This window comes from Amaranthus tricolor, chromosome 5 (assembly GCF_026212465.1).
Source record: "Amaranthus tricolor cultivar Red isolate AtriRed21 chromosome 5, ASM2621246v1, whole genome shotgun sequence".
NCBI classification, from domain to species: domain Eukaryota; kingdom Viridiplantae; phylum Streptophyta; class Magnoliopsida; order Caryophyllales; family Amaranthaceae; genus Amaranthus; species Amaranthus tricolor.
In genome coordinates, this window is record NC_080051.1 from 20,319,043 (window position 1) to 20,391,131 (window position 72,089).

General features: G+C 34.8%; 4 protein-coding genes across 7 annotated transcripts; 1 reads left to right on the forward strand and 3 right to left on the reverse strand.

Annotated features, from left to right (window-relative positions):
* Nucleotides 1-6,791: 6,791 nt before the first annotated feature.
* LOC130812592 (uncharacterized) lies at nt 6,792-23,371 on the reverse strand. Of its 3 annotated transcripts, XM_057678110.1 has the most exons (16): nt 23,172-23,371; nt 20,961-21,016; nt 20,372-20,730; nt 19,627-19,870; nt 18,737-19,008; nt 17,255-18,022; nt 17,112-17,170; nt 16,414-16,476; nt 16,198-16,286; nt 16,014-16,079; nt 15,303-15,932; nt 15,151-15,222; nt 12,110-12,180; nt 11,965-12,022; nt 9,379-9,631; nt 6,804-7,925 (listed from the first exon to the last, which is right to left on the reverse strand). In XM_057678110.1, the coding sequence occupies exons 3-16, from the start codon at nt 20,629-20,631 to the stop codon at nt 7,330-7,332; spliced, it is 3,501 nt and encodes a 1,166-aa protein (XP_057534093.1). In that variant the 5' UTR covers nt 20,632-20,730; nt 20,961-21,016; nt 23,172-23,371; the 3' UTR covers nt 6,804-7,329. The 3 variants fall into 3 exon arrangements, with proteins under 3 accessions (XP_057534094.1, XP_057534093.1, XP_057534092.1); XM_057678111.1 differs by lacking the exon at nt 20,961-21,016 and having other exon boundaries at nt 6,792-7,925; nt 17,255-17,977; XM_057678109.1 differs by lacking the exon at nt 20,961-21,016.
* A 2,422-nt stretch (nt 23,372-25,793) lies between these two features.
* Nucleotides 25,794-30,448, reverse strand: LOC130812593 (uncharacterized). The gene is made up of 5 exons (XM_057678112.1): nt 30,257-30,448; nt 29,913-30,125; nt 28,472-28,683; nt 27,797-28,058; nt 25,794-27,004 (listed from the first exon to the last, which is right to left on the reverse strand). Exons 2-5 carry the CDS (start codon nt 30,123-30,125, stop codon nt 26,675-26,677), a joined length of 1,017 nt encoding a protein of 338 aa, XP_057534095.1. The 5' UTR covers nt 30,257-30,448; the 3' UTR covers nt 25,794-26,674.
* Nucleotides 30,449-42,003: 11,555 nt separating this feature from the next.
* LOC130812594 (uncharacterized) lies at nt 42,004-51,799 on the reverse strand. 2 transcript variants are annotated; one of them, XM_057678115.1, is made up of 6 exons: nt 51,600-51,799; nt 44,360-44,481; nt 43,602-43,855; nt 43,248-43,459; nt 42,604-42,862; nt 42,004-42,512 (listed from the first exon to the last, which is right to left on the reverse strand). In XM_057678115.1, the coding sequence occupies exons 3-6, from the start codon at nt 43,851-43,853 to the stop codon at nt 42,213-42,215; spliced, it is 1,023 nt and encodes a 340-aa protein (XP_057534098.1). In that variant the 5' UTR covers nt 43,854-43,855; nt 44,360-44,481; nt 51,600-51,799; the 3' UTR covers nt 42,004-42,212. The 2 variants fall into 2 exon arrangements, with proteins under 2 accessions (XP_057534098.1, XP_057534097.1); XM_057678114.1 differs by having other exon boundaries at nt 44,360-44,521.
* A 17,913-nt stretch (nt 51,800-69,712) lies between these two features.
* LOC130812595 (protein CENTRORADIALIS) lies at nt 69,713-71,918 on the forward strand. The gene is made up of 4 exons (XM_057678116.1): nt 69,713-70,011; nt 71,088-71,149; nt 71,248-71,288; nt 71,423-71,918. The coding sequence occupies exons 1-4, from the start codon at nt 69,817-69,819 to the stop codon at nt 71,638-71,640; spliced, it is 516 nt and encodes a 171-aa protein (XP_057534099.1). The 5' UTR covers nt 69,713-69,816; the 3' UTR covers nt 71,641-71,918.
* The last annotated feature ends 171 nt before the right edge of the window (nt 71,919-72,089 follow it).

A 72,089-nucleotide genomic window follows, 5' to 3' on the forward strand; every position in this document is an offset into this window, starting at 1 on the left:
CTAGTGAGATTAATATATGGTTGTTCGATACAGAGTGACTAGTGAGATTAATATAAGCTTACAAGCATAGTTTAAAAATAAGGCCGCATCACATCGCATCAGCCACGTTGTAAAAGTTTTTAAAAATAATGAATTGATATTTTTCGTGTTGTAAAGGTGTAAAAAAACCGCATTTTGGACCGTATCAAGGGGTATCTTTTGGTTTTTACAGATATTTAGATGTTACGATAAATACATCACTCCTATTACCGCACCACCGTTTCGTTACCGCAATCACGAACGTTACCGTATTTATATTCAATGCTTACAACAATATTTTCCTTAAAGCTACTTAGGGTATATTCCACCCACCATATTTTTGGTTTGTAATTTAAACTATTTTTGCATATATGTATTATTCGATTAACTTTATTTTACGTATTTCATCACCTCAATGACATAAAATGGCTTATGGATAAGTGGGATTTGAGGAATAAATGTAGTTGTTAAGTAATATTCTCCTAATATCATGCAAATTATTATTTATTGAATGGAGTAAATTATGTATATCATATCTCTCGACTTTTTTGTTTACAAACGATACAAATATTACTTTACTTGTATTTTTTTGTTAAATTACAAGAAACAAATAAGTTTATTTGTATCTTTTGTTAGAATAAAAGATACAAATAGTGTTATTTGTATTTTTTATTTCAAAAACTTAAACAATACTAATAATGGTTACAAATGAGACATTCTATTAGTGCTCGCTTTGACTATTGGGGGTTTAATTGATTGTATGCATTCTTCTTTGCTTTGTTGTTGGAGAGGGTATGGATTGATGACTATCATCATCATCTTCAATCCGATATCCCGCTCGAAAACAGAGTCTGGGTGAGGGATGGTAACGAAAAATCCACACTCATACTTCGTTCAAAGAGAGGACTAGAGGATTATGGTTAATTTTACCCCAAAAAGTAAGATCCCTACATAAAGAGGAATATGAGTACATTGTTGCCTCAAGAGTAAAACTACATGAAGAAAAACAACATTAGCAAAAATAGATCTGAAACAATATAAACATACGATTAGTAGATAAACAAATAAAATGAAGCGGATAAGAAGCAACTAGAAACTAGGGTAAGAAAGCAACTAAAGAAACATTTAGTAGTTTGAAATATGGGTCTTGCGTCTTCAACTATTCCTATCCCTAGTCAGGTCCGCGGAAAGGTGCAACTCACTTAAGTCGTTCTTAATTTTCTCAACCCACGTTTTCTTAGGTCTTCCTCAATTTCTCTTACCTTCCAGTATAATGCTTTCTATCCTTTTAACAAGAGTTTCGAGTGTCTTTCTTTGCACACATCCAAATTATTTTAACCTATTTTGACACATTTTAGTAGATGATGGGGACAACACCTAGCCTCTCTCTAAAGTCCTGGTTCTTGATTCGATCCATCATTGTGTTACCGCACATCTACCTTAGCATTCACATCTCTGCTAATCCATCTTTTTTTCATGAATCTTCTTAACGGATCAACACTTTTGACCATGCAATAATGTTGGCCTAATGGCAACTTTATGGAATTTACCTTTTAGTCTTATCGGAAACTTCCTATCACATGACACTCCGATAGCCTCTCGCCACTTAAGCCAACTTGCTTGTACGCGATGTATAACATCTCCATCAATCTCCCCGTTACTTTGGATAACAGACCCTAGATTATTGAACTTAGTCGTACTTGCTACTACATCTTCTCCATTGTCACCTCTGAACCATCATCTTTCTCAAATATTCTAGTTCTATACGACTTATATGCAACCCTTAGCCTTCTAAAACCGCCCTTCATTATTAGCCTCTTCGCTAGTTTTTACGACCAACATTATATCGTCAGCAAAATAGCATGTACCATGATACAGTTACCTAGATAGACTTAGAGAGCTAATCTATGCTCCTCCAGATAATATTGAAAAGGTTACTTAACCATTGAATGCCTTTTGCTACTAAACATTTCCATACCTCAATCGAAATGTTGTCAAGACCGACTGCCATTAGCTCTTTAAACCTTTTGTACTTATCATTTATCTTCTTTCGCACTTCCTCATTCCATCTCCATAACTCTTTATACTTACCTGTCGACACCCCTAAGATCTCTTTAGCAGATTGTCGAATGATGTCAGCCATTGTTTTCCACGTTTGATTTGTATCTTTGAATTCTCTTAGGTAGCCCTACACTTTGATCTTGTATGAGAATATGGAGGTTACTTTCCATTTAAATTTACCCAACATAATCATTTGTCTGCACTGCCTCTTTCTCGACAACCTTCTTCCTCATATTAAAAACCAGCACTAATAACCGATGTTGAGCTGGCATCTTTATACCCAGCTATCATTCCTATCACCAAATCTAAGGCGTAGTCAATTTGGGTCGCGTTCACTCCACTCTTGTACGTAATCAAGTGTTCCTTTCTTTCTTTCTAAAAATAGAGTTTGCTATTACCAAATCTTGGGCTAGAGCAAATTGAAGAATTTGTTCTCCCCTCTTGTTTCTCACACCTCGACCAAAGCCATCATGGACTGACTCATAGCTATTGGTTCCTTGCCAATATGGCCATTAAAATCTACTCCTAGAAAAACTTTTCACCTCCTGGAATAGTGGAATAGGACCAAAGAGTTACTTAAGTAGTCCCAGAATTTAAGTTTCTCCCGCTCATCTAATCCAACTTGAAGCCCATTGACTTCTTTCCACCTGGTATTATTTTAACTAGCATAATCCTTTTATTGCACCTCTTCGCCTTGACCACTTGTTTTAATATCTTGTTAGATACAAGAATCCCAACCCCACTACGTCAGTCATCCAAACCTACATACAACAGCTTATACCTTTTTACTTCAGTTGACTCATAATCTTTCCACTTGATCTCCTAAACACATATCAAATGAATATTAAATCTACTTAGCTCACCAGCTAGCTCCAAAGACTTGGTTTCTAATGTATATACATTTTAAGTTTCCCGTGTCTCCGCCTTGAACCACCCCCCCTGGCAGTTGGATTCCCCCTCTTTGATAACTGACGGTGAATATCACTCACTTAATTAATTAAGTCCAATTTAATCAATGCTAATAAGTTAATCTCAAGACTAATAAGGTGATATAAGTTTATTTGATTAGAAAGTTAATCAAGTTCTATAAAGTACATTTATAATATCACAATCTATTTTGGTTTCCTATGAGATTGTACTTGATAATTAATATAAATAGTGTACTGAACTTAGAAATCAAACTAATTATTAGCACATTATTACAAAACAAACTAAATGACTTCCCATCTTACTAAAAGGTTACATGGCTTCCTGTACTTGTTAAAGGTTACCCCGCCATTTAATTTTTTTTTCAAATATATATTTATGTATTTTCATTATTTAAATTTTTAGTTTTGTTTTTGTTGGCAGAACTGAAGCATGAAATAGAACACCACAAAACATATTTAATCAATTAATTAAGAAAAAATGTACAGCGCAACACTGTTTACTTTTAATTAATACCAGAACAGAAAGTTGGATGCACAAAGGGAAGGCAATAACACATCAACACTAATTGAAAATTGCAAAAGTAAATTTTTAGATTTAATTTTTCCTAATATTTGAACTTTGATCGGAAATATGATTGTTAGCTTACCAACATGAAGAAGTAAAGCCATCCTTATGACAATGATTTTCACGGTCTTACCACCTATTAAAAAAAATAAATTCATCCTTCTTTTAGCTTTTAGAGTGATTCTTCAGCTTCATTTAAGAATATATTGGTCACTCTCATACAAAACTTATTAGTTGTTACAATTGCTAAAAGTATATATATATATATATATATATATATATATATATATATATATATATATATATATATATATATATATATATATATATATATATATATATATATATATATATATATATATATATATATATATATATATATATATATATATATATTATATATTTATATATATGAGAGAGAGAGAGAGGGGAGCTATATTTAAAAATAAATAATTCATTTTAAATTATAGATTTTAAACTTAAAATAATAAACGATGAATTTGAGAATAAAAAGGTTTGGATAGCCCTTGTCAAAAACTCATTTTTAACTATTAAATTAAAAGTGGAAATTAGCTCAAATGCAAATTTAAAATTTAATTTGATTTTAAATTTCCAAATAAAATGATGATTTTTAAATATAACGCATTTCTTTGATGTGTAAGCAACTTAGTTATATTGTGTAAATTGATTTTAAAAAAAAATATTACATTACTACAACGTCACTAAATAGATTCTACCTTGACACATTGGAGAAAGGCTTTATATAATCTTGTAAAAATTTTATATAAACTTTGTTTACACTATTTTAGTGTGCACTAGCCTAATAATAATAAGTATTAGCTAATGATTGCATTTAAATGTACTTATAAATAAAAATATTTACTATTTTAATACATTTTAAGATTGGTGCATACTAAAATAGTAATCAAGTTTATACATGACTTTCTTTATAATCTTAAAGGGATCGGTGGTTATTTTCTATTGACTCTTGGCACCAAATACTATATACAACCTCAAATAAATAGGAAGAGATAATAATTTTGGATACTAAATAGTAATCAAATCTTTTTGAAAAAGAAAAAAGTAATTGAAAAATATACTTAAGGTGATGACCTGACTGATTAGTGATTCAGTTAAAACTTCAAAGTATAAACAGAAGCAATAATTGAACAAGTAATGATGCACAGACAGTTGAAATTTTAGAAGAATAAAAGTATAATTAAACTCAGCTTATAACCAAATCTAATAAATCAATGATCTTCTGATCAAATGGGAAAGATAAAGTAACCAACTTATACACTAATTATCGTCATCATTATTCTTATCCTCACCACTTAAAAACTAAACATAGATTAGCTAATCAAATCTAATTTAACTACAAAATTAATATAAATATGCATGTGTGCACCTTCTCATCTGGCTTTTACACTTTTAGTTGCATTATGAACTTTTGTTAGCTATTTGTATTTTGTGATAAAATAACTTTACCTTTCCATATTCATAGTTTATGCTTCATTCAATTTCTTTTTAGATTAGGTTTTTGCATATCAAAGTGTTAAATCACCACTCTTTGATGAAGGTTGATATATATATATATATATATATATATATATATATATATATATATATATATATATATATATATATATATATATATATATATATATATATATATATATATATATATATATATATATATATATATATATCATTAGATAGAAAAAACTCAATGACTTAAAATTTACCTATTAAGACAAAAGATAAATGTATGATGGAAATAAATAATTAAGATAGAGAAAGAATAAATTCATAAATGAAATTAAAAGAAAGAAATTGAAATCTTTAAAAAAAAAAGGTGCAAATTAAATGGAGCAAGTTCAAGAAAAAAAATTAGTAAATTAGGAAAATAACACCTTTGAAATACCATTATATATTTATATCTCGTTAATAAATCTAAATAGAGTTATCTTTTGGTCAAGGAATAGAAAAGGTGTATGGACCTAAAAATATTATTTTATCCCCATGTTTTTACAAGAATAGTCTCCCTTTTCCATAAATGATCCTTTCCAGACTCCATCTATAGAGGGCTTTTGTTGTTTGTTCAAAGTGGGGGAGAAAAGTCATCACCTAAATTGTAGACAATTAAATAATTATATTATTAGACTCTTTATTTTCTATGTTGGATTGTCAATGCACGTATTTGAGAGTCTCGATTTTTTATTTTGAACCAAAATATCAAAAGAGAATTAGTAGTTTTACAATTTTGACATTTTAACACGTATTTATATCAGATTCAAATTTTCAAGTTCGGGTAATATATAAACTTTTGTTTTACAAAAAGATAGCAACTTTATTAGTCCTACTCTAGAGTGAAATTATAAATTCTCATGATTGGTCGGTCAACCAAAATCCTAACATGAGCCAAGGAAACTAGGCCATGTTTACCATACGGTTATGGATGCAGCAATGGGTATGATGAGAATATGTCTTCTCATATGGGGAAAGGTCAATATCAAAATCTAGTCAACTGAGTTTTCCACTATAAAATTAGGTCAGGCGATCAATTTGTATTTTGTATAATATAATGTAATTATTAACAAATAACAGAGGCATTTTTCAAGTTGTGAAAGGAATGGCTGGTGGGAAAATGATAATGATGTTTAATATTTGGCCTTAGTTGACAAACACAACAGATAAACACTAGAATGTGAATCAAAGAACAACTTTCTTCATAAAAAATACATCAATCTTTTAGGAAAATAAAGCATGTATCAGCATTGCTAGTAACAAGCGTGCACTAAACCGTTATTGTTTCTAGAAGTAATTATTGTAAGATGAGGGAAATTGAGATGCGGATGTTAAAGATGGATGTTAAGATTGATGAGTATAGACCCTCATGAAAATAAATCAAAAAGAAAAATGAAAAGGTCTTTGAGTCATAAATATTGGAGACAAATTGAGAAGAAATTATTTACATCAATTTAATCATATGCAAAAATAGAACGCAAAATGCACTTGATAGAAAAATTGAAGTCTGAAGTATGAGAATATAACCTGGATAACTCAATTGATAAATAGCATTAAAAATATAATTAGTAAAAATATATGACAATAAATAGTAATGAATAAGGAATGAGAATATACGTAAAATAACCATTGAAGTCGATTCTATATTGTGGATTGACAAATACGTTATTGACCCAAAAAAAAAGCTCGATTTAGTCCAAGTTACGAACTTAAAGGAACTTGAAAGAAGTAAAGATACAAGCAAAATACGACTCTTTTAAGGAAATTGGGTGAATGTACCTGCATTTATGGGCAAGTACGGACTGATACAACTTACTAGCAAAAGCTGAAGGAAGATGCCTGCACTGAGAACACATACAACGAATCACAAAAGGGTGTAAAACCAAAGGATAATAACAAATACTTCATATGTTTTATCATTTCAAATATAAAAGAAGAAAATTCCTTTCTATTTCTTTTGCAGCTGTACTGATTCCGTCGTTTCAGAGTAAAAGTACTCATATCTACGCTTTGCTCAAAGTCACAACAGAGCAAGATAGCCAGAATGCAAACGATCAAGACGCAAATTAAACATAATTTAACAACTTTTCACAAATATCCAATTGATATTAATTAATCACAGTAATTTACAGCTTTTAAGTTAGAGCCCACATAAGCAAACAATTGAATGTCATAAGTAATCATCTAGCCAAAATTTACACATACAAAACGCGATCATGATTCACGTTATCACAACAAAATCATATTAAGGTCGTCCATAGGTATCTCCAAACCAATGGAGTCATAATCTTGCAATCCCACAAACCAATTGTTGATATCCTCAGGGGGTTTGAGATCATTGGAAATATCAAGTGGATCAATGGTATCAAAATCGATATTCTCTAATCCCTCACAAGCAACATCTGAAGCATTACCAGATTTGTTGTGTTCAGTACTTTTCCATTGAACAGAACTTGACGTTGGCTGTGTAGAAGTTGAATTTTTGGGTTTTATTTTTGGCTTCTGCTTCTGCTCACTGCTGAAGCTTACAACAGGCTGCGATTCACAGGCAGCACTAGCTAGAGCACCTCTTCTTTGATCTCGATCTCGATCACTTCTCTTTCCTTTGGCTCCCTCAATAAGAGAACAACCATAAGCTGTTCCACCCCTCAAAGAGGAACCACCCACATTATCAAGGAGTACTTCTCTCTTCTTTCCCTTGTGCGACATTGATTCAAATTCAGGGAATCCGTGTTCAGAAGAACGACTGGCAGGTTGTGGAGAGTCAACATATCCTCTCCCAAGATCTTCAATGCAAGGATCCAGCACATTAAACAAGGTCAATTCTGGATAAACAGTAACAGATATTATTTGATTAGAGAAAGTAGAGAACAGCAGACTAAGAAACAGTACATGAACTGGAGAATCAGACTTTTTGACAAAGACCACAGTATCCTTCTAAATGCAGAACACTAAAAAACACATTTGAGGTATAACTATTGGCGCAACAAAGGTACTTTGCTCCCGTAGAAAATGTTGCAGACAAAGAAAGATGTACTAAACAGCAATGACATATAATGAGAAAATCCAGGATAAGAAAAGGCTATATCTTTTAACAGGAAAATATCAGAAGAATATATCATGGAACAGGATGAGAAGGAAATTGCCAAAGCCTAGCAGCAAAATACTCCCTTTGAAGTTGCCCCAGTCCACTTCACATTGTGAAAGCTTCAAAAAAGATGGGCAAACTCAAAGGGAAAGAGGGAGTATAGATGTAGTAGTACAGTAATAAAGCCATATGCATTATATAACAGAGGCTTTAATCATGTACCAGACAAAATGCAATACCCTTAGTGCATTAAAACTATAATAATCCGTCTATTGAAAGATTATTATTTAACAAAACTCAAAATTTAAACCACAAATTAGCCACAACCAAATCGTGCATCTACCAAAATTAATAAAAAATGAAAATTTGGTTTCACACTAACTCACATATCACATCAGTGTTAATTTGTTTAGTAAAAAACAAACAATTGTAAAAATTACCTTAAAAATTATATTTATCAAATAGTAAACCTATCACTAACTGCAAAATAACCTATTTAGCATCCAATTCAACCACTATCTTGTCCGTTGAGAGTAAAAACAACCCGTTTGGTTGTTATTAATGGTCGTAATAAGAATGATATGTAGTGTAAAATTTCATAAAATAATTCATGTCATTCACATGGTAATAAAACTTTGATTATGAAAAGACTTTTCATTTATAATTTTCCATTACCACTTTATACCAACTCTCCAAATGGAGATGAATTTTGTAAAGAAAATGATATGATTGTGCAAAAAGTAAGATATCTTTATTCGGGTCATCGAATCGGTTTCAAATCAAGTATTTCAGATCGGATCAAAATCAAGTCTTGGTTTGTATATTACCGTAAATCCCTTTTTGAAGTCAAGTTCAGTTACACAAGGTAGGGTAAATGTCGAGTTGGGTCTTTTTTAACACCTCTAACGAGAAGCATGACCATCAAACTTGTCAAGAGATTTTCCCATCAAAATATACACTAACTTTTCATTACTATTCAAATGTGACAAGCAAACAGGCGTAAATGATCAATCTACAGAATTAGGAAATCACTCAACAGTGAACATTCAAGGACTCAAGGTCGCTTGCTATCCTATAGATCTATCATAGGAAAATAGCAGGAAAAAAAGACAGGTGTTGCAATCATTTTTAAGTAACAAAAAAGCAAATTGAAGGTAGTTGACAATTTTCCTTAAAATAAAGTAAAATACCTGCTTTTGTAGTTTCCATACGGTTTTTAGAAGCTCCATGGCCAATACGACTATCAGACATGTTGCCAGTGCCTGTATCATTGACTTCAGGTGCTGCAAAGAGAACATTTTGCAAACAAGGTTCACTAAAACAGCTCCGCCCAGTGAGTTCAAAACTTCTACACCTCAATAGAGTTCGTTCTATGAAACCCAACGCAACTTGCTTAGAAACTTTGCGCATTACAGTTTTAGAACCATTATTTCTTCGACAGGCCTATACCAATAAAACAAGGTAAATTCTCATTAGAAACAGCTCACCAATCTAATTATACAGATCAGATGATACATTTCCAAACAACATAACTCAGATTGATCAAAAAGATTTTCAAACATTCTCATGACACAAAAAGGACGTTACTGAACCAACTTCTCTGACCTACACTTCACAGAGCCGAACGAAAAAATTTTAAGGTTTCCGCCACTAAGATATGTTTTTTTTGCAATATCTGCATGTGGCGCAGACATCTAAGCTACCGAACAGCAAGCCATATAGATATTGAGGCACCCAACAAGTAGTTCCTGAATTAGGACATTCGTCGATAAATTCAAAATCCCATTTAAAAAACAGAAGAAAGAAAACCTGACTTGGAGCGAGTCACCCTTTGCTTTGGAGAGAGAGAGAAATAAAAATAAATAAATTTCAGTATACCATTATAGCCTTTCTCAAAGCATTCTTAATAAGTCTTGAACTAAGAGGGAATAAAATAGATAACATTAAAAACATAGCGGGTGTTTGGTATGACAAATGGAAATGTAATTGAAAGGGAATGCATAAAGATTAAAGCGAGAGAACCATAATGTTAAATGCTATTATCAAGTGTTTGGTATAATAAACTATAAAGAGATGTAAGATAATGTGAAGAGAGAGAATCAAAGAAAGAAAATTGGTTTTTGGTCAGAAACGAGCGGTAACAATTTCAATGTATTTTAGTACCCTTATGAAATGGATTGGGTAAACCAAACTCATATTAAACATTAAGTAATTGAATGAGTTAAATGAATCTCATATTTGAACTTAAAATGCTCATTACTAAAACAACCCCATAATGTGTACTGACTAGGTCTATCCCCATTCTCAATGTGCCAAACAATTTGTAATTCTTTGGTTTTGGATTATCATGGACTATTGTAAAATAGCTCATTAAATAATGTGTCTTTTTATGTGACGTGAAGTTGCAGTGGTCAGTCGGAAATACAAGGGTAAAGTTGCGAAGTATCTAACCCAAATTCTGCCTAGCTAGGAGCAACTAAGCGGCATTGACGTAATGGAATGGAATGGAATGGTATATTTGTGTAATCACTGGATCTAAATAGAAGGTTAAAACAGCCTCCACATTTCTTCAGAAAATAAATGTGAAAACAGGCGTAGTTCAAATCTATCAATTTGTCTCCTATTCCATTAGTTTAAAAAGACGCACTAAAGCAGGACTTATGGAGGCAGTGCAGCCAACGGGCAAACCGCCAAAGTTCATGGCGGAGGCACAAACTTGTCTATTGTTCACAAGGATGAAAGCAAAGTGCGCTTTCCAGATCTTATGTGCAGACAACAGTATAAGCATGACCAAGCACACAATACAAAAAAGGGGGTCATGTATAAGCTGAATATTAGGATCCTCACAACTCATACACAAAGGGAAAATAAGGTACAGCAGGTGTAAAGTAATATAACATAAAAGGATGTTATTAAGAGATTTGGTTTGTGACTCTAGTGGGCACGCCTTCGTCACTAACAATACACTAGGAAAAAGAACACAAGTTAGAAAGGAAAAAAAATTTCAAGCATAAAGTGGTACGGACATAACATCCTCCACCACTTGAGCTCTACTAGAAAACATAAAAATGAAAATGTGTGAATTTAAATTTACGATATAACCCTTGAATATTGCATCAAGTTGAGTAAGGATCGTAACGCCTAAATGTCGGTCAAAACCATTAGATATTCACTGATACAGCCCAAAACGGGGTTTTTTTACACCTTTACAACGCAAGAAATACAGTTTTTTTTTTAAACCTTGACAATGCGGCCGACGTGATGCGATGCGACGTTGTTTTTACACCATGCATCAAATACAACACCAAAACATAGTAAATTCATCCACTCTATTGATAACGATGTGAGACATACATGCTTATATGTCGACCCCCATTCCACCCCCAAAAAGAAAATAGGTAAACAAACAACGCCATTACTTTAAATTTTCAAAAAGCGTACAAGATATCATATGAATGAGTTGCATAGTGCAAAAAAAAGGCCGCACCGTATTACATTGGTTGTATCGTAAAGGTTTTCAAATTTACCAAACTGGTATTACTCGAAACGTAAATGTGTAAAAAAATCGTGTTTAGACTGTTCCAAGAGATATTTCATGGTTTAGGCTGATATTTGGCAGTACGCCAAGTCACCAACCACATCATCCTCGTTACCGCATCACTTTGTTCATGCAACTGTGACCATTACCGCATTTTCACTAGGAGTAGAATTGTTCACCTTCAACACTTAGAGAAATTGATAGGATAAAATAAAGAATCAAAGTAAGAAAAGTTTACCATTCTCCTTTTGTAAGCCATCTGAATCAATTGTTCCATAGCAACCTGCTCAATGTGCCTACGAAGCACAAAGAAAATAGTTAAAGGAGCTAGAGTAAGGAAGGGATGAAATTGCATAAACCTTAAGCAATGTGGTACTCCATACCGTTTCTCCCTATCTTTATCATCTTGAATAGCCTTATCAATCTTGACCAAGTTGTCTTTTGTTTTCCCGATCTACAATTGATCACAACAATTAATTATTGGACACACAAATAAGCTGCAAATCCAAATGTCAATACCAATACTTCAAAAATGTAGGCTATGAGGATATTCTCCTAATTTTGGACACTCGGAGGCTGATCAGATTCATCATCATTTGTAGCACCAACATACAAAGTAAATTCAAACATTTTTTTCCTTTTTCCAAGGGTCGTACGGAAAGTAATGATCTAAGTTATCAAGATGTAAATTCTACTAGGAATCAATCATGAGGTAAGATCGAACAATCCTATAAATAAAATTAAATGTTAATCCCTAGTCAAGATTAATCATTTTAAAAGATTAAAATTCTGATATAAATTTCAACTTTAGTTTTGTGAAATGAAATAAAAAATCGTTCAATAATATTTTCAAATTGTCATTGAAGAATATTTTCAAACATAAGTGTATATGTGAAAAAAGTTGGTCAAAGATCATGCATAAGAAAAATTAACTATAATTGAGATTACCGGATCGGATTGTAGGATATGAATCATGTTGTGATTCAATCACTCAAAATTTTATTTCAACTATGATAATGATATGATCCTACGAACATTAAGATCTTATCTATGATCCTGATCGTTGGCACGCTTTTGGATCATAGAATTGTAGATCAGGATCAATATTTTTAGTATAATGGTCATGATTCTTCATGTCAACAAATTTTTCTAAAAACAATATTCTCTTGTAACAATATCTTGATCACTTGCATGAAATTAAGACATCTTTCTTCTTTTTTCAAGTCTTGGAAAAGATTCAAAACATCAAATGAAGTTAGCCATTCATCATTGAACAGGTTTTGGGTTTTGAGATTTAAAGTAGTTTAATTTCATGTTCTTATTTAAGAAAGGAATAATAGTTGAATGAGTACAATATGAATTTAGCATAAGACAAAGGGACAAATGAATAATTTCTAAAAAGTCAAAAAAAAATTATCAATTACTCCTCTCATAAATATGGAGCAATTTATACTCCAACAAAACTATTAGAAAGGTGGAAACCTATTTATGATGATATGTGGGAGTTGGGACATACTATTCTAACTATGCTAGTACTACAATTTGTCCTTCCCCTTTCCTAGGTCTTACTCACCTTCATAACAAGAACCCAAAAATGAAAAACAGAACGAGAAAGAAAAAAAAAAAAAAAAAGAGAATTCTTAGTTGTTTCTTTATCAAATTGTATTAGAAGGTGGGAATTTATGCACAATATATAATTTAAAACCACTTGCATGTTTTTTGAGTATGCTTTGTAACAATAATATTTTTTTTACTTACTAAGTTACTTATAGTTTAGCTAGATCTCTTTAATGCATAACAAAAACCTAAAAAATGTTTCTTTTTTGATTTTCAAGTTTTTGAGTTTTTCTTCTTCTAATCAAATAAGTTTTGAGTATGCTTTGACTATTTTCTTTTCAGTTACTTGTTTGACCAGCTAAAAGTGTTGGTAATTTTTGTTGCCTTTTAAGCTAGCTGAATAAGCCACGGTTTTGGGAGATATTTGATAACATTAAGTATTCGTTGTTGCCAGTTTATTATAGAGGAAGAGTGGGCCAATAAGCCAAAAACCATTTATAAAAGATAGTAGATAGCTTTTTCATTTTGGCTTAAAAGCTAAAAATCCATTTACCAAACACGTCTTTGGCTTATTGATCAACCAACAATAAAGTCAAAAGTCCACCAAAAGTCATTTACCAAACGGCCTTGATATCGTAATGCAACTAATGATATTATAAAAATTTATTCAAAAAAATCAAAGAAAACTCTTTAAAACTAGCATACTAATAAGTTAGCAAATATAAATTATTCATATATATTTTATTCTTTATATTTTGTACATATATTCACATCTTAGCATAATAAATATCAAAGTACGTTGAAATTATACATATTAAATTTTTTTAGCTATGTAGAGATGATTCCTCCCATATATTTAAGTACGTTGAAATATTGATGTACATTCAATCTTTGTAAGTAGATCTTAAAAGTACCATTTTTTATTTTTTATCTGATAATCCTAAAATAATTAAGTTTATTAGGAAATTCGAAAAATTGTTTGATATACATTCCCAATTAGACAATTAGTCAATAGTATATACCCTTAAAATAGACGGTGATTTTTTAATGTGGAGTTGATACGTAGAATAAATGTTTTCAAATTAAATATTATATAATTTAATTAAATCCTTATAGTAGGTAACATGAATGTGAATAGTAATTGCAAATTGTTGATAAATGTCATTATATATAATTATCATTTTGACCTTTCATCATAATTATGAATCTCTCATGTCTTCAACAAGAACAAATATATGCATGATTACTTCACTAGTACTAATAGCATAAGTAGAACTTTATAGTGAATGTGATTCATATTGTAAATGAACAAAAAACAAAAGTTAATCAAAAATTTTCATTTTATTCAATATCATATTGACCTTCCACATTATGAATCTCCCATATTCTCACCTCTGGTATCCAAAAAAATGTTTGCATAATTTTGAATCCTAGATTTGTGAATTGTGATATAATTTTGTATAACTTCCATTATCAGTAGTTTGTTCCGAATGCTTCCAATTCGTATTAATTGTTTTCCAATTACCCATCCTATCATGTCTTATAATCCCCCCATTATTACCTATTAGGCACATGGGGTGTAACTTTTTCTATACCCGTCATTTCGACCAATTTTATGGTCCTCTCTTACGTCTAGGAATTCATGCACCAAGCCTCAAAAACATTTTGAAGCGTCGGGAGAAACAAAGTTATCATATCTATCGAATCATATTTAGACTTATTTGTATTGTGATTCAATCTATCTTTAATCTATCTAGTATAGATTCATGTTTTGTCATATAAATCAGGCCTTAATGAAATTATCTTGCAAATCTAGCAAACATAAATAACATAATGTTTTTAAAAAGACGAATTAACACAACCATACCTGTTCACAAAGCCCCTCCTTAAGCTCCTTTATATCTCGGCAAATCACATCTTCTCCATCAGCCAGATCAGGCTACATTAGAGTAAGCAGCAAGTTAATACCAATTACAGATTTTACTAAAACGTATCACATGAAATGAGACTAATGAATACCATCACATCCAGGTACAATCCAACACTCTGCAGCTCCAACACTAGTCTATCATCAATGCGCATCAGCTGATATTCAGAATCAGGATATGCTCCAATAGCAGTTATATCTGCAGGTTGTGGTCCACCAACATCATTCTGCCAACTTCCACCGACAAACTCTGCATCTGAGTACGAGATACCATCATCTCCCAACCACCTTCCACTACTATACAAAGAATCAGACATACTTGCATTCCTCGTTGTGTTGGATGTGACACTCTTATTACAAGAAAATCTGTCACTAGCACAACGTTTTTGAATCTGAAAATCGACCACTGACTCGGCCTCTGAGTCAAATCTATCTCTGTCTTTAATATCAGTATCAACATAATTACACGAGCCACAATGAGAATCATCACTTGCACACTGAAAAGACACACTCACTCCTTCATTCCCATTGTAAATGCCCTCACTTTCATCCTCCTCAATCAATGCAGACATAACTCTTTGGTACAAGGATGAAAATTTCTCCAATCTCTTTCCCCCATACAATCCCACAGAAAATGCTCCATCCTTATCTATTACTTGATTGGAATGACAACCATTCTTCCCAGTGGAAATATCAGCATTTTCCTTCTGTAAATAAACCCCCTGCCAAAAACAATACCATCATAATTGAAGAGATAAGAGTTAACAAGCCAAAGTAAAAAGTTATACCAAATTGCAAAATACCAGAATGTTATATTGAGCGCTCGGAATCGCAGATAAGCTATACTCTAACTCCTCTGCAAGAGTCAACTACCAAATGCAATGGTTTGATATCAGCAAACACTAATGAGTAATGACCAAACTTAAATATGGTAAAGCTCTATCTATAATTGAAAAAAAAAAATTAAGGTTCATCTAACTTTATTACCTGTTGTTTCATATAGCTTATATCTTGTGAACTAACAGAACCAAAAATTGGTTCCAATTTCTTCCAGAACCGCCCAGAGCAGGAGTTGTCTGCAAAAGGACCAGCAATTAGGCAATGCATCCAATGTTTGAACAAGTAATCTAGCAAGAAGCGAATGGAAACAAGATCCAAAGACATGGCAAAATAAGACTTGAGATAATCAAAAAAGACCAATACAGCTAGCCTTGCGGGCAGCAGCAGCAGCAGCCAACAATTCTTCATGATCGTCATCAGATTCAGCTGATAAAAATAAAGTTGGATGTATGAGCAAAAGAGAGTGATTAGCAGAAAAAGATCTAAACTCATGCTCTAAAAAATTTCAGACTAAAATAAATAATAATGTGTTGATCTTCTAAACACAAAGACAGCCAAACAATAATATATAAATTTTCACATCACCCCATCTCCGTGCATTAGTGACAGAGAGTCAAGTAAATTGAAATAGAAGGAACACCTTTGACAAAGATGAGCAAGTTACACTAATCTATTAAGAATGAAGTTTAACTAGAGTTGGCTATGAAATAGGTATGCCAGAGGAATGAAGCACTACTAAAAGAAAAAAAAATGGCCCAGACTTTAACAATGATTACCATATATTACCCATTTTCAAAGCATCAATTCTTTTCAAGGTCAAAAGTTCACTGTCAAAGTGTCTGCCATGAGAGTATATCAGTAAAAACACGATAATATTGGAGTTGTTCTATTATAACGATGTAATAGTATAATTTAATAACTTCTATCGATATGCTTTTAGATCTAAGTCAAAACTTCAGAAAAAGAAAAAGCATGCCCACATATTATAAATGGAAACATAATGCATTGCAATAGAACATGAACTTAAACCAGCAAATTAAAAAAAAGGCACAGAATTTTACAATTGCGAGTGAAAACTCTCCCATCTGATATCTTTCTTGAAGGTGGCCGTCCTGTTTTACTGCATAAAAAATAAATAAATGTTGAATAAGTGGAAAATGAGAAACAATGAACCAACATCATCCTTAAGATAGAATTTCAGAACCTTTTAATCTTCTCCAAACCAGGCCTTGTACTTTGGATACGCTTTGCTGTTGATCCACTCTCCAATTTCACATCAGAATGTGAGAGTCCTGGCTTTGACAAGGATAAACCCCTCATTGTCCTTCCCTGCCTTCGCACACCATCACCAACATTTTCATTCAAAACATTTTTATTCCTCTTGGTAGGAAACATAAAAGCACGCATTTTACCCTTTCCATTCAGCCCATCACAACAATCTGTTCCTTTCTCTTCTAATCTAAACTCCATCCCTTTTGTTTCTTCACCTTCTGACAAAAGACCTGGAGAAGGTGTATTATCAACCTTAATTTTACTATTTGAAATGTTGCTATGAACATCAACAGTTTCCATACACCCAGAGATATCATTCAGAGAGTTCTTTACTCCACTGACAGGAGGAGAAAATTTCATTGAAGGGGTTTGACATTCATCAGAATTTGAAACTGGTGATATAACATTTGTTCTTCTGCTGCGTGAACTTTTCTGTTGTCTCTGACCACCCCATTGACCAAGCAAATAAGATGAATTGGCAGTGCGATGATGGCTCTGCACTGAATCAAGAGAAATCACCTTATTGGAATTTGTAGGCTCTTCCCACCCTTCACAAGCTTCAGAGGAGGCTTGAACATCAGAAGACGAATTCGCCGCCATGACAGAACCAATTCGTGGGGCCCTAGATATCCTTGCTCTTACAATCGTACCAGAACTGCCAATTGAGGTCTTGGGCTTAGCATTTGATCTGCCACTCAATCTAGTACAAACATGCTAAGAAATCTCAATTATTCAAAAAATGACAAAAAAGTGACAGGAACAAATAAAAGAGTCGGCATAAAATTTCATGAGCTTCCCTATATATCTTATGGAATCAAAGTCAATCCTGATAATCGTAGCTTCTAAAAATAAGCACAAAACCCAATCCGCATGTAGTACCTATTCAGGAGAGCAAACATTGCATCTAACAGACATCATTCACATCTTTTCACTCATGGTTCATCCTTTTAGGGCATGTACGTGTGAAGGATCTAATCTCAGTAGTCCATAAAAATGGACAATGTCAAAATATACTCGCTCCAGGTCCAAACAGCAAGTCATGTCAATTAGCAGACAAAGATGCACATGTATTAGATTACTAAATGTCAACTAAAGAATATCACACTATCCAGAAATTCAACTGTTTCAAATTCAAAGACAGCTCCATGCTTCCTTTAGATAATGCAGCAAAAACAACATTCTCTAAAAACAAAAGCGTAACTAACAAAAAACTAGACACTAGCAACCATAGACACACCCAACAATACGAGATAAGAAAAACACAGATCGTTACAGGAAAAAACACCATAAGTCCATACCTATCTAATCACGTTTGCCATAGAATGCAAGAGGCAGTACAGATTCGAGTTACGACGTTGTCAATTGTCACACCTAATATGAACCAAATGAGATAGTAAAAATAGGAGAAAATGACCTTAAAAAAGATGCGTCACTAGAAGCCGGTTTAGAATCTGTACTGAGTTCAGAATGCATTGTTCTGTTGACATCACCAGCTCCAGATTTATTCACCACTGTCCCAACAGAGCGTTTCCGCTTCATCTTGTTTTTATCCCAACCTTCCCCAACAGCAGAGAGTCTCAACATTCTTTCCTCGGGAATACAAGCCCCATTTACACCCTTAAAGTTGTGTGTTTCCTTCTCGTTACTCAGCTGATCCTTCGACAAAGAACCAGATTTACTTTCAACCTGCGGAAAGTCTCCCATTTATTATTTCAAGGACGTTATGTGATACAAGTAGTAAGCATTATTTGATATAAGTCTGTAAACTATTTAAGAGCATTCACAGAGTTACAAAATGAAGTCAAAAGAAACAAGGAGAAAAGGGTTATTCAACAAGAAAATTGCTTTCCTGCGACATGGGCAATTTGTGGAGAAAAAAATGATAGAAATTACCAAGAATAAATTGTGTAAACATTGCTTTTTGTGTGACGCTGAGTACTTTACGATGCACCCTCATGGAGTTCTTTCCAAATGTAAAAAAACTCAGTGCTACACATGCATATAATATAATACCACCTCCACAACCACACACCGTGTGCCCCCTCTTCCCAAAAGGAAAAGTAAAAGGCAAAGGGTTTCGTATTTTTTCTTTATAGCGATTGAAGTTTTTCTGGAACTAAGACAAAGTGTGGCAAGAAATAGCTCACATAGTTCTTATAAGTCGGTACAGTTATATAAGCGAACAATAAGTCCTATACTCCTATCCCACCCCCCGAAAAAAAGGAGATAAAAAAACAATTTAGCAAAAAATAAAGCAAAAAAAAAGCAAAAATAAAACAGTAAATGTTAATCCCAGACACATACCCTGAGTTCTCCAGCAGATGTGCGAATACGCTTATTCATCCCAGCACTTTTGGCTTTGTCCTCCAATCTTTGAGCTGTAAGGTCAAGGGAGTTACGAGGTGGTTGAGCTGCCATCTTCAGTAGGCTAGATCCACCAGTCTTATCGATTGACAACAGATCAGTGCGTTGCCTCTTCTTTGAGACCATAGAATCCCTGTACTTTTCTAATTTATTGATTGAATCACGGAACAATTTTGACCTTTCCCTGGAAAGAGCACATCACGGTGAATGTGGATACCAATGTTTGGTTTATGCTGACATATACAGCCATTAAACCCATGATAACTGATAGCTATACCAACACAATATTCCACAATTCCATTACCCCAATGCCACCAAGTGGATACAGCATAGTCGGGGTTAGGGGGGACAATGTACCTAACCTAAAACTTGTAATAACAAAGAGGTTTTGTTCAATTGAACTTTGACTGCATCAACAGCAAATTGACACAACTAATAAGTTCACATGATTTAGTAGTCATTTTGTCTTAGTTTATTATCGTTCAAAACCAAATAACTATGAATCTTTGACTTTATAATAGTAATAACAACTACCAAAAAGTAACTACTGCTTGTCAGATCAGGCACATTATGCACAGAAATAAAGCAGAGCAATATTAGGGACATCAGAGACATACAGTAACTAACTTAGTACAAAAGTAACTGCATATATTCTGGAGCAATAAACAGGCTTCACCAGACTAACCTGGCCTTTATGGAGGCATTCAAAACACTATCTCGGATTTGCTTCAACTCTTCAATGGACACAGGAGGTGAAGGCCTAAAGCTGGAAGCTCTAGATGGAAGATCTTCAGTTCCCAAAGAAACACCCAAAGCTCTTCTCAATTCTCCTGAGCGTGTATACTTTGAAGTTCCAAAGGAAATTTGTTCCAGATATAGACATTGGTGTATTAGGGGTACGTCAGATGAGGAAACAGCACCACCACGGCTCACAGGACCAGACATCACACCATCAGCACGCTCGAAATAATAAGAAAAGACAGCAGAAGTAAACGTATAATAAATATTTCCTATAGGAAGTCCAAATTGCTGCTAGTGCAGTTTCTGTCATGAGAGACCAAATAAAAAAGTTAAACCTTATAATTTATAAATTATGCACAACCAAATTCTAAGTTGACTAATACTGACTCAACAACTGCTAAGAGTGCGTTCACTTCACCTAGCAAACTATGTTTTTTAGGAGCAACCAAAACGCACCAAGTTCAACAAGGACTAACCCGGATTAAAAATGACTATCAATTATAAGTTTCAAGGAGTCGGAAGTCAGGACTAACCAATATCAATAAGTTCGCATAGGCTCAGGAGGTTAAAAAGGTGAAGAGACTGCACCCTGAACATCAACATGCATGTGTACATCATTCTAAAACAAAAAAAAAAGTCCCCTGCAAAATATATAATCAAAAATAGAGGTGGCAATGGGCCATGCCATGGCACGCGTCAGTCTAGAGAGCCTCATGCCGAAACAGGCCTCTTGATAGTTTAGGCTGGACTATGCCAAAATTCCAAACTGTGGCACCCATGCACAGCCCTAGACGTATGCCCATTTTGTCCAAATCTTTCATTATTTACAAGGCATTACCATTTGGAGAGTTGATATTATGTGGTAATGGAAATTTGAGAACGGATTAAATATTTATGATTAAAGTTTCATTTTCATGAAAGTTTATACTACAAATAATTTTCATAAACATCAGTCAGTACCAACAACCAAAAAGGTCATAAAGTTAATGAGAGTAGTTTTCATCAACAAAAAGGACAGGGGTGCGAGTGATAGATAGAGAATTGTCAAATGAAAAAGGCGCAAAGAAAATAAAATGGAGGAAGTATAACGGTGCCTTCTGTTGTGTCAGACCCATGTTGTGTCATGCTTAGATATGATTTTTGGGCCACTTCTAGTACATTATGCTAGACTTGTACCTCAAAAAGACAATACCAGGTTAGGTCTGAGGCTCACAAGATTGAATTTCATACTCTTAAAAAAACACCTTAACCTGTATGAAATCAACTACGGCAAAACGAAAACCCAAAGAAAAAAATTCAATTTCAACTAAGAAGAGAAACAACTATTAGTTATCCAACTTGCATTTGGTGAAAATAAAAAGAACAAAGCTTTGTGAACTTCAATAACCAAATATTCATGTATCAGACCTTAATATAGGCATTGCAGCTGAAAAAAATGTGCTCCCGAGACAAGTATACACATAGGAGGTTGATATAGACATATAGTATTAGGGGTAGAGCTAGCTTGGAACCAAGGTCACAGCCCTATTAAATCACTAAAATGCACTCACTTATCCTCTATTTCTTTCAATCTCATCCACAAACTTATACTCTCTCCATCTTAACCACTTATTCCTAACATCCACTTGTATTTTGTCTTATTCTCTAACTCACTTCCCATTTCCACTAAATGTGCAACAAAAGGCAAAGGGTGTAGGCTTGCTTTTTGGGTGAAAATCAATGGAAAGGAAAATTGGGTTGAAGAATAACTGAATAAGACAAAATAAATGGATGAAAAAAATTGAGTGGTTAAGATTGAGAGAGATAAGTTTAAAAGAAAGAGTAGACAATTGCCGTAGAAAAGGGAGGGAGCAAAATCAATAGGACAGACTAAAATAGAAAGTGGATTTAATTTAGAGGGATAGCGGAAGTAGTATATATATGTCTCACTATCAACGTTGACTTTTTTGCTCCCTCTCACGTAAAATCATTTTTGTGAAGTTGGCATAAAATTTTGGCCCTCCATCGCCTGAATTCTAGCTTCACCTCTGCTAACTCTATAACATATGAGCTACAACCATCAACAAGCTTTTGGTTGATTTGGATTAAATCATTTCTCCAACATCATCAATCTACCTAATTACCCACAAAATAGTCTAGATATAACAAAAATTACTAACACTCACTCAAATTTCAAAAAGAATAGAAAATTTGTTGGAAATAATCACATTTCACTCATCCACGGTGAATAATTCTACATTTGGATAATAATCCAACCTTTGTCACGTATTTTCTCCAAACATACTGATTAGAACCACCACAGTTTCACCTCTGAACCACCATAGCCCCACCCTTCCCTTCCCAAAGCGAGTATGTCGCGAGCAAATACATACTAAAAATGAGATTATTAGTAAATAATCAATAGGTTGGATTATTCATAGCAGATGATTGAAAGATTGGATTATTTTCTAATAATTTTTCCAAAGAATAATAGCACAATGCAACTAAAAGCAAGTCACTAATTCAACATCAAAGCAACGAATTTCACCAAAAATGCCCTAAATTATCATCAATATAACCCTAAATTAGAGATAGCATCAGCATAACAAAGTGATGAAGTATGAGTAACACTAATAGTGACGTAAACCCTAACTAATGAAATTCGAGTTCTCACAATAAAGTACATTACTAATCCGACAAAAAATCGGCGAATTATAAGTGGAATTAGAACGAAATGAAGAACTTAGGGTTAGATCATAACGTACACAAGATGAAGTAAGGATGCTGAAGATGATGATCAAAGAGGAGAAAGAAATACGCGGCTGAAAAACCCCCAATACTCGAGAGGTGGGAAATTATCTGGAATCGGGTGTTTTTCGTCACATTCTTGCTCCCTTTTCGCAATTTTCAATATCAATCTCAAAATTTCGTTGGTTTCTCATTGAAAATCGGAAAAATTGTCCAAATAATGTATCTATTGTCTATCTGTCTTCTTAAATGTAGGTACTATTAGTCATTACTCTCACTTTTTCTTCTTCTTATGTTTCTTCGTTAGTCTTACCCTATTTCTCACTAGTGGTAGGTAACTATAATAGCTGGTTAAAATGTGAATAGATATACTGTCAGCAAATAATATATAAATATTGAATTATTTAAAAATAATGAATTATTCACAGCAGATGGACAACAAGTGGGATTATTTTGGATAATTTTTGCTGCAAAATTTGCATTCAATACTTGGAACTTTGACTAGTCATATAAAGTTAGGGGATTACAATATTAAATATATTATAGTGCACTAGTCATATTTGACCTTTTCTAACGGTTACAAATCAATAAGGTATGCTCGTGGAAAAATAAAGTCAAACTTTATATTATTTAGCATTAATTCAAAGTTTGTATTATTGTGTGGAAATCAATGAAAAATCATATTATTTATGGTAGTTTTTCCTTTAATCAAAGCTCACGTTAATGTATTCTCTCCGTTCATTCGATTAATAAATACTCTTACCGTTTCTTTTTGTTTGTCCACTTTACTTTTTCACATATTTCAACGTAAATTTTGAGGCTCGATATCTCATAGTATGTATAATAAAAAATTATAAAAATTATATTTTAAAATTCTTTACATCGAGACAAATCTAACAAGATCCCACATAAAATTGTTTTGTCTTGAATATATACTTTAAAAATCAAATTTAAAATTCTCTCATGAAGCGGACAAATTTAAAGTGGACAAACAAAAGGAACGGGGGAGTAATGAATTTGAGCCCATTTGCGCTATTTAATTTGTATTTAATTTAGACGAAAATAATCACATTAAACAAAAACTTGGACGAGACGGTCTCATCATGAGACCGTCAATTTGGGTCAGCCCAATTCGCGCGTGTAACAATATCATACGCTTTCCTTCGTTTTTTCATTTTTTTGGGCAATTATTAATTTTGACCTTAAAGATATCAATTTTGATCTTAAAGATATCAATTTCAATGTAAAGTAATACTTAAACAGATGATTTAAAATAAAATTTTTCAATTTGGACCTATAAGTGATCAATTTTGACGTTAAACTGATCAATTTCTATTTATATATGATTCTGTTCACAATTTCAAAATCAAGTTTTATAAAATGATATTATTCGGATGAATTTCAAACAACAAATTAATGGTCAATAAAACTATCAATAATGCGTTAAAACTATTAACATATTAAATTTGAACTAAATCTATACAATATATCTATACAATTTAAATACTTATTTTTAAAACGATAATTGAAGATTGAAAGTTCAAAATTGAGTTAGATTATGAAACATCATTGTCAAATTATATGTCATAATTTAACTATTAACATATTCAATTTGAACTAAAACATATACAATATATTTATAGACTTTGAATACTTATTTTGAAAACGATAATTGATACTTATACGTTAATAATTGAGTTAGATCATAAAACATCAATTGTGATAATTTAACTATTAACATATTCAATTTGAACTATTTACAAATATATATATATATAAACGTGTTGAGGAAAGAGTTATATCACTGTTATTAATCGATGATTAAATAGTACAAGTACTCTTATGTTCCATTAGAACCATTATGTTGCATTGAATAAGAGTATTTATATTGTGTAGTACAATATTTTAACATTATTATTGATAGTGTTATTAACCATTCATTTGTTGTTTGAAATTCATCCATAGAATGATAAAATAATTATCATTTTATTAACTTTGTTCTCAAATTATGAAACATAACCATATTTAGGTAGAAATTGATCAATTTAACGTCAAAATTGATCACTTATTTGTCAAAATTAAAATTTTTTATTTTAATTGATCTGTTTGAAGTTACTTTAAGTTGAAATTGATACCTTTAAATTCAAAATTGATACATTTAAGATTAAAATTAAAAATTGCCCAGAAAATGAAAAAAAGAGAGAAAACATGTGAGGTTGTTACACGCACAAATTAAGCCAGCCCAAATTGATGGTTTCATTGTAAGGCCGTCTCGTCCAAGACCAGCTGATCACATCAATAGCTCGGTCATTATAAAGAAAAAAGCTCTATATGTTTTGTTACTTGAGCTTTATGATTTTATTGTATAATTTTCCAGTAATACTATATAATTCATAATTTTCCAGTAATATTTATTGTATAATTTTCATAGTGACCATAAAGACTCCAAAATTTTTTAGATGACACAGCAAATAATCCAAGATAAATTAAACATCACTTATAATCGACCTGAGCCATATTTAACCCGACTAAAATTAACCCAAAATCGATTTTATCCATATCAAAATTAACAATGTAAAAAGAATTTGAAGAAAATAAGCTTACTTAGGAAAGGAATTCCCAAAATAAACTTCGAGAAAACTTATTTTCCAAAATAAGCGCCTCCTAAACTAATTTTCCAAAACAAACTCCTCCTAGTCCAATACTAAGATTTGGTTGTGTTTGTTATTACTAACAGCAAGCCATTAATTATTTTGAGTCAACAAAAGTCAGTCAAAGAATCACTCGCTATTAGTAATAGCGAGTCATATACGAACAAAAGCTTAGATTAGGGTATATGGGAAAGCAACCGTCCGCTGTTAGTAACAAGGAGCCATTAACATCCAAAGTCAACGACAATCAAAAATGTCAACAAAAGTCAACCTAATCGCCCCCTATTAGTAAGAGCGGGCGATTACTTGACTTACTTTTTTTTACTCAATTTACGGAATCGCGTGCTATTAATAACAGCGAACACATGCAAACCTTAGCATTGGACTAGGAGACGCTTATTTTGGAAAATATGTCCGAATCTAATTTTGGGAATTTTTTTCCCCAAATAAGCTTATTTTCTTCAAATTTTCACAATATAAATTCAGTCTAAGGCCAACTTTTGATTTACACACCTGAATTTACCCGACCTAAACCAACCCTAAATTGATATCAACCAAACAATTAAAAGAAGCATAAATAACAAAAAAAAGAAGCTATGGCGTATTAATATTACCTGTGAAACAATATACACAAATCACAGAGGAGTTTAAGACAATTCTTCAGTTAAAGCATTAAGCTTTAGAATAAGAATCAAGAAAGAATTACCAGATTTATCAAACCAAATGAATTACAAAAATCAAGTGCATTCTTTCTACAACACATTGGCTTTTTTCTTCACAAAGCATCACCAGTTCAGATGATAAGAATGGGTGCCACTGACTATAAACCGGTAGTGAAAACGAAAAAAGAATCAAGATGCTGCTAGGCGCTATGGAGTACCAGGTAACGGTGTATATTTCACAGGTTCCTCGTTGAGTAGGAGAGATCTTAATATTGATTCACAGACTTCGGTGTCATATACTATCAAATGGCCACCATGAGGAATTTCATGGTATTTGATCCAAGGCAACTCTTCCGTTACATGTCTTTGAAGTTCGACAGGAACAACTTTGTCTTCTAAGCCTACCCATAGATGAACTACTCCATCATCTTTGGGGAATGGGTTGCTCATTTTTAATGGATCGAACTCCCATTTACTGAATCCCACCATAAAATCACGACGAAGATTTTCAAACACACTTTTGTTCTCCAATTTATTCTGTTAAGGGGTAGGGGTTAAGGACAATGACAATATCACATAATCATTACAACCCTTTCAGATGTAAGAGTATATAATATATCTTGAGGCCTCAACCATAAGTATAAGCTTTTGACTGAGTTGGTTCCATGACATGGTATCAGAGCCAACGTGACAAGAGGTTACGGGTTCAAATTTCAACCACCTCTCATTTAAAGTGTAATATTTAACGCCAGGTATGGGGAAGGACTGTGCTGCATCCACACTTCTAGCCCAAAGGGCTCTCGTGTGAGGGGGCGTGTAAGAGTATAAAGCATATCCTGGGGCCTCAGCCATCAACTTAAGCTTTTAGTTAAGGCCCAGTGTTGTTCAAAACAATACAGCTTGAAAGCTTACACAACCTCAGAATCTTTTCAAAAGGGATCACCGTTTGAGTTGCAATCTGACTAGTATTAATCCCTCTGTCCTTTTGAGTTTGCCGCATTAGAAGCAAAAAGCTCTCACATTCACAAAAGGAGCAAACTCAAAGGCAGTGAGGAGTATCTGGTATAAGAATTTTTGGATCCCAAACATTAAAGATAATTGGACCCATCTCGCAATATCATAAAATGTTCTGATAATTCTTATGAGTACTCCCCTCTATCACTCGAGGTTGTCGCATTTAGTTTCCCCATGAGAGCATGTTAGGGGCAAATACAAAGCAATGTACGTAAATCCGAGGTGGTTTAGGTCATAGTTAACGTCAAAATCAGTGCGTAAAAAAATTAGAGTATCTATTGTATTTGATTCAAAAAGTAGTCCATAAAACCGTACCTCGCTGAGAAGCTCAAATCCCGGAGTTCTCTTGAGAACTTCCATATCCCTTTCATTAAAAAATACAGGGTTCTTCTCCATCACGTTGGTCGAAGGAAAACACTTCTGGGTCATCCACCAGTACAGCAAACCAGGCAAATGTTTCACAACGAAAAGAGCGAACTTTACTAGACCTTTTCTAAAGTCGTCTTTGACTACGCTATTGGGTAGAGAAGGCCAACGATAATTGACAACAGCAGCCACTAATGCTACACCCTGCAACCTGCATCAATATCATACATAGTCTAAGTAGTAAGTCTCGGAAGTACCAGAGAAAATCAAGCTTAACTGGTTTCAAAAAATCGTAGTCGTTCCTATTACCCAAGTCTAAGTAGTAAGTCTCGGAAGTACCAGATTACCAGTTCAGATATTTCCAGTAATTTCAGATAAAGCCAATCTAAGTTCATTTGACAGAAAATATAAGTTCAGATGTACGCTCCAACAAGTTTGGATAAGTTCCAATAAGTTAGCGTAAGCAATATTCAAATGAAAACAACCAAACTTAGGCACATATTACTAATGGGACTGGGGAAATGGGAAATGGGAAACTTATTTCGTGCCTATAGGATGACTTTCCACGGACCTGAATTATGGCTTCACGCATACAGAATGAAATAGTGTGCAAAGAGTACTTGCCTGTGTGGTATATACTGGAGACAGCTCCAGGTCGGATATGATCCCAATGACACACCAATCACATAAAACTTGGGTCCTAAATCTAACTGATCTGCGAGTTCCTCAATATCTAGTGCTTCCGATTTGGGTGACCTTTTTGGATTAGGATCACTGTCTCCGTATCCTGCTCTATCATATAGCAGCATATATATCTTCAAGCCTTCAATTAGACCCTGAAAACTAAATCAATGTAAATCAAAATGATTCTGTCTCAAACAAAGAAATAACTATATCATAACAACAATGTCAAAGTTTTAATCCCAATAATATGAGGTCGGCTAAATGTATCATGAATGTGGAGTTATTCTCTCACATGATTTACTAATTTCGTTGCGAATCACGAATTAGAAAAAAAAGCGAATCATGGTCGGTTTTGGGCTCATTTTAAGTGACTTGCGAATTTAAAACCGAATTAAATATAGAATTATGTTAGAATGGCCACATATAGTGTCTAATACTACAAGAATATTTTTGCTCAAAAGTTGGACATCCTTTTTGGGACCATTTGCTAAGCAAAATTTGATTCCTGGATCACAAAAAGTAGTACAAGCTGGGGAATATGCTAGCTCAGCAATGACAAACTACACCTATATCTAATCATATGAACAAGTAGACATTTGAACTTCAATCTGACACACAATCTAACCACCCAGAATATCTTTCAATCTTATCAAAAAGATCATATATTTGTTCTTGTAAGTTATAACCCAGGAAAATAAATACTAACAAAATATTCTATATTCATCTCACTGGAAAAAAAAAAAGAATTTTCTATATTTTTCTACACCAATTTAACATTTTCCGCTACCCAATGCTTTAAGTCACTCCCAACTAGGTGGGTTTGGAGGCGTGGTCACGTGTTGTTGTCAAGAAACAACTCAACCAAAAGCTTATACAGTCCCAGATTATTAGATTTGTTACATACTCTAAAACGCCCCCTCAAATGAAAATCCTTGGGTTAGAAGTATGCATGCATGCCCTCTTCATACCTCTCGCGGAATACTTTATAAATGAAAGGGGTTGAGATTCAAACCCTGTATTCTCTTATCACGCTGAATTCTGATACCATGTCAAAATGCCACTCAACCAAAAGCTCTTAAGTTAATTGTTGTGGACTATGTTATATGCCATGTACAAAATCTTATCCTTATTATAGTGACAACAAAGAATGTTCTTTCTGATGGCCCTTCACCCAAAGAAAAATGTTTGTCAAAAAAAAAAAAATCAACCATGCTGAGTTGCTATCATATAGTATAACTATCAATTTCAAGACAATTAGATTAATCAAATCAAAAACCCAGTTCCCAACATCATCCATTCAATCAACAATGTCATCCCACATACCAAAATTTAATCAAACTAATCAAATTAGATCCAAAAATACAAAGTTTTGATAATTTACTTCAGGTGCAGAAAAGCTCATTTCTTTGCTGCTTCCAAATCCATGAACAATAATGATCTTGAAATTAGCATCTTCTTTAGCAACTCCAGTTTCTCTATAAGCCAACAATCTTCCATCTTTAAGTCTAATTCTGGGTGATTCAATCTCAATATCAATATCATCCATTGATTTTGACGTTCTCCTTCCATGCCCACCTCCTGAAATATTCCCCATCTGCAAATATAATCAGAAAATATCAAAAAGTTAAGATCTTTCAAAGTTTCAACAGTACCCAAAAGTAGAACTCAACTTTGGTTTTCAAAAGAAGAAAAGTTAATGGCAGGGCATTGGATTTTTCATTTTACCTTATTTCTGATGAATACTAAAGAACAGAACTTATTTTTAATGGGTTTTTCTGGTTTTAGATCTTTAGATAGTTGAATTTGAGAAAAAAACTGTAGGATTTTTCCTCTCTCGTCTGTTCTTTTGACCTATTGATATTACAAAGTAGGAGTACCGTTTTTTGCTTAACGTATTATTGTTTTTTAGTTACCTACCTGTATAAAAAAAAGACCAAAAAATTTTCATTTCTGTTATAACTTACAGACATAAAAGAAAGTATAACGAGTAAAAGTTAGAAGATGGAGATGTTTTTACTTATTAGTGGGATTTTTACATTGGTGAACTTCCATATTTATAGGCAAGTTCATCTACAATTACATTAAATGCATTCACATTAGGGTAAATTTATTAATTACTTTTCACACTATATTTCAACACTCCCCTTGAATGCATTCTAATTATGTAAAAAAGAGTAAAATATTATTACAATATTTCTATTTAATACTGTCTCATTAAAAACATTGTCAGGAAAAACCCAATGGAATAAAAACTTGAACGAAGGGAAAAATTGTGCAGTAAATATGATTCTCCCCCTGAGTTCAACAGATATCTCGTAGATGACACATTCCAATTTTATATACAAGTTGCTCGAATCTCTTTGATGGAAAGGACTTTGTGAATAAATCTGCAAGATTTTCACTTGATTGAATTTGTTTGACTTTTACTATTTTGTACTTCTGGAGGTCATGTGCAAAGAAAAGTTTTGGTGCTATGTGTTTGGTTCTATCCCCTTTAAAGAAGCCTTCATTAACTTGTTCAATATAACCGGTATTATCTTCAAAACTTACAGTTGGAGAATTTATTATCGAGTTTATCTCACATTCTTCTTGAATGTGACCAATTACTGACCTTAATCAACCACATTCTCTACTTGTTTCATAAAGGGCGATCAATTCTGCATGGTTTGATGATGTAGCTATCAGTGTCTGTTTCGTGGATCTCCAAGATATTGCAGTACCTCCATATGTGAATACATATCCATTTTGTGATTCAGCCTTATGGGGATCTGATAAATATCCAGCATCTGCATATCCAACAAGAGTAGCATCTTGCTTTGATCTATAAAATAGTCCAAGATCTTTAGTTCCTCGAAGGTAGCGCAACAAATGTTTTAGTTCACTCCAATGTCTTTTTGTTGGTGAATTACTATATCTAGCTAATAAATTAACAGCGAAAGCAATATCAGGTCTTGTATTATTAGCTAGATACATCAGAGCTCCAATTGCGCTTAAATATGGCACTTCAGGGCCAAGAATCTTCTCGTCTTCTTCACAAGGTCGAAATGGATCATCTTTTGGTTTTAATGATCGCACTATCATTGGAGAGCTCAGCGGATGAGCTTTGTCCATATGAAATCTTTTTAGGACCTTTTCTGTATAGTTAGATTGGTGCACAATGATTCCACCCCTTAAGTGCTCCATTTGTAATCCAAGGCAAAACTTTCTTTTCCCAAAATCTTTCATTTCAAATTCTTTCATCAAATATTTTGTAGTTTGTTCAAGCTATTTGGGAGTTCCAATGATATTTAAATCATCAACATAAACTGCAATTATAGAAAATCCTGATTGAGTCCGTTTAATAAATACACAAGGACTGATTTGATCATTTTTGAATCCTTCCTTCAGCAGATATTCACTAAGACGGTTATACCACATTCTTCCAGATTGTTTTAGTCTATAAAGTGACCTTTTCAGCTTTATGGAAAACATTTCTCGTGATTGGTGGTTTTCTGGCAACTTAAGTCCTTCAGAGACTTTCATATAAATGTCTGTATCAAGTGAACAATATAAATATGCGGTCACAACATCCATAAGTCGCATTTGCAAACTGTTTGAGACAGTTAGACTTATCAAGAATCTTATAGGGTGTTGGTATAAAAAGTGGAAAGGAAATGAAAAAGTTAGTCTTAAAGAAGGGTAACGGTAATGATAAGGATTATTGTAATTAGTTGTTTGGTATAATTAGGTAAGGGAAACACATTGTTTCCCATCATTTTGCTATTTGCCTCTATAGTAATCAAACTGATGAACAACAATTTACAACAAACAAAGTCAAACCTAAAAAATATAAAACAAAAATAAATTTTAATTTTCCACTACATTATTGGGTCTACTACTACTGAAAACTAGATTTAAAAAATATAAAATATATTATTTTTGTTTCTGAAATGAAACGAGGAAGTGCAAAAGACACTTAAAATACCTGGAGATAGGTGGAAGTGTGATCAAGAGGAGCGACTCGTGGAAGAAAGCGACTTGAATCCCTGCGAAACAACACGTTAGCCTTGTCCGGGGGTGATCTCCCGGAAAACCCCTCCGACGCTCAAGTTAGAACGTGGATATGATAATATGTAGTGAGTGATTATAAACTGAATGCAAGATATTGCGGTGGATGTTACTGAATTTTGGTAGGCTAATGGAGTTGAAAAGGAAGTAGAGAATAAGTAAGGCTCTTGTCGATTATTTTTCAGATGTCTCCTCCTCTCTGATGGCTGTCCCTATTTATAATGGTGAGGAAGGGAAGTTATCTCTGAGGAGAAGTGGACTAACATGGGAGTAATGGGAGGAGGACTAACATGGGAGTAGTGGGCAGTTATCAATCTTGAAATAAGGAGAACCATGCATTGTGGAAGAGTAGGGAGTTAGGGTTTTTAGGGGTAACTGGCCCATGGGCCATTCAAGGAAAATGGGGAATCTAGAAAAAGCCCGTTGACCAGAAGTCAAAGTCAACCCGAAAGGTCAAGGGGTATTTAAGTAATATAACGTGAATAATTGAAATAAATAAATAAATAAATAATACCATGACATTTAGCCCCACGCATGAAGGATGATGTGAGGAATAGCCCCAACAATCAGAAACATCTTCCTTTATGCGGAAAAAATACGTGTCCGTCGGACTTGGTTTAATGAAGAAACATGATCGTAGAGAATACTCGAAAGCTCATGAGGAGTAATACGGCCACAATCTGGCAAACCTTCTGACGGATTAGGAAAATTTGGCTCGTAAGCTTCGAATCGACAGTTCACACGTCGAATTCCGAGTTATAACGAAAAAGTTATAGCCTTTTTAAAGTCATCGTGAAAAACGCTCCGAATTAGAGAGGAACGAGTAATGCCAACCGAGCCGCGGCTTGACGTATGCCGCGGAATAGCTCCCTTCATCCGTATCACACAATCAGCAAAAATGTAGTTATGGAGGTTTGATCCTGCAACCCTTAGTACCGCAGACGGCACTTGAGACCAACCGAGACATCCTTGCTATTATGTAATAACTTGCACGGACTAATAATTAAATTGATGCTTCCCGCCTAGCTTTGAATACTTGGATGACGTGACTATTTTCAATACTTAGAATATTTTCGAGTTTGGACCCACACAATGGGGTCCGACTTGTCGACTTGGCGGCTAACACGAAGAATCTTTACCTGACATCCCGGAATAAATCGCCCGAAGTTCGCGGCTTGTAGCGTGCCGTGAGGTAGCCCAGCTGTCTTATATCACCAGGCAGCAAAAATGTAAGGGTGAAGGTTCGATCCCGCGACCAAAGAAGCATAGCAAAGGCATTCCAACCAACTGAGACAGCGTCATCCATATGTAGTATTTCGCGCATGCTTTTTATATTTCAGCAACTCCAGCCCAGCCTATAATACTATAATGCCGTGGAAAGTGGAAACTCCAATACTTAGAATTTTTGAGATAAGATCGCCCCCAATAGGGGTCCGACTTGTCTACTATGCGGGTCACACCAATTTTTGTTTTTTATTATTATTTTATTTTATTATTTATTATTATTATTATTATTATTATTATTATTATTATTATTATTTTTCTCTTTTCCTTTTTTTTTTTTTTAATAAATCCAAGAGGAAAGCGAATAGAATAACTCAAGCCGCGGATAACAGCCCCAGCCGTCCATACCATACAGCAGCAAAAATGTAGAGATGAGGGCTTGATCCCGCGTCCTCCAATACAACGTGCGGTACTTGGGACCAACTGAGACAACATTGCCAACATGTAACATTTTGCACGGACATTTAATGTTTCAATTCCTCCAGTTTAGCTTCTACCTTCCAGCAGCAAAAAATGAAGTTGTGGAGGTTTGATGCCGCGACCTCCAATTTAACATGCAGCACCTGGAACCAAGAGAGACAGCCTTCTACTTATGTAGCATGTCGCGGATTTTTATAATTTGATGCTCCTAGCCCAGTTTGTGCTACTTTAATGCCGCGGAAGCTCCAACACTTAGAATATTTTTGGAACAAGACCCCCCAAAGGGGGTCCGACTTATTGATATCACGGGAGGATAAGAATACTTAGAATAATTGGAAGTTGTTCATATGACGCTAAGGAGGATGACGCGGCCTCGTTGTATTCCGCGGCTATCTTGGATGACGCGGAATAAGGATTCACCAGATTTATAAGTCGGAAGGTAGAACGGGTAATCTCCATACTTAGAATTTTTTATATTTCCTTTGGAGTGTAATTTAGGGTCCGACTTATCGACTCTACGGCGTCGATAGGAAATTTGATAACTTAGAGAAATTATCAATATTTTCACACACTTTGGGTGTCCGACTTATCAACATCGCGGAACAATAAAAATACTCACAATTTTTCTCGTCTTAACAAGTCCCTTATTCTTCTATGACGCGAAATGAACAAATACTTTGAAAGATTTCTCTTCTTGACAAGCCTCATATTTTTTATGCCGCGGAATAAATGTAAGGGTCCGCGTCTTCACCCATACGGACAATACGAAAATCTTTCCACAATGAGCACGGATTTATTGGAACTTTGAAAAATTGGAAGTTGATCATGTAGGGGTTTGTAACGCTGAGGAGGATGACGCGGCTTCATTTTTATTTCGCGGCTATCACGAGTGATGCGGCAAAAGATCCGCCACATCTATAAGTCATATGGTAGAATGAACAATCCTCATACTTAGATTTTTCCCAACGTTTTTACCTTTTTGGGTCTAAATAAGGGTCCGACTTATCGATCCTCCGGCTTCATGAGGAAGCCTGATAACTTAGAGAAATTATCGACATCTTCACACACCTTGGGAGTCTGACTTATTGACTCCCCGGACACATTCAAGTGTCTAGGTACTTAGAAAAATTGTCTATATTTCCATTCTAATCGGAATCCGACTTATCGACTCCACGGATACAGCTAAATAAATAAGAAAAATTATGCATATTGACCCTTCTTTGGGGGTCCGACTTATCGATGACACGGACATCTTTCACAATAATTTTTCATGCCTTATAGGAATTGTAGGGCAACACCCAGGCAATTGATCTCAGCTATATAGAACATTGCCGCGGAATAAATAATACCTGCATGGATTCATTGCGGAATCTTCATAACTTAGGAAATTTGCAAGAAAGTTGGTCATATATAGAGTCCGACTTATAGACTCTGCAGACACGACCAATATTCTCGAAAATCTATAGCCATTGCAGCTTCTTCGTGATATCTTTCACAAGTTTTAAAGATTCAATTCAGAAGCCTCAACTACTTTTTGCAATTGTCGGGCACTTCGTGGAAAACAGAATACTTCCGCGGATGTGTGGTGAACGCTTCCGTTAGCAAATATAAGGGGCCCGATTTGTCGACTTCACGGATTGGGCGTGTTGGTGCCTACCATGTTGGTCGTGACTTAGATCAGCGCTTGAAGGAATTGTGATAAAGTGCAACGTTAACGAGGATGACGTGACCTCAACACATTCCACAGCTAGTATGGATGATGCGGCAACTGACCAGTCACGTCTATAAGTCAGACGAAGTGAGCAATCCTTTCATACTTGGATTTATCCCAAGGTTCTTAGCTTTTAAGACCCATTTCGGGATCCTACTTTACAGATGCCACTGATTTCTGCCGAGTCTATGGAAAACACTGATTTTAGCAAGATTTGCAATAAGGAAGTTCAGTAGGTGTCGGATATTTAATAACTTAAGGCTGTGTGAACGGATGTCGAGTACGTCCGACAACTCTTCATTTTGAAGACTAGATAATTATGAGAAAGTAGAATATAACACTGAATAATTGGAAACGTTGGAACTTGACGTTGGATGATGAATAAAATGTTGAAACTTCTGTTATATTGAAATTGAAATTGTCACGGACAAACAATTGTAACTAATGAATGAGAGCTATATTCTAATTTGACTAACGCTGCTTTTAGTTGAAATTGAGACTGATGAATAAGGGTTATAGTCCATCTATACTCATGACGGAAGGAGACTTTTCTTCCCCTTCCTCTTTTAGAAGGGATGACGGAAGTTCCTCGTTTCATGGTGTTGATGAGACATCGGCGGGCCATTACCTGGTCTCCCTTGAGGATGCCCACTTGTCCGTCGTCCTGCTCAAACTGTAACAAGAGTTGGTGAGGGAAGATTGCCGCTTTGATCTTGTTGACGAGTGGGAGTCCCATGATGGCGTTGTAGGGGAACGCCAGATCTACCACCGTGAATCGCACGGGCATTGTTCTGCTTCCGCTTCTTTCCCCTACTCGCACAGGGAGTATGATTGTTCCCATTGGAATGACCTGGTTTCCTCCAAACCCAATCAAAGGTTTATCAAGGGGTTGCAGGTGCTTTTCTTCGAATTTCATTTTTCTTAGGCATTCCATCGTTATAAGATCGGCTGTGCTTCCGGTATCCACCAATACTCGCCTCACCATCATTTGCCCAATCTTGATGGTAACCACTAAAGGATCAGTGTGTGGTTGTTGCAACAGTTGGGAAGTAGTGGCATCAAATCTCATGATCGGTCCCTTTGATACGGTTTTTAGAGGTCCTTTCAGCAGAGTATGGACGCTATCCTTCGCGGCTCGAATGGTAGGATATTCTTCAGTGTATCCTCCGAAAATTACGTTGATAGTTCCTTGTGTGTTGGAACTTTCACGCCTTGCCTCATCCCTCTTGGGGGATCCGCGTCTTTGATTCCACTGCCTTATTTCTGCTTCTCCTCTTGCGTCATAGTCCCTTCGGTTAACGAACCTCGACAGTTTTCCTTCATCAGCCAATTGATGTAGGAAACGTTTGAGTTCGCGGCACTGGGCCAAAGTATGGCCGTGCTCTTTGTGGTAATCACACCACAGATTGTAGTTGCGTCTATCGGAAGGAGTGGTAGTAGGAGGTGGAGCTGGCAACTTATCTCGAACAGCGAAGAAAATGTCCTTCCTGTTTCGATTGAACATCGGGTTGTTACCTCCGTCTAGCAAATTCCGCGTCCTGGACTCCCTTTCCGCGATATATACGTGCCGGGATCGTGGAGGTTCCATGTCTGACGGGGGCTCTGGACGACGCGGCATGTAATTCCTGTCCCTCCTTGACGAATGCTCCTCTCTGTTCCATAAAGATTGATGGGAGGAGGCGACATCTTTCTTTTCAGACTTTCGCCTTTTTGGGTCATGTGCCTGACATATCTCGGAGGCCGTGACATAGCTTTGGCATTGCCTCATGGCCTCCGCGTATGTCTTCACTTGACTTTCGACCAACTGGAACTTCAGCCGTTGGGCCTTCATTCCGTTGATCAGGGCGTTTAATGCAACCGATTCCTCCAAATCGGTTACCTCCAGCACCGCCTCATGAAACTTTTTTAGATAGGATGATATGGACTCCCCTTCCAATTGTGTGATGCTGAGTAGATGAAAATTTGATTTCTCCTGCCTTCTGGAAGCTACAAAGTGGCCCAGGAACTTCTCTTCTAGTTGGGCAAAGTTGTGTATACTTCCTCCTGGAAGGGAGGTATACCATGTCAGTGCTACTCCCGTAAGAGTAGTCGGGAAGAACTTGCACCACAACGACGGGTCATTGGTATACAGCAACATCAAGTTTTTGTAGGCCATCAGGTGTTCCTCCGGACAGGACGTTCCGTCGAAGGCCGCCATGTTCGGAATCTTTATCTTCCCATTACTGGGGGTATTTAGTATCTCCGGTGCCAATGGAGAGATTATGGGTACAAGTTTTCCAGAAAGGCTACTTTTGCCGGCCTCATTCCGCGGCATGGTGATGCGGCGGCTAGACTCCACGGCTTGGGCTTGCTTTCTTTCTTCCCTCCTTTTATCCACCAACGATTGGACGCTTTCAGACGTCTTTTGTTTCTTGCTCTCAAGGAAGGTGCGGACGTCTCGAGAGGCGGTTTTAGATTCGCCATCTCGCAGACCTGTTTTGCTGAGGCTCGGGTAGGTTCTAGATCTCTCCCGCCTCTTCTTATTGCGTCTACTGGAGTGGGACGTCCTCGAGTTCCCATCTTGAGATTCATGAGACTTTGGTATCTCCTGATGGGGTTCGATTCGCTCCCGCAAGTTTTTTATTTGATCCGCCATATCTTCTAATACTCGTTGTTGAGTAGGAGCATTATTTATGACGGCGCGGAGTTGCTCAGAGAAAGTAGCCGTGAGGTTCCGCGCTAGCATGTCCAGATCACGGCGAGTCACGGCTTGATTATTAGCGTGACCTGCAGAAGTGTCTGTGTCTGTGCTATGCACGGTGGCGGTTTGAGTCGGATTTTTCTTAGGAGCCATGACTTTTTATCCCTTCCCCACAGACGACGCCAAACTGTTTCGGAAATGAAACGAGGAAGTGCAAAAGACACTTAAAATACCTGGAGATAGGTGGAAGTGTGATCAAGAGGAGCGACTCGTGGAAGAAAGCGACTTGAATCCCTGCGAAACAACACGTTAGCCTTGTCCGGGGGGTGATCTCCCGGAAAACCCCTCCGACGCTCAAGTTAGAACGTGGATATGATAATATGTAGTGAGTGATTATAAACTGAATGCAAGATATTGCGGTGGATGTTACTGAATTTTGGTAGGCTAATGGTGTTGAAAAGGAAGTAGAGAATAAGTAAGGCTCTTGTCGATTATTTTTCAGATGTCTCCTCCTCTCTGATGGCTGTCCCTATTTATAATGGTGAGGAAGGGAAGTTATCTCTGAGGAGAAGTGGACTAACATGGGAGTAATGGGAGGAGGACTAACATGGGAGTAGTGGGCAGTTATCAATCTTGAAATAAGGAGAACCATGCATTGTGGAAGAGTAGGGAGTTAGGGTTTTTAGGGGTAACTGGCCCATGGGCCATTCAAGGAAAATGGGGAATCTAGAAAAAGCCCGTTGACCGGAAGTCAAAGTCAACCCGAAAGGTCAAGGGGTATTTAAGTAATATAACGTGAATAATTGAAATAAATAAATAAATAAATAATACCATGACAATTTTAAATTATTCACATGGGCTGAAATTTGATTTTCATAAGTGCAGGTGATAAACACAAAGTTATGATAGAAGTGTACCGAAGTTTCTGAATTTAGCAAGATAGAAAGAGGGAAGAAAGAGAATTTGTTACCATTGTTAAATGAGAGGAAACAAAATGAAGTTATTTGTTACCCTTAAGTAACGGATTCGCTTAACCAAATTTGATACCAAACAAAAAGTAAGCTTATAAGTTAATTGAATCCCTTATCTATATAGAAAAAACCTTTACCAAACACCCCCTTAGTGTAGTTGCATCTACTACTGGAGAATACGTTTCTTCATAATCAATCCCTGGTCTTTGGGAAAAACCTTGTGCTACAAGTCGTGCCTTATATCTAACCACTTCATCTTTTTCATTTCTTTTTCTTACAAACGCCCATTTATAGCCGACCGGTTTTATACCATTTGGTGTTTGGGTAATTTGTCCAAAAACTTCTCGTTTTTCAAGTGACTTTAATTCCGCTTGAATAGCATCTTTCCATTTTGGCCAATCATTCCTACGCCGACATTCTTGTATCGTTCTTGGTTTCATATCATTTTCATCAAGTGTTATTTCGGTGGCGATTGAATGAGCAAGTGCATCATTAACAATAACATTCTTTCGATTTATTTGCCTTTTTGTTGAAATGTAATTAATCGAAATTTCATTGTTATCTTTGATATCATTATTTTCTTCTTCTCTGAGATTTTCATCCTCATCTCCAAAACTTGTTTCTTTACAATTCATTGAAGAAGTAATATTGATTACATTTGCCATTTCATTCAACCTTTTGAATTTTCTTTATTTCAAATCCTTTGAACCAAGTGGTCTTCCACGCTTCCGGCGTGCAATAAATTCATTTTCAGTGGCTTTGTTATCAGTGGGAATTTCAATTCGTGCCGGAACATTTGCGGCAGGAATATATGATTTTATCAATTGCTTTGTTTCTACAAACGCATCAGGTAATTTGTTTGCAATATATTGATTATGGACAATTTTTCTAACTTCTTGTTCAGAAGCATTCGTTTTTGGATCATATATTTTCAAATGCATTGCATTCCATGTGAGATCTATTTCCTTCTTACTTGGGTCCACTTTCTCTCCCCCTAAGGATGGGAATATTGTCTCATTAAAATGACAATCTGCAAATCTAGCATTAAATAAATCACCAGTCATTGGTTCTAAATATTTGATAATTGATGGGCATTCAAATCCAACATAAATTCCCATCCTTCTTTGTGGACCCATTTTTGTACGTTGGGGTGGCGCAATAGGGACATATACTGCACATCCAAATATTTTCAAGTGTGATATATTTGGTTCTCGACCATGCACTGATTGCTGTGGTGAATATTTATGATAAGCACTTGGTCTCAATCTTATCAATGACGATGCATGTATTATTGCATGGCCCCACGCAGATGATGGCAATTTCGACCTCATTAATAATGGTCTTGTTATTAATTGAAGTCTTTTAATCAATGATTCAGCCAGACCATTTTGAGTATGAAGAGTCTTTTAATCAATGATTCAGCCAGACCATTTTGAGTATGAACATGAGCTACTGGATGTTCTATATTTGGGACATTGTAAGCAAACACAAAGTAATATGTTGCGATGCACCAATATTTTGCATTATGCATTTAACACACTCGTAGTAGACCTTCTTAGCAATTATAACCTCAAAAAGAGAGGTGAATGTATGAAATTCACATATAGAGAGCCTTGTTTTTATATAGTGTGTGTTGCAATACTTAAAAATAATAAATAACCACCAAACACCATATTTAGATAGTTGATTAAGCAAAGTCAATTTGAAATCTTAGCTCTCTACCATGTTCGAGCATTTCAAATTTGAAAGTTAAAATTTCAAAGGTATGTAAATTTTACAATCTAAAATTATTTAAATCATCTTCTCTTTCTCATTCATCTCTCAAAGTATGTCTTATAAGTTATAATCGAGATAGTGAATATGATAATTTCGATTATGTTCCCAATTATAAAGCATGATGCATCCTTCTAGACAGCTTCATATTTGAATTCTAAACATATTGCAAAAAGTTGGCTTTGTTTGTTGTCGTGATAATGGTCGTGAAATGACTCTTGTAAACGATTTTTGAGGTCAATGCAGATGGTATTGCAGTTGTCTTAGTCTATATTTCGATCATTGCAAGCTTGCAAGCAAAACACCTTAATATGGTTGTGATGCCCCAAAATTTTGTACTATACATTTAACACACTTGTCGCAGACCTTCTCAGCAGTTACAACTTACAACCTTAAAAGGAGAGGTGAATTTATGAAATTCAGCTCTAACATGAAACTTGCAATAGTTATTAACAGTAAGTAACAACAGCAACAACAATGCCAAAGCCTTAATCCCAACATAAGGAGTTCGGTTATATGAAGCAACACAAATCATCGTAAGAATTAAATTTAATACAAACTGAATAGAATCGGCCAGACAAACAAGAGAGGAACGATAGAAATAAACGCGAATTCTAAAAATTGGTTTTTAATTAGCATATCACAATGATTTCAAGTTCATACATTATTCCATTGATTAGCAATACTTAGATCAAGGTCACAACTATATAAAGATGGGTACTAAGTACTAAATAATCACAAATATACCCAAGTCTTATTGGAAAGATCTAGATTAATGAGAGCACATACAGGATACTATCCAAGTAAAAGTTCTCTTAATATGGTTTCACACATGATCTGTTTACTGATGAAACAATGCCCACCATCAGGGACCTCATGATACTTAATCCACTTAACCTTTTCAGCAATAAATCGATTGATTTCAAAGGGAATTATTTTGTCTTCGTAGCCTTGCCATAGGTGAACTGAACCTTCATTGTTCGAGAATGGATTTTTCATGTCCAACGGACTAAATTCCCATCTCCCAAAACCGACCATAATATCTCGATGAAGACATTCGTAATCACCTTGCTGCCGGATTTTATCTTGCACACCCTGATGTTGACAAGGAAAAAAAGATTGTGAACTCAAATCCTATTGTAATTCTGTAAAGGGTATAGGCCAGGAATTATGTTATTAGACCTACCTTTGGAGGATTTGGGATATTCTTTAGGATTTCCACATCTAGTGAACTGAAAATAGATGGATCACCAGACAGGAGACTTAAGGAAGGGAACCATTTCTGAGTCATCCACCAGTAGAACAACCAAGGAGCATAACGAGCCACTCGAAAGGTCCATTGGTCTTGCAGATGAAGCTTCTTAAATGCCTCTCTCGATACAGAACGAGGAAGATGTGGCCACCAGTAGGAGACAAATGGAACAACCAAGGAGATCCCAGCCAATCTATTGTACAATACACAATGCTCTATCGTAATTCATAAATTAAAACGATAAGCGTATAAAACATATCCTAGAGCCTCAACCCAAAAAACCTCTTGTCACATCAGATTTTGATACCATGTCAAGGAACCAATTCAAGCAAAAGCTTGAGGCTCCAAGATATGTCATCATCACCATCGTCATCATCATCATACCCAGTGTATCCGCCCATGAAAAACACTATGATCAGGGTCTGGGGAGGGAAGGAAGACGGCAACTCATACTCATAAAGAAGAGCGCGGCCAAAGAATCCCTTGACTCGAGAACTCCAAGATATGTTTATGTACTGCCAAAATATGTTTGTGTGTGTGGGGGGAGGACCCATAGAAATAAAAGCTCAGTGTCATGCCTGTGTGGGATGTAATTTATACAACTATAAGCAGCGTAACCTCCCAGAGAGATTCCGATGACATAGAACTTAGATCCAAGATGTAATGCATCAGCGAGTTCTTGAATATCATATGCTTCACTTTTCACAGAGCGTTTTGGATTGGGGTCACTCTCCCCGTATCCAGCTCTATCAAAAAACAGGATGTATATCTTTAGCTCCTCTATAACTTCCTGACAAACAAACCGAAAGGTTTATCTAAGAGAAGCAAACAAAACACCTACGGATAAATTCTTGTACAATCCAGAATGCAGTTTTCATATTATACAATGTACAAATTTTTTTTTTCTGGGGTGAATTAAAGTTGATTCATACTTGAGAAACTGGTAAAAACTGATCCTTGGAACTAGCAAAGCCATGAATGACAATGATCTTGTGCTTAGCTTCATGTTTGTTAACTCCAGCCTCCCTATATGACAAATGCCTTCCATCCACAAGTTTGATCCTCGGTGAAGTCACAGGAGGACCGCCAGGCGATCCACATATTTTCGGAGGGGGAGGCTTTATTGCCTTGTAGACACAACCCAGTATAACTGAAGCAAATGCTAAAGCTACCTGTCCAAACATACCTAGGGAGGAGAAAAGGACAATAATCAGTCTCTTGCATTGGAGGAAAGGAATAAGTAGTAGGCTTTCATTAAATGTAAGATGCCTCATTTTCTAATAATCAGTCTTTTGCATTGGACAATAATCTTGTCATCTTAAAGAAGTTCAAGTTAGATTATGGAGGGCTAAACATTAATACATCAAGGGCATGTAAGAGTATATAATATATACTGGGGCCTTAAGCTTTTGGTTAAGGCTCCAAGATATGTTATATACTTTTACAAGCCCTCTCACACAAGAGCCCTTTGGGCTAGAAGTGTGGATGCGGTACAAGCCCTCCTTATACCTGGCGCTAAATATTCCACTTTAAATGAGAGGTGGTTGAGCTCGAACCCGTGACCTCTTGTTACTTTGGTTTTTGATACTATGTCAAAGAACTAACTCAACCAAAAGTTTAAGTTGATATTTAAGGCCGTAGGATATGTTATGTACTCTAATAGGGCATGCTTAAAATATGGGGGTTTTACCTGAGAAAGATGGGGATATATTCTGTGTTAACACCCTGATTCAGGAAGATATGGCTGCTTTCTTGAACCACAACAACACCAACGACAACATGCCACTAGCCAATACCAAGTGGCTCGCCCGCCTAGGTGGGGTTTAGTGAATCAAATGTAAGCAACCTCAACCTTGTAATAAAAAGAGGTTATTTCCGAGATTACAAACATCATTTGCAGCTTCATATATATAAGAAACACAAATGATTAATTGCGTCATTTTACTCTAGGTTGTTGTATCTGAAGCCAAATAACTACAATTCTTTATGACTAATAATATTCTTTTATCACTCTCTAGATTGTAAATTAGGAAATTATCTCGCTCAATACTCAAATACTTGATTCAGGTAAAGGATACAGACAGACACTAAATCAATAATAAGAATAATGCAAATTCTGGTAAGTGCTAGTGGTAATTGATGTATTGGCTTCTTTTAGCTAATGCAAATTACTTTATCACAAAACAAAGGACCCAAGTTCATATACTATGTACCTCTAATATATTATAAAATCATTATCATCATCATACCCAGTGCATCCCGCTAAAAGAGACTATGATCATGGTCTGAGAGGGAAGGAAGACGTCAATTCATACCCATAAAGAAGATTACGACTACTCGACTCGAAAAAGATACACAGATAAATCATTAGAAAAAACTTCAATAGTCAAAAAACTATAAATAAGTAGTAATAATATACACACAAATTTTTTGATATATAAGTAGTAAAATTTTAGAAAATGAAAGTTGGTTTTGACACAATGTCATAGTAGTATACTTCTATAAAAAAAAAGTGAAAACCCCAGGGTTAAAAGTCATTGCAATATCCTAATTAGGAGCACAAGTGAAACATTTTGTCTCTGACTTTTTGCAATTCGTGACATTTCGACCAAAAGTCTACAGAACAGCTCAAATGATTAGCCAAAATTATCAAAGTATATTTCATTTAATATCTTATTCCACATGAAGTATAATTTTTACTTCAAAATTAAACTTTAAAGAATAGTCACATATCAATCAAAACAACCTTTATTTTTCTATAAGGATAAAAGTATATGCAACATCTAAGCTTCACCTAATAAAAGCCTAATTCATTTTCAAATGTTAAACTGAATCAAATAATATATTTAGTAAAATTAAAATTTGAAATTGAGTGAATTCCATATGATACAATGTAAAATAGACGAAATATCAAAATATGAAATTTCTAAACATATAGGTGTTTTTTTCAAATTATGAATTTTAACACTAAAATTGAAATTATCATTTTTGCAAATGAATTTTATGTTGTAATGGAAATGGAATTGGGATAATAAATGTGATAGGCATTAGACGGCGCTGAGTTTCATGGATCCCCACCAAGCAACTAGCAGTTTGTAACGCCAATACATTAGAAGACAACAACCTCAAAAACAGATGTAACAAGAAAACGGAAAAGAGAAACTGAAACACAGAAATGGGAAAAAAAAACCCATTTTCAATCCGCAAAAAACATGATATTAAAAAAAAATTAAAGCAATAAACATATATTTCTGTATCATGCTTAATTTCATTTTTGAAGGCTTTCAGGCTCACTCAACACAAGTAAAACTTGTCGCATTTTCTAAATGTAGTATATTATTTTTCATAATCTGATTATAATTTGAATATATATATATATATATATATATATATATATATATATATATATATATATATATATATTGAAAACGATCGCCAAATACTTACGATGTTAAGAACAAACAACAATGAGCAAAAATAAGTTTGACAAAGTAACAAACAAGGACACAAAAATTTAAGGAGGTTCACCCAATGATGGCTACGTCCTCCGTGGTGTGTAGTTTATGTTTATATTATATCAAATGAATACAAACAACACTTCAATATGAAGAATTACAATTGAGATAGAGATAACAACAATAGGCTATGTGTTTGGCTTAAGGGTTGTGTTTGATGTGTTTTGCATACTTGAAGTGTGGGTATGAGAGCCCTATTTATAGTGCTAGGTACTTGAAGATGAATGACTCACATAAATACACAGTTAATTTAGGGTAATGAATACTATGAAATAACTCTAAGAACTTGAAAAGGCATTATCTCAAGAGTCACACACATGAGACTCTTCATCTTAATCTTCATTAACACCAATAATTCCCATGAATACTCTTCACCTTATTACACTCTTTTGGATTCCACAACTCAAGAGTCACACACATGAATTCAACCCTTTAATGTGCACTCAAGTCACACATTAGTATAGTATCATTTATAATCACATTAGTATACTACAATTCATAACAATCTCCACCTTGACTTGAGTTTACCCAAGTCACAACATTCATCAATCCACTTCATATTCAAAAAACATACACACCTCAAAATGCCCAAGAGGGCATTATCTCAAGCAAGGAGCTAAACCTACCAAGTCAACACATAACTCAAACTTGGTAGTAGGTAATGACTTTGTCATCATGTCGGCCGGATTTTCCGTAGTGTCAATTTTCTTCAATAACACCCTTTTGTGCTCAACTTCATCCCGGATAAAGTTATACTTAATGTCAATGTGCTTGGACCTTCTATGAAATGTATTTTGATTTCTAGCCAAATGTATTGCACTTTGACTATCACAATGCACACTTACCTCACACACCTTATTGCACATTTCACCAACAAGACCTTTAAGCCATTTTGCTTCCTTGAATGACTCGGCCGCGGCTATGTACTCCGCTTCGGTTGTAGAAAGAGCAACCACATCTTGCAAAGATGATTGCCAACTAATCGCCGAACCACCCAAAGTAAACACGAACCCACTTGTGGACTTTCTATTATCTAGATCACCACCATAATCCGAGTCACAAAACCCGGTTAGCTCACTTGAATTTTTCCCATACATGAGACAAATATTTGAAGTATCTTTCAAATACCTCAATAGCCATTTTAGTGCCTCCCAATGTCCCTTACCCGGATTAGACATATATCTACTCACCAAACTCACCGCATGAGCAATGTCGGGCCTAGAGCATACCATAGCATACATAACGCTACCAACGGCACTAGTGTATGGAATTCTTACCATTTGCTCTTCTTCCTCTTTTGTTTGTGGACACAAATTCTTGGACAATTTGAAATGAGAAGCAAGAGGAGTAGACATACCTTTAGCATCATCCATGGAGAAACGTTGAACAACTTTCTCAATGTACTTCCTTTGACTAAGGTATAAGACACCCTTAGCCCGATCTCTCAAAATCTCCATCCCAAGAATCTTCTTGGCTTCACCAAGATCTTTCATATCAAATTCACTTGAAAGCAACTCTTTCAAGTCCTCCACCTTAAGCAAAGAGCTACATGCTACTAGCATATCATCAACATATAAGAGCAAATATAGTAAAGAACCATCTTCAAATTTCTTAAGATAAACACAGCTATCATAAGAACTTCTAACAAAATCATGTGAAATCATAAAGGAATCAAACCTTTTGTACCATTGCCTTGGAGATTGCTTCAACCCATACAATGACCTCTTCAATCTACACACATGATTCTCCTTACCGGCTACCTCAAAACCTTCCGGTTGCTTCATAAAGATTTCTTCTTCAAGCTCACCGTGAAGAAAAGCCGTCTTTACATCCAATTGATGTAACTCCAAATCCTCCATCGCCACCAAAGCAAGCAATGCCCTAATAAAAGAGTGTTTCACGACCGGAGAGAAAACTTCGTGAAAATCAATACCCTCAATTTGAGAGTATCCCTTTGCAACAACCCTTGCTTTGTAGATGGGAGGAATATCACTAGAAGGACCCTCCTTCCTCTTGAATATCCACTTGCACCCCACAATCTTCTTTTTCTTTGGTGCAACAACGATATCCCAAGTTCCATTCTTCGCAAGAGATTCCATCTCTTGTTTCATAGCAATCAACCACTTGCTTGAGTCATTTGAGGCCATAGCCTCCTTGTACGTACTTGGTTCATTTAACCCTTCGACTTCGCTAGCAATGTTGAGAGCATAAACAACATAATCACACTCTTCAATGTACCTCCTTGGAGCCACGATCTTCCTTCTTTGCCTAGTTGTGGACAAAGGAGGAGACCTTTGTTGAACATCATCATTTTTCTCATTATCAATATTGGAGGATTCAACCTCTACTTGTGCTTCATTATCATCATTATTAAAAGGTTTTTCAACATTAGATATAAGCATGCTATCTTCATCAAAACCAACATCTCTAGAAACAATAATTTTCTTTGAATCATTACACCATACCCTATACCCCTTTACACCCACTCCATAACCCACAAAGATACCTTTTCTAGCCCTAGGTTCTAACTTACCATCATTTACATGAATATAAGCTGGACAACCAAAGATTCTAAGACTAGAATAGTTTACCGGAGTGTTGTACCATACCTCTTGTGGCGACTTGAACTTCAAGGCGGTATGAGGTGAACGGTTGATCAAATAACATGCCGTAGCCACCGCTTCGGCCCAAAATTGTTTCCCCAAATTTGCTTGATTTAGCATGCATCTTGCCCTTTCCAATAACGTTTTATTCATCCTCTCCGCAACACCATTTTGTTGAGGACGACCTGCACAAGTTCTATGTCTAACAATACCTTCATTAGAACAATAATTGAGAAACTTGCTATCAACAAATTCAAGACCATTGTCGGTTCTCAAGGTCTTGATGCTCCTACCGGCTTTCTTTTCAATCATCTTCTTCCATTCCAAGAAGACATCAAAAACTTCATATTTATGTTTTATAAAGTAACACCAAACTTTTCTAGAGTAATCATTAATAAAGGTCAACATGTAGCTACAACCACTAAGGGAGGGCGTTCGTGAAGGCCCCCACAAGTTGGAATGGACATAATCTAATATCCCCTTAGTGTTGTGGATGGCGGGTTTAAAACTAACTCTCTTGTGTTTCCCATAAACACAATGTTCACAAAAACCAAGGTTCCCAAAATTTTTTCCATCAAATAAACCTTGTTTAGAGAGTTCAAACATACCTCTTTCGCTCATGTGACCAAGCCTCAAGTGCCAAAGTTTGGTGTCACGATCGGACATTGTGCTTGTGGATACATTCGCCGAGCCAAGAATGGTTGAACCTTGAAGAGCATACAAACTCCCATTCAACCTCCCCTTCATCACCACTAGTGAACCCTTGGCTACCTTCATAACTCCACCTTCACAAATGATTCTACACCCGATCTTATCAAGAGTACCCAAAGATAAAAGATTCTTTTTCAAGCCCGGGACATACCTTACATCGGTTAAGGTCCTCACAATCCCATCAAACATTTTAATTTTAATGCTCCCAATCCCAACAACCTTACATGTGGTGTTGTTTCCCATGGTAACATTTCCCCCATCAACACTTTCAAATGTATGGAAGAAAGTTTTGTTGGGAGTCATGTGGAATGTGCACCCCGAATCAAGAATCCATTCATTATTACCTTTGTACTCATGAGTGGCAACAAGAACATCGCCATCATCACTATCATTCACGTAACTAGCATTGGCATTGCTAGTTCCTTCCCTTGCCTCTTCTTCTAGCTTTCTCTTAAGCTTCCAACAATCCTTCTTGATGTGGCCCTTAAGCTTGCAATAGTTACAAGACTTATTTTTGTTTGGCCTCACGGACTTGGACCTTCCTTTACCCTTGTTTCCACTCCCACTAGTGGAACCTTTCTCTTGTGACCTCCCTCTTACAAACAAACCGTCACTAGCATTGCTTGGTGACTTTTGTGACAATTGTGTATCAATGAGATCCCTTTGAGTCAAGGCATTCTTCACATCATCACTACTCAAATTATCTCTACCATAAAGTAGAGTTTCTCTAAAATTTTTATAAGAAGGGGGTAAAGAACATAAAAGATAAATTGCCAAGTCTTCATCATCAAGCTTAACATCAATGTTTTGTAAATACATAACAATGGAACAAAACTCATCCAAGTGAGGTTTTAAAGGTTTACCTTCCTCCAAGCGTAAGTCGTAGAGTCTACTCTTCAAAAGTAGCCTATTGGTAACACTCTTGGCCATGTAGAGTGATTCCAATTTCTCCCATATACTCTTGGTTGTTGTTTCTTTAACAACCTCTCTTAGAACTTCATTGGATAAGCATAATTGGATTGCCGATAACGCCTTTGTGTCTATCTCTTCCCATCTCGATGCGGACATTCCTTCCGGCATCTTCTCTACACCATCAATCGCCTTGTGCATACCATTTTGAATCAAAATGGCTCTCATTTTGACTTGCCATAAGCCAAAGTTTACATTCCTATCAAACTTCTCAATATTGAGCTTCATTGTAGTCATGATTTTCAAGTAATAATTTCTTAAAACACCGCAAAATAACCTTGGCTCTGATACCAATTGAAAACGATCGCCAAATACTTACGATGTTAAGAACAAACAACAATGAGCAAAAATAAGTTTGACAAAGTAACAAACAAGGACACAAAAATTTAAGGAGGTTCACCCAATGATAGCTACGTCCTCCGTGGTGTGTAGTTTATGTTTATATTATATCAAATGAATACAAACAACACTTCAATATGAAGAATTACAATTGAGATAGAGATAACAACAATAGGCTATGTGTTTGGCTTAAGGGTTGTGTTTGATGTGTTTTGCATACTTGAAGTGTGGGTATGAGAGCCCTATTTATAGTGCTAGGTACTTGAAGATGAATGGCTCACATAAATACATAGTTAATTTAGGGTAATGAATACTATGAAATAACTCTAAGAACTTGAAAAGGCATTATCTCAAGAGTCACACACATGTGACTCTTCATCTTAATCTTCATTAACACCAATAATTCCCATGAATACTCTTCACCTTATTACACCCTTTTGGATTCCACAACTCAAGAGTCACACACATGAATTCAACCCTTTAATGTGCACTCAAGTCACACATTAGTATAGTATCATTTATAATCACATTAGTATACTACCATTCATAACATATATATATATATATATATATATATATATATATATATATATATATATATATATATATATATATATATATATATATATATATAAAATATGTTGGGATGATTGTTATTTTTGGTTTTTTTGGGCTTCATGCCCAAAGTTTTAAATTTTGATCACTTAGTTTGTTACCATTTATTGGGCAGTGAAATAAATCAGAAAAAAGCAGACAAAATTAAAATTTTCGAAAGAAAAATATAAGAAATTACCTGAATATTGGAGAAAAGAAGTAAACTCAGTAAAATGAAGCCACCGGGGAGTGAGATACTAATGGAGAATGAAGCAGAAGCAGAAACCCAGGTACTTAATTGACTGCCACTTTACTATTTGTTACTGCCTTCTTTTTACTGGCTGTTCAAAATTCAATACTCTCCTGTCTATTTTTAGATGGGTGTTATTAAATTACCCAGTCGGATATTTTTTTATTTTATTTTATTTTTTTCCGTTTTTTTAAAATTATTATTAATTTCATTTATATTATTATTGTTATTATTATTATTATTATTATTTTATTGTGATTGTTATTATTATTATTATTAAATTTTTATATTTAATTTATTTTTTTAATTATTATTATTATTATTATTATTAACTTTTTTATATTCTTCTTTAAATTTAATGTTTTTAAAATGATAATAGTGTTATTAAGTGCGATTGGCTCGCGATTTTTCCTACGACTGCTTTTGTTTTTTTTTATTTGAATTTCGAATGATAAAATTTCTTTTGTTTAATTAATTTATTTTTTAAGTTATTGTTATTTAATAAATGTTGTAATAAATTATTTTATTTTAATATATTATTATATTATGATAATGTTATTATAATAATTAGTTTTGAATTTAAATAATTTATTTGAATGTTTAATTACTTTTTAATATAATAATATATTAATTAAAATTTAGTTGTTAATTAATTTTTAATTTTTTATTAATAATTTAAACAAAAAAATAATAATAACAATCACAATAATAATAATAATAATAATAATAATAATAATAATAATATAAATAAAAATAATAATAATTCTTTTTTAAAAAAAAAAAAACCAGTCGCAGGAAAAACCGTGAGCCAACTGCGGTTCAGTCGCAGAAAAATCCGCGGCTGGACCGCAGTTCATTTGCACGGAAAGCTCGCAGTTTTTCCTGCGATTGAGTTTTTTTTTTTTAAATTATTATTATTATTATTATTATTGTTGTTGTTGTTGTTGTTGTTGTTATTATTATTATTATTATTGTGATTGTTATTATTATTATTATTATTATTATTATTATTATTATTATTATTAAATTTTCATTTTTGTTTTAATTATTATATTTAATTTATTTTTTTAAATATTATTATTATTATTATTATTAGTATAAATAAGAAATTTTAAGGGGTGGTAAAGTTGTAATTTTTTAAAGTCTAGGGGCAAATTCGTAATTTTATTTGGATGACGATAAAATGAAAAAGATAGTGATATTTAAGGATTGGGTTTTAGATTTTAGAGTAGCCGATGAAAGGAATTGGCCAAGTGAAAAACGAATTAGAATCCTTATTTGAATAGACAATACTTATTCCTTCTTAAACAAAAAATTAATTTTCATCATCATCTTTATTACACATAATAAAAAAATTCAAACAAATTTAATAGAATGAAAAAATACTAGTAATTTACTAATTTTAATGCTCCCACTTTATAGCAGTAGATGCCAATAATTAGTTTTGATAGAGAAAAATATCTTTTATCTTTGTTATGTAAGGTGATGAGTGGCTAGTGAGAAAAGTTATTACGTGTAAGCATTTTATATTGGCGGGCCATAGCCCATTTTAGATAAACATACCTTAAAATGGCACATTGCATTCTAAAAAGGAAACACAATGACTATTAAAAAGAATATGTTAAAGTTGGTAACCCAATATTTGGTTGGCTAGTAGACCGTCTCTTTGAGAGACGTTTCTCAAGTTTAATTTATTAAACATTAATATTTACTTATCGTATTTTTAATGCCTATTTATATTATCCTAATGCTTACATACCATATCTTTAATGTCTATTTTCAATATCTCAAATGACTAATTACGTTATTCTTAATGTCTACTTACAATATTTTGAAAAATATATAATGGGCTGGTTCAAGATGGTCTCTTAAAGAGACAGTCTCTCGCAAGAATTTTTTTATTTGGCTACACATCAAAAACTAGAGAGGCAACCGTGTTGAGTGAAAATAATTACCCTGTCCAGAAAAAGAAGAAAATGACAATTTTTTTCATACTTCTACGTAAGTTGAAGAAAAATTATTTTTTCCAATTTTCATTCTTTTCTCTTGGACATCTTTCAGTTTTTCTAATGGTATTAGAATTTAGAGGTGTTTATTCGGGTTATCAGGTCGGTTTCAAGTTAAAAATCGATATTGTGTCCATATTGGTTTTCACATAATAGTTAATCCATTTAGGCCAAATCGGGTTCGATTACAAGGTCGGGTAAATATCGAGTTATCGGGTCTGTTTTGAAGACTTATAGTTATTTTTGTTTTTGTTTACTCTCATGTGCATATAACCTCACTTGGACAGAAGTTACTTGATGATTGAATAATGGCATTGTTATTGGGTTAAATAAATAAACCCATAATTTAATTAGTCAAACCATAAACAATCCATTTTGGTTCACTAACCACCTAAATATAACCATCTACTACTCACCATAACCAACCACTATCACCTATGATACCCATAATTCCCACATTAATTCACCATTTAACCTCCATTCTACCATTATAAATACTTATTGCATATCTCATTTACGGCAGAAGCTTTTATATTACAACCGTTACTCCACAAAAATATTCGCCCTCCTACATACAATCTATACTTAACCAAATATTCCTTTAATTGATCTGAACTCATCCTACAATCTGTTAATCTTGTATTCATTAATTATCATATATTCATTACTTTCGGTTTCCCGGTCTGACTTGAGCGTCGGAGGGGTTTTCCGGAAACCACTCCAAGCAAGGCTTACGTTGCATTGCAGGATTTGAGGTCTCATCAGCGAAAGGATCATAAACACTTTTAGCGTACTGACAATTGTCCCCTATTACACCTTATCTTCAGGTATTTTGAGTATCTTTTGTATTTTCTCGTTTCATTATCGAAACAGTTTGGCGGCGCCATCTGTAGTGAGAGAAACATAAAAGTCATGACTTCTTAAAAAAAACCGATCAATTTACTCGTATTTATCTAGGAGGCAAAGCGTTATTAATTTGGTTGTTAAAAGCTTGGCTCGAATAAATTGCAATAAATAATCATATAGCCTTTTATTTTTAGTTCAAATTTAGTTATAAGTTGGGTTAATATTACATACTACTTATAATCTTTGGATATGATTATTATATGCATAGTTCCTTACCGTGTCAGTGGGTAAGTGATTATTAATGGCAAATCCCAATGTGCCTTCCTCTGAAAAACCCAACAAAATACTCAGGAAGTGAGCAACCAAAGCGCCTTCTCTCTCCAGTCTTCAAAAATCTCTGCACTCAACTTTATCTTTCATAAGGTTTTATTTCATCGACCTCAAACCATACATTTATGGCGGAATTCATGAATATGTCGGTCGAATCCCTTAATGATTGCCACCGTAGTTAAAAAAAATGAGTCTCAATATTGGAGTTCGGTTTGATGCACCTTCTTAAAGGGTTATTAGATCCATAGAACGTTTCCAAACAAACTACCTATAGTGAGTGTGAAGATTTGATGATTTTGGAGTATTTTGTTCATGAAAAATACAGTTTTTTTGCTATATTCTATATTACAGAGTAACTTCTTCTATTCTATATATACATGAGTACTGTTCTATTAAGAAACTGAATCATAACTGCCTAAAATAACTGATTAATATTAAGTAACTAAATAATAAAGAAACTTCCTTCCCATACTTCCCCTCAAGTTAGGTCGTGGGATCACCGATGCCTAACTTGCATAAAGTGTTATTGAAGACCTCTGATGAAAATGCTTTTGTGAGAATGTCAGCTAGTTGGTCTTTAGATCTAATAAAAGGGAGATAGATGACCTTGCTTTCTAGTTTCTCCTTGATAAAGTGTCGATCAATCTCTACATGTTTCGTTCGATCATGTTGGACTGGATTTTTAGAGATACTTATTGCTGCTTTTTATCACAATATAGAAGGCTTGCCTGTGTCTGGTGAAAACCTAGCTCTCCTAGAAGTTTCCTGATACACAGAATCTCTGTAACTCCTTTTGCTATCCCTCTAAATTCTGCTTCAGCACTGGATAGAGCCACTACCTTTTGTTTCTTACTCTTCCAAGTGACTAGATTACCCCCTACAAGAGTGAAGTACCCCGAGGTAGACTTCCTGTCATCCCGATCACCAGCCCAATCTGCATCTGTATAACCAACAAGATCAAGATTATCATTCTTTGAGTAGAAAACTCCCTTATTACTGGTTCCCTTTAAGTATCTCAGGATCCTCAGGATTGCTGCCATGTGTTCCACTTGAGGTCAGTGCATGAACTTGCTTACAATCCCTACTGCGTAGGCAATATCTGGTCTCGTGTGGGATAAGTAGATCAGTTTTCCCACCATCCTTCTATAACGATCTTGATTTGCCACTTCTGCCCCTTCAACGATTTGTAGACCATGATTAGCTACCATAGGAGTATCTGCTGGCTTGCAGTATAACATGTCTGCTTCTGCTAAGAGATCTAAAATGTACTTTCTCTGATTGATGAATTTCCCCTTTCGTGATCTTAGAACTTCTATTCCAAGAAAGTATTTCCGTTGTCCCAAATCCTTCATCTCAAACTCTTGGAATAATTTGCTCCTGAGTCGATCAATTTCCTTGGAGTCATTTCCGGTAATCACCATATCATCTACATAGATCACGAGGCATGTAATTTGGTTTTCACTCCTCCTTAAAAATAGAGTATGGTCTGAGTTGCTCTGTTTGTAGCCAAATCTCTTCATTACTGTAGTGAATCTCCCAAACCACGCCCTAGGGGATTGTTTCAAGTCGTATAGTGCTCTTTTAAGTCGACACCCCTCTCCTTGGCTATACTTATCTGAGTACCCGGGTGGTGGCTTCATGTACACCTCTTCTTCAATCTCTCTATGTAAGAAGGCATTTTTTACATCAAATTGAAATAGAGGCCATTCTTTATTTGCTGCTACCGAGAAGAGAACTCGAATGGTATCGATTTTAGCCACAGGTGAGAATGTTTCCGAGTAGTCTACCCCATAAGTATGTGTGTACCCTTTAGCAACAAGCCTTGCTTTATACCTCTCAATGGTTCCATTAGCATGATACTTGACTGAGAAAACCCATTTACAGCCAACCGTCTTCTTATCACCTGGTAATCTACACTTCTCCTACGTTCCGTTTTTCTGGAGAGCCATGATCTCTTTGTCCATAGCTTGTTTCCACTTCGGTTCTTGGAGGGCTTCTTCAGTGGTTTTCGGAATAGTAATGGAATAAAGGGATGCATTGAAGGCAACAACTGTTTGTGATAGTTGTTCATCATCCGGTCTACCAATAGGATATCGTGATCTCTGGGATTCATACTCAGGATCATACCTCTTAGGAGGCATTCCTCTTGTACTTCGAGGGGGCAAATTATATTTCCTGGGACCACAACACTACTTGGCACAATATAGTCAGTGGATATATCAATAAAAGGAGCAGTAGGACTCGGTGTTACCTCTCGTTCAGCCGGATGCTCAGGGACTGGCGTAGTAGTCTGAGGAGATGATTCAGTAACAATGTCAGTGGCAATACCGGTGGTAGTGCCTACTTGCTCTTTGGGAGCTCGACTGTCAGCCAAGGGATGAGTCAACCAGCTGAGATCCTCACTCATAATCTCCCCCTGAGATCGAGGTTGGGTGTAGTAGGGAGATTGTTCAAAGAAGTCACAGTCCATGGTGGTATAAAGCTTGTGATGGATAGGATCATAACATTGATAGCGCTTTTGTGTAGTACCATACCCAAGAAACACACATTTGACTGCCCGTGGTTCAAACTTTGTTCGGGCTCTAGATGGAAGATGGACATACACAACACACCCAAAGATGCGAGGAGGAAGGGAGTGAGAAGAGGGAACAGGGGTAAAGGTATTGAGTGTGGCAAGAGGAGTCTGGAATTGGAGGATTTTTCTGGGAAGTCGTTTTGTGAGATAGGTGGCAGTAGCAATGGCCTCAGGCCAAAAATGTACAGGTACATGGGTGTCAAACATGAGAGCCCGCGCTACTTCAAGAAGGGTACGGTTTTTGCGTTCAGCAACCCCATTTTGTTGGGGAGTGTCGGGGCAGGATGTTTGATGAATAAGACCATGTTCATGAGAAAATTGTTTCATTGCAAGAGAGATATATTCACCACCATTATCTGAGCGAAGGATTTTAGGTTTTGCATGGAACTGAGTGAGAATCATGTTATAGTATTTTATAAAGACATCAAAAACCTCAGATTTGTGTTGCTAAAAATAAACCTAGCACATTCGAGAACAATTATCAATAAATAACACAAAATATGAAAAACCATGAGAGTCAGTATGCGGTGCTGGGCCCCATACATCAGAATGCACTACATCAAAGGGTTTGGGAGCACGAGTATTACTAGGAGAATAAGAATGTTTATGACTTTTAGCTAGTACACAAGTTTCACTATCTAGTGATTTAGTACAATTAATAAGAGAAGGAAAAAGTTGTTTTAGATAACCTAAGGATGGATGACCTAAACGACGATGCCAAGTCCTCAATCGGTGAGCAGGAGATCCTTGAGCAAGCATTGCACCACTATTTTGAATCACCTCATCGATATAGTATAGTCCACCTCGTTCAGTACCACGCCCAATGATCGTCCCCGTCTGAGCATCCTGTACAATACAATTTTCAGAGGTTAAAAGCACTATACAGTTTAAGGCCTTAGTTAACTGACTAATCGACAATAATTTATGGGACAAATTGGGAATAAACAAGCAATTTTTAAGATGAAGAGAGGGAGAGATATTGACTGCTCCAGCTTGGGCAACCGGTACACACTCCCTATTAGCCGTCTGGATATGGGTTCGGTTAGTAGGATGGGTGGATAAAAAATCACTGGGGTCAAAGGTCATCGTATCGGTCGCCCACAGTCAAATATCCATTGAGAACTTACGTTGTGACTAAGAAGGCCTTTGGAATTGGTTTGTTGTGGGCCAAAAGGACTATTGGGCTTGGGGATGGGAATTGGGTTGGAATATTGTGAGGGTGGGTTTAGGGTTTGGTGATTATAAAAGGGGGTGTTGGGGCATTTAGGGGTAGGCGTCCTTTTCCCTTCCCCTTGTCTGACGGCTGTTTTTCCTTTCTCTTCCCATTTCTGTTTCTCACCATTGTTGGCTCCCTGTTTTGTGATTACTGTTGCCTCTCTTTTCCCCTTGCTCCATCCTTCTAGTTCACCTGATTTCAGACATGATGTCGGTTGATCGGCAGTATTGAGGTTAGCCTTGCCGCCGTTCCGGCTTGCCGGTGCCTTAGTGGCAGCTTTTCTTTTCTGTAGATTGTCCCATCACTCGGGGTACCCCACAAGTTTGAAGCATCCCTCCTTTGTATGCCTGGAACCACCACAGTGAGTGCATCGGAGTTTCCTCCGGTCATCCTCTTCTCGGCTTCTTTGGAAAGGTTTGTTTCTCGTGGCTAAACCCGATCCAATCTCTGAGGGACGAGTTCCCGGTGATGAGACGCCGTTCATAATTTTCCGGCGTGTGATCTCCCGTCTGATTGATGCGTAGGCTGTCTCTACCATCGATAAAGGTTCACTATTGAGAATATCCCGTCTTTCTTTGTCTAGATTATTGTTAATCCCCGTGAGGAATTGATATAATCTTTGTCTCTGGATGTATTTGTTGAATTCTGTTATATCTTGTGGACATGTCATTGGATTTGGCATTATCCGATTGATTTCTTTCCATAGTATGTTGAGTTCACCGTAGTAAACTTCGATATTGTCGTTGTCCTGCCTTAATGTTGCTGCTTTAGAACTCAAATAAAAAATTTGTAGTTCGTCCCTACCACATCCTAAGAGACTTTTGATCCCTTGCCATAGGCTGTGTGCTGTTGTGTAGTCCAGGAATTGATTTACAATATCTCCATCTATGTTCTCGATTATCCACGCTATGGCATCTCTTTGTTCCCATTGGGTATAATTGGGGTCTGACGGTGGTGGGGGTCCGGCAGTGATGTAATTGAGCCGCCCCCGACTACCAATTGCTACGTGCATTAGCTTGCACCATTTCGTATAATTGTTGTATGTGAGTTTTTCTGAAATCTTGAGTGATGTTGGGTTTTCTGTTTGATTGGTTACTTTGTTGAGTTTCTGGAACATATGAAATATTTGTTCCATCTGTTCCATTGACATTAGGGTTTGCTGTGTTTGCTCTTCTGATACATCGGCCATTTGCAAGGTAAGAAACGGTAGATGATGAGGCCTTCCCGGATCTAAACCCTAAGGCTCTGATACCATGAAGATTTGATGATTTTGGAGTATTTTGTTCATGAAAAATACAGTTTTTTTGCTATATTCTATATTACAGAGTAACTTCTTCTATTTTATTTATACATGAGTACTGTTCTATTAAGAAACTGAATCATAACTGCCTAAAATAACTGATTAAGTAACTGAATAATAAAGAAACTTCCTTCCCATAGAGTGTATTGGTTGGATCCGGGTACGATCTGATAGTGGTTCAAACTATCTACATCAGATTCCCGGAAAACTACCTACATTAATTGTATTGGTTGGATCCGAGTATGATCTGACTGTGGTTCAAACCATTCACCCGTGAAAGAACAATCTCAAGTGAATCGATACATGGAGCAAAATATCACCATCGCCTTCTAATGAATTGCTACATAAAGGATGCAAATCTTTGATTAGTATTGCCAAGTAAAGAATATATTGTATTAATCTGATGATGATCATAAGTTTATTCTTACTTCTATTTATCAGCGTATATCGGGTGTTACATTTGTTGTATTCATGGGTCAATGTGAAAATTGAGTATGATATCGACACATATTGGAAGAGTATTATATTATTTTTGCATGGGAATTCAATACTTTAACATCATTTTTCTTGTTTTATTTGGTCTTACTTCTATCTGGTTTTCAATGATGAATGCATAAAGTCATTAGAGCTTTCACCTAGTTTGAAAGTCATGATATTATTGAAGTCTCAACACGTGGGCGTTATTTGTCATATTATGGAATTATTTGAGCTTTTACCTGGTTTGAAAGTCATATTATTATTAAAATCCTGAAATATGGACGTTATTTGTCATATTATGGAATCATCTAAGCTTTCACCTAGTTTGAAAGTCATATTATTATTAAAGTCCCAAAATGATTGATTTTGGGCGATATATTATGAGTATTTATCTTAATTATCAAACTTGCACCTAGTTTGAAAGTGAGATTCTTGCTAGTGTCACTTAGCTTGATAACTTGGACTCTTACTAAGCCCCAAATCGAGTGATTTTTTGTTATTTTTCAAAGTATTCATAGCGTGTATCATCTAGCTTGATAACTCGATCACTTATTAAGCAAACCTATGTCCGATCAGTATATTCATCAATGTTTTCGAAGGATTCACCTAGTATGCTTTCTTATCTAAATTCCGGGTGATTGACGGCTGGGCAAAGCGGACCTATGTCAGATCAAAATATTCATCAATTCTTTCGAAGGATTCACTTGGTATGATTCCTTATCTAAGTCTCGGGTGATTGATGGCTGGGTAATGCGGACCTATCTCCAATCCAAATATTCATTAAATACGGACTTTTGTCCGATCTGAATATTCATCAATGCTTTCGAAGGCTTCCCCTAGCATGATTCCTAATCTAAGTCCTAGGTCATTGACTGTTGGGCCATATTATCATATCCAACTCAAATGCCAAATCAACATATCAGGCTCTAAAGCCGAATCATGAAACGTGGCCCAAAAACCAAACATTTATAATTCATGGGGCTTCCACCAAGCATAGGCCCACCGAGGCAAGATTTTGAAGTTTATTTTATTCGAACCTAATTGTATGGTTTCTTCCTAACGTTTAATTGGTTTGCATCACAGATATGTTTGTTTTCCTCATAAAGAGTAATGCCCTCGCTACATTAAATTCCCTCCTGTATTAATCTTCATGCGTGGGGTTAATGTTATGGAGTCAAATAAATAAATCCATAATTTAATTATTCAAACCATAAAGCACCCACCTTGGTTCACTAACCACCTAAATATAACCACCAACTACTCACCATAACCAACCATTATCACCTATGATGCCCATGATTCCCACATAAATTCACCATCTAACCTCCATTCTATCATTATAAATACTTGCTGCGTATCTCATTTACGCTAGAAGCTTTTATATTGCTACCATTACTCCACAAAAATATTCGCCCTCCTACATACAATCTATACTTAACTAAAATATTCCTTCAATTGATCTGAACTCATCCTACAATCCGTTAATCTTGTATTCATTAATTATCATATATTCATTACTTTCGGTTTCCCGGTCTGACTTGAGTGTCGGAATGGTTTTCCGAGAAACCACCCCGGGCAAGGCTAACGTTGTATTGCAGGATTTGAGGTCTTATCAGCGAAAGGATCATAAACACTTTTAGCGTACTGACAGTTGTCTCTCATTACACCTTATCTCCAGATATTTTGAGTGTCTTTTGCACTTCCTCGTTTCATTACCAAAACATGTGTGTTCTTGTATGTAAATAGGAGTATGATCTTAGTTTTCACGTGTTTATTATCATATCTATGTGAAATATTAAGCACTTTAGGGTATAAAGATTTAACCTTTATCCTTACAACACCCAAGAACAATGGTTCTTGTATGTAAATAGGAGTATGATCTTAGTTTTCACATGTTTATGATCATATCTATGTGAAATATTAAGAAATCTAGGGTATAAAGATTTAACCTTTATCCCTACAACAACCAAGAACAATGGTATGGGTGTTCTAGGTAAAGAAACAAACACTTTTATGAACTAGGAATGAAAAACAATAAGAAACAATGCAATAAAGAAAGACACAAATCGAATGTAGGCTACATCTGCGGTGGTGGTTAGCTTGCTTATATTATGAGAATAATCAATGGAGTTCTCAAGAACTCATACAATGGAGAGTATTAGACTTAGAGAAGAAGAGAAGAGAAGAGAAGAGAAGGGTTTGTGTTTGGCTTAAGGTTAAAATGATAGCTTGTAGAATACATTCACTATTTAAATTTGTGTACATATAGGAGTAAATGAGGAAGGGCCCAGCTAATAAATCAGTCGGGCAGAAAGTTGCAGAATGAAACAGGGGGCTGCTGCTCTTCGCTCGACAGAGTCGAGCAGAATTGAGTCTGGTCGAGTGAATCTTCATCTTGGTTGAGCGAGATGGACAGAGAGCTACTGATCTTCAGCAGCAAGCAGCAACAATTTAGCAATAGAGACCTCCCTTTCATTCCCTCATCTAATACACATCTTCAAGGAATTCTAAACATCACCATACATGATCATACTTATGCAAACATCAAGTTCCTTACATGGTGTACTCAAGTCACACCAAAAACTCCAACATAATTTGTAAAGAAGCAAACTAGCGGATGAAACGGTGAAAGGGTCAAATACTTGACTGAACATAAGGCAGCTTGAACGAGCAAGAATTACTCAAATGAGCGAGCAAGGGTTAATTTTGGCTGCTAATCTTATTTCAGATTGGGCTCGAATGAGTACTTAGGCTTTATGTTTGAGCATTGGGCATCAGCAAAGAACTTTAGTTTGCCAACGATTTGTTTTACTTAATAATTCTATAGTATAGGCCACATTTAGTATAAATATTATATTCTATTAGATTCCAAATAATTAATACAATTACGGAAAAGAGAAAAATTAAAATCTTATTTTGGTTATAAGAAACCATTGCCTCAAACACCTTAATATGAGTAATCTCTCTAATGTAATTCTTGTCATATGAGTTAATTGTTGAAGAATTACAAATTTGATCATTAATCAATATAAGAAAAGCCACCAAGAAGGATGTAATCTAAGTTGGGTGATTTATATAAACTTTGAGTGTTAGTTATTGCTTTCTTAAGTACGTGCACATATATTGCATTCTAGTGTTAGTATTCAACAAAAGTGCATTAACACATATCTTGATCTTGCAATTTGCTTCGGTAACCTTGTTCCCCCTTGAGTAGCTAAGTTATCTCTAACTAATACTGAAAAAACTAAAATGATCAACCTTCTTAGTAAAGAGACAAAGTTAAAGTTTATTGGGAAGATGAGATTAAAGACAGTTCTCAAAAACGTCAATTGTTCATCACAAAATCCTTAGCATCATGGAGTCTTCATCTTCTCAAGTGCTCAACAGAGCACTTAAAAAGATTTTCAACGCTATGCAATCTTCATTTTCCAATGTTCTCGAGAAAGCAATTAGCCGATCATGTACGTACTCATGAAAAAAGTTAAACGTTTTTCCAAAAAGTCCTCGACAACCTAATAATCTTCCTAGGTGATCGCGTAAGCACTTAGCTAGTGTGGCGAGCACTCAGCTACTGCGGCGAGCACTCTTCAAAGAGTCTTGTGTTATATCAAAAGGTCCTTGGCTCCTTGAAAGCCTTAATGTAATCATACAAACATTTATTTATTCGGATGAGCACCCCTAAGAAGTCCCACGTTCACAATAAATCTCGTAGATCAAGAGCCCATGCACCCAAAGCATTTCACAAAAAGTCCCTTGTTCTTCCTAAAAGTTTGTTGTTCTTCTTAGTTCTTAAAAGTATATCAATACATGAAGAATCCACAAGCACATCAAAGTCTCTCAAATTTATGAAATTCACACTTCCTACCTACGAATTACTTGCTTTTTCTCTCTAAACTCATTTATTCCTCTCATCAAACTTCCTTATCAGGTGTCATGTCCTCGCTGAAATCTCTTGAAGGTTAGAGGAGCTTTTCTAGAAGTTGCTCCTGAACAACTCACATTTGCTTTTATTTTCAGATTGAAGTTCAACCAATATTTAAAAATCACCAAGGACCTTCATCCAAAACAATCCATCATAACCTACTTGGATCTATTTTCATACAATATTGTAATAGTTTCTTGTTTGTAGGGTCTGCTAGCAGGGACAACTCTAATCCCAATACTTAAAACACTAGTCATGGCTCATAAATCATGAAGGTTGAGAAAAAAACCCCTTTAAAAACTTGTCTTTACCCCTATATATGCGCTTTATTGTATCTTGTTTGTTCCATTAGACTTTTTCATGTGAGAGCTCTTTGAGAATATTGGGAAAACATTCACACAATGTAGAAAGAAAAGGAAAGAAAGAGAAAGAGAAAGAGAAAGAGAAGGGATGGGGAGGGAAGGAAAGGAAGGCGAGAAGATGATTAAGAAAGCTTCTCTTGTTTTTTAGGATGAGAAGGAAGGGAAAGAAAGAGAAAATTTGTCTTTCTCTCAAATCTTTCCACTTTTGTAGAGATTTATGTTAAGATTAGGTTGGACTTATTGTGAATGCCAGCATATTAACGGGAAAACACGAGGTGCACATACTTCATAAACCAAAGAGATATATACCATCCCAAAATCATATGGCAATGGGAAGAAAGCTTCCAATAACTTATAAAGCGCGCATACCATTTTTACTTTGTCGAGTGTGGGATAAACCATCCCAACAATTTATCCATTAACAAAATTAAGAAATTAGATTCCTTCAATTCCTTCCTTTCCGAATCCTTCTTATTCCAACATTGTTATCCTAACAAAAGAAATATAGTCCTTCAAATTTCTCCCTTTCCTCTGGCTCTAACTCACTCAATCCAAACATGAAATGTAGATTTACTGTTAATCTAGATGGATGAAAACTATCAACCATAGATATTCCTATTAATCATGCAAGTAATTTTTTCTAACAGAAAGATAAAACAAATGATTGGAAAAATCAGAAACAAATGAACTTAAATTTATCAAAGCAAGAAATTACCTGTGCAGAATTATATATTTACGTACTCTGGATTGTACACTGATGTCATTGAGGTTATTCTGAAGCCGCAGTCATAATCCTTGCTCAATCATCTAACAATTCACCATCAAGAGATAAATGGTTCACCAAATCACCATAAGAAGGGCTTACTTCACTGAGATCATACAGACTTCTTCAAATCCTTGTAATGTTCACCTAGAAATCATATCTTCTACTTTAAAGAGAGCCATTTTTATTGTTATTCTGACCACCTGAAATTCTAAACAATTTCATTGACAAGAATTGAATTACAACCACGCATTTTCTGACTCCAATTTCTTTCATTAGTGATCTGATCTACTCAAATCTTCCTGGGGAATATGAAAAAATATTCATGGAATGAAGTAGAAGCTCGAGCCATTGGGTGCTAGGCGGATTGTTTTGAAGGCCAGACTTTGCATTGCTTGATACCGTCAGATGTCAGTATGGATATTGAATCCGTATGGTATGGTTTGCCATCTTCTGTCCTTCTCCGGATTCTAATCATAATTACTATGAGCAGATACATTGTGCATTGTTGGAAAACTTCACATGTAAGACAAGATCTCACATCGATAAAATAGTGGGTAGTGGACTTGTATATATATATATATTGCGTGAGCTAATCCTCCTACTAACATATGGTTTTGGGATACAATGAAGCTCACCAAGTGTATGTGCAAGTCAACGCTCTTATCCCGTGGGTTTGTGAGCCTGAGCCCACGGGTGTCCTGTGTCCACACGAGTGGGCTACGGTGAGATTATGTGACGATTTATCACGGCCTAATATGCATGATGATGATGGTGATAATGAATTGATGGTTTGCCATCTTCTATGGTTCTCCAGACTCTGATTATAGTTTTTATAAGCGGGATAAATTGTGTATGACGATGATGATAATGAATCGATAACATCGTCATCGAAGATAACCTCGTTTTGTGCTACTTGATTGTGTACCCATTTGTATTGAACAAAACCCAAATGAGCAATTGCTAAAACCATACTAACTAATCTCAGAATGAATCCAAAGATTTTTCTGGGACAACCGTAAGTAGAAATAAAAATGTGCAAGTAATCACATCCATTATACTCAAATCTTTTTCAACAAAAAACAACTCTTTTGTAAAGGTCAGACCTTGCATTATCCCATCTTCATTCATATGGCTGTAATCCAGAATACCAAGAAATCTAATTTCTATTAGGCATTTTATCAAACATATTTCGTGCACATACGATTCCATCGAGTTCTAGATTTAGCCTATCAATGCCTTTGACATAAAACGTTTGTTATGATCATTTGACCAAGATTTTTGGTATAACCCAGTGAATATTGTCAATATCTTTAAAATTTTTCAACATAAAACTACTCTTTTGCAAAGGTTTATAATCTATGTGGGGGTGTTTGGTATAAGAGAATAGGATATGAGATTATAATATGAGATTTTTAAGATAGCTTTGAAGATAAAAAGTCTTATTTCTTGTTTGTTATATGAGGGACATAAAAGAAAGAGACGAGAATAACACAAATTTCTCACCATGATTACCACTATCCTTCCAAGACTTTTATCTTAGGACTTTCTCTTTTTTAAGGCTGTTTCGAAGTTTTAAGGCTGTTGTACACCTATTTAGGCGACTCACCATTTCAAATGCCATCAGTTTTAACATTTTTCCCTAAACATACACCCTAACTCTACCATCTTTCATCCAAATTATATTTTTCCTCCAAATCTAAATATGATAGAGTTAGGGTTTATGTTTTGGGAAAAAAGGTTGAAACTCATGGTGTTTGAAATGGTGAATCACATAAATAGGCGTATATCAGCCTTAAAGCTTTGAAATTAACATTTCCTAACGTTTTATGTGCAAAAAAGTCACAGTGGAACAATTTGATAAACCTTAGGGTTACCGCGTGGATTTTTTAAAAGTTTTGATTACAACGTGAAAAATCCAAAATCTCAGAGTTATCACTTACAATTTTCCTATAACTTGTCTTAAGTAATATAGTGCACTTAATTTCAAGGCCAACATACTTTGATTAACCTAAATGAATTCACTAGGTGGCCGGCCCAACATTTCCTAGGTCGATGAATATCATAATAAAGGTATCCATAAATGAATTCCTTAAGAATCAAACCCTCTAAAATAAAATATGACTAATGATTAATGAAACATTGAACAAAAAAAGTTTTTTTTTTTAAATTTTTTTTGAAAAATAAGTATTAAAAAATTTTAATTTCTCAAATAAACGTCTTCATGTCTGAGCCTAAGATCAGGGCTTATTCATTGTTATTAGCATCTTACAAGAGAAAATAAATTTAGCACAAATTCGTTCGCCGTTACTAATAGCGAAAAAAGGACGATAATGTCATAACATTTGACGTTTCTTCGCTGTTAGTAAAAGCAAACAAAGATTTTGATAATTTTTTTATCAAATTTTTTGTTTGCTGTTAGTAACAGCGAATAAATACACAACCTCAACATTGACATGAAGACATTTATTTTGCGAATTTTCCCAAAGCTTATTTTGAGAGTCTTTTTGATAATAAACTTTTTTTATTTTTCAAATTTTCAATGATTTATGCCATTAGGGATAAAGTAGATATATCCATCTTTTGGACTTAAGCCCAATTCCTTTCAATCTATACGTTCCCTAATAAACCGTTTATCAAAGTTCCGTCCGTAAGATTTTGGTAGAGTCCACATAGTCCTTTTCACCAAGTAATTAACCCAGCTATATTTATTGCAAATTTTTCCCTTTTTCCCATTAAGGGGTTAAAAGTATGGTCTACAATTTGTTTTCTAACCTAAATCCAATAAAAAAGGTTCACTTGTAGAAACCGAATTGGATCGATAATAAAATTGGATGACATATTTGTTAATAGCAACTAAATCCATAATGGTCCTAATTGTACTGATTCAAATGACAAGAGAATAATAAGTAATGTATCCCTTCTTAGATGTTTCTCAGGGATGGATCCGTTTGAAGTAAATATTGTAAACTGACAGCATTTGACTTATATACAAGTCTATATCTATTAACATACTGATAAATTGGGTGTTCCAGTTGGTAAAGGTTCTAGTTGATAGATTAATTACGCATGCTAGTTCCTCTTATTTAGCTAGAAGTTAATTTATTTTATTAGTTGATAAATTGTTAGTTATCAGTAAGAACATTATTGATATTTGTAATTATGTGACGAATTGTCATGGCCTAATAATGTTCTTATGTACCACTACATATAGAGCAATTTGTCATCAATAAAAAAATGGACTTGAATTTTGATGAACAAAACTTGAACGTACCATAGGTGATAGGAAATTTTGAGCTATATGAATAAGGTCTAGGGTGTTGAAAATGAAATCATTTTGATATGAACATCAAATATTAGTCAGTATTTTTAAATTATGGATCAAAATATAATTAAAAGTGATTTATGTTAATTTCAAATTCTCGTTATAGAAGTATTAATTAACTAATCAGATTAAGACCATATTAGTTTTTGTCTCAAATTCTCGCTATATTGATTAAATTAATAAGAATTTAACTTAAAACTATTTTAATCATCTAAGTTACTTATAGTCTCAAACTCTCGCTATATTAATAAGGTTAATTACAAACAAATTTTAAATTTTAAATTTATAAGCACATTTTAGTCACAAATCCATAATTTATATATACTTTTACAATCAATAATAACCAACAAAGCTTCTGTCTTTGATTAATGTGTTTTTAAGATTCATCACAAAATAATTCCTCTTTACTAAAAAATGTCATTTTTGAACTTTTACTAAACCTTAACCTATGTCAAATATAAATCACAAAAGACTTAAACTTTTACTCCCTTTATTCCACTCAATTTATATTACTTGTCATTTTGATCCGTATTATTTTTAGTTTTTGACAATGGCTCACTATTTTCTTTCAATCTCATCCATACATTTTAATTTTCTTTTAATTACATCTATACAATTCATTCTCTATCCTTATTTATTACTACTTTCTTAACATTCTCATATTTTTCTTTTGTGCAAATTTAAGAGAATAAAGTGATTACACAGAAAACCCCGTCTTACACATGAAATATGCCTCTTCACCTGCAACATGACTTTAAAGTTCAAAACAATACTCCTAGTCCTATTAAGTACACTTTAGATTGGGCATTTTTAAATCCTACGCACGATAAACTTCCTGGCCCCACACTCATATATGTTTTTTAATTTTTTTCCATAATTCCTTTCCACTAGGCACTATATAATGAGAACAGCATCTCTTAAGCAATACCATCAAATTAAAACACCCTCCAAAACAAACCATATAGTTGTATCATTGTTACTTCCAAACCCTTAAAAATTCACTCTTTCCTATAACAAAATCCAATAATAAAAGATTAATTAAAAATGGCGAAGTCAGATCCTCTGATCATTGGAAGAGTAGTTGGGGATGTAATAGACCCATTTAGTCCAAGTGTGAGAATGTCTGTTACTTATAAAACCAAGCAAGTTTATAATGGCCATGAACTTTTCCCTTCCGCTGTCACTCTTAAGCCTAGGGTTCAAGTTCATGATGGTGGCATGAAATCCTTTTTCACTTTGGTATCTATTTACTCTTGTTCTTTTTCCCAAGAAAACAAACAAAAATAAAACCGTTACCGTGATACTGTTAATTATTAAGAATTATTAAGAATTGAGATAAAATTTTGGGCTAAAAAACGTCATAATTACTTGTTAATTATTTCTATGTTAGACTTTTAGGTGAAACTTTAGGGCTTTAGTTTCAATTTTAAATAATAGATTTTTTGATTGTTAAAATGTTCATTTGTTAACAAATAAGTTATTGTTACCTAGTCCTATTTTCCAAATTATATCACTAAAGATGTTGTTGGGGACTTTGATATGATTTATGTCCTATCCCTACTCACCTTCTTTCTGACTTAAAAAGACTTTCTTTTTATAATTAAATTCTCATTCTCACTCCTCAAACCTCTCTAAACAAACATTTTCTAAAAGTATTTATACAATATTTTAATTAAAGTCTTTGACGACACATTTGGTAATCAGTATTAAACAATGGAAATGAAAATAATTTATAGTGTAAAATTTTATAATATCTAACATGTCATTAATTCCCATGCTAATGAAAGTGTTGTTATAAAATAGTTTGTTTCTTTACAATTTTCCATTACTAATTAATACCATATGTTCAAATGGCAATGCATTAGAATGAATATTGTGAAAAAATAAGATTTTTGAAAGAGTATAATCATGACCATTTAGCTTGTCAAGAGATATTCTTATCAAAATTACATTAACTTTTCATTACCATTCTCATCATTTGAAACCGATTACCAAATAGACCGTAAATGTCAAGGGGTACGATGTAAATATATTCCGAGGACAAAGATTATCAATAGCATAGGTCTAATATTGTATAGGGTCGAAAAAAAGCACTTCTAAAGAATCAACTCTAACAAAAAACTTTAGCAGATGATTGAAATTTCAAAATATGTTATATACTCTAACAAATACAATTTTTTGCTATGATAAGTACTAATTTATGTAGAAGTTATATTATTTGATGATCTTATAATGATGTAATCTTTAGTACTCGCACAAATAAGTAGGACTACCTAGCTAGAATTAATTTGTTAATTTCTTGTTAATTATAATAGGTGATGACAGATCCAGATGTTCCTGGACCCAGTGATCCTTACCTGAGAGAGCACCTCCACTGGTATACTCCTGATCGAATTAATTAAAGCTCTTAAACTCATCTATAATAATTAGAAACTAATTAAATAATTAAATGATTTAATTTACTTATGTCTACAGGATAGTCACAGATATTCCAGGCACAACAGATACCACTTTTGGTAAGGAAATCTAGTTACAAAAATATACTTGTACTAATTAATTCAGAGATTTTTTCATAATAAATTTAGAATTTTATTTTGAAAATATAATATGTTAATTACTATAATAACTATGATATGATAATAATAAATAGGAAAAGAGATAGTTAGCTATGAAATGCCAAGGCCAAACATAGGAATACACAGGTTTGTGTTCATACTCTTCAAACAGAAACGTAGGGGAAGTGTGGCCCCACCTTGCAGTCGAGATGGATTCTGTACCAACAAATTTGCTCAACTAAATGAACTTGGTCTTCCTGTTGCTGCTGTCTTCTTCAATTGTCAAAGGGAAACAGCTGCTCGCAGGCGCTAGCTAGCTAATTACTCATTAATTAATCACTTCATTAATTAATTAACCTCATCAATTTATGTATCAATTATTAATTATGTACCATATATAATTGTGTTGACCTAACTAGCTAGCTTTAACAAGACGATACATTATGGTTATTAGTTTATGGACGGGTTGCCGTTGCATGCTATGTCATGTGTTTGGCTTATTATTAGCTTGTATTATGCATGTTTATGATATGTATTATTTGTAAGGATTAATTTCACCATCTATTAACCATCTTTCTAATAATATTTGAGTTGTATGTCAATGTCTTTTTTTTTTTTTTAAATTTTTTATCTGGCTATTATAAGTTAATTAGTGAATTCTCTATATCAAATAGAAATGAGAAATTAATTATTTTTATAGATGGTAAAAATCGAAATTCTTATCCTAACATTATCGTGATAGATCGAAAGTCTTTAATCATA

What these genes read in the sequence shown, in the direction of transcription:
- LOC130812594 (XM_057678115.1), bottom strand. Translation starts at nt 43,853, where the DNA reads ATGTTTGGACAGGTAGCTTTAGCATTTGCTTCAGTTATACTGGGTTGT. An exon ending in AGTTTTTACCAGTTTCTCAA is followed by an intron (nt 43,460 to 43,601) that starts GTATGAATCAAC and finishes TTTGTTTGTCAG; the next exon opens with GAAGTTATAGAGGAGCTAAA. An exon ending in ATATCCCAAATCCTCCAAAG is followed by an intron (nt 42,513 to 42,603) that starts GTAGGTCTAATA and finishes TGTCAACATCAG; the next exon opens with GGTGTGCAAGATAAAATCCG.
- LOC130812593 (XM_057678112.1), bottom strand. Translation starts at nt 30,125, where the DNA reads ATGGGGAATATTTCAGGAGGTGGGCATGGAAGGAGAACGTCAAAATCA. An exon ending in TGAGCTTTTCTGCACCTGAA is followed by an intron (nt 28,684 to 29,912) that starts GTAAATTATCAA and finishes TTTAGTTTTCAG; the next exon opens with GGTCTAATTGAAGGCTTGAA. An exon ending in GATTTGAGCTTCTCAGCGAG is followed by an intron (nt 27,005 to 27,796) that starts GTACGGTTTTAT and finishes ACCCCTTAACAG; the next exon opens with AATAAATTGGAGAACAAAAG.
- LOC130812595 (XM_057678116.1), top strand. Translation starts at nt 69,817, where the DNA reads ATGGCGAAGTCAGATCCTCTGATCATTGGAAGAGTAGTTGGGGATGTA. An exon ending in TGAAATCCTTTTTCACTTTG is followed by an intron (nt 70,012 to 71,087) that starts GTATCTATTTAC and finishes TAATTATAATAG; the next exon opens with GTGATGACAGATCCAGATGT. An exon ending in CACAACAGATACCACTTTTG is followed by an intron (nt 71,289 to 71,422) that starts GTAAGGAAATCT and finishes AATAATAAATAG; the next exon opens with GAAAAGAGATAGTTAGCTAT.
- LOC130812592 (XM_057678109.1), bottom strand. Translation starts at nt 20,631, where the DNA reads ATGTCTGGTCCTGTGAGCCGTGGTGGTGCTGTTTCCTCATCTGACGTA. An exon ending in AGTGACGCATCTTTTTTAAG is followed by an intron (nt 18,023 to 18,736) that starts GTCATTTTCTCC and finishes TGTTTGTACTAG; the next exon opens with ATTGAGTGGCAGATCAAATG. An exon ending in TAAGCTATATGAAACAACAG is followed by an intron (nt 16,080 to 16,197) that starts GTAATAAAGTTA and finishes TGCATTTGGTAG; the next exon opens with TTGACTCTTGCAGAGGAGTT.